General features: G+C 43.1%; 1 protein-coding gene and 1 long non-coding RNA gene across 6 annotated transcripts in view; both read right to left on the bottom strand.

The window, feature by feature from the left end:
* LOC121036220 (uncharacterized) overlaps positions 1-6,636 on the bottom strand; it is a 24,152-nt gene extending 17,516 nt beyond the window's left edge. The window contains exons 1-2 of the long non-coding RNA XR_005793283.1: positions 6,259-6,636; positions 3,038-3,107 (exon numbers count right to left, since the gene is read on the bottom strand). This is a non-coding gene — a long non-coding RNA (uncharacterized LOC121036220). The remainder of the gene's footprint in view (positions 1-3,037; positions 3,108-6,258) is intronic.
* Positions 6,637-12,072: 5,436 nt separating this feature from the next.
* PLCXD2 (phosphatidylinositol specific phospholipase C X domain containing 2) lies at positions 12,073-62,795 on the bottom strand. 5 transcript variants are annotated; one of them, XM_040484455.1, is made up of 5 exons: positions 62,458-62,795; positions 62,065-62,344; positions 31,192-31,652; positions 25,728-25,969; positions 12,073-18,363 (listed from the first exon to the last, which is right to left on the bottom strand). In XM_040484455.1, exons 2-5 carry the CDS (start codon positions 62,225-62,227, stop codon positions 18,204-18,206), a joined length of 1,026 nt encoding a protein of 341 aa, XP_040340389.1. In that variant the 5' UTR covers positions 62,228-62,344; positions 62,458-62,795; the 3' UTR covers positions 12,073-18,203. The 5 variants fall into 5 exon arrangements, with proteins under 5 accessions (XP_040340389.1, XP_040340388.1, XP_040340391.1 ...); XM_040484454.1 differs by having other exon boundaries at positions 62,529-62,795; XM_040484457.1 differs by having other exon boundaries at positions 62,660-62,795.
* Between the last annotated feature and the right edge of the window lie 9,294 nt (positions 62,796-72,089).

Genomic DNA, 72,089 nt, shown 5'->3' with positions numbered 1-72,089 from the left:
GTAATCTTCAGACTACTGTACAAATAATTAAAAGTACACACACACACACACACACACACACACACAGACCCAAACAGGGGACTCTAAGGAGGCTGTGGTTTGGCTCACTTGATAAATGAAAAACCTTCAAGATTATTTAATCTTGTCTCGAAAATAGTGCCTAATATGTTTCTCGGAAACAGTGACTCTAGTAGAACTGAGGATGACCCATTGATGACCCATCAATGAACGTTTGTGGTTATTCACAGGGAAGATGCAGAGAGTAAAGAATCAAAACTGAGTCACCACCAAGAAGTTCAAAACCCACAGAGCAAAATACTGGTGGAGTCAGGACCAGAATGCCTCTGTTGGGCTATGTTTTATGTTCTATTGTTTGGACTACGAGTTACCAAAACAGCTACATTCTATAATAATACCTCTTATCGAGGGCTTTTCCATCTTGCAGAGAGAAACAAAATGAGATGAATTTTTGAAGTGAACAGTCAGATTTCGGGAAGTCTAGCCATTGGTTCTTCCCTATACTCAGGATTCCGGTCCAGGAAATAAAGCTAAATTTTGTGGAATACATATACTTGAACTTGAGGGCAAATCTTTTCAGGATTGAAGGATGGACCTTCTTCGGGTCATAGAGAACCTACCATCTGTTCCTTCACTGCAACATCCTTGCTTGGCCTCTGTGTGGTCTCTGGGGTTTTTTTGTTTGTTTGTTTGCTTGTTTTTGTTTTTGTTTTGCAACTTGTTCACTTACTAACCACAAGCTTCCAGCTGCTTATACTGTGAAATCTAATGAGATTACAATAAAGCAGGCCCCATGCACAGCCGTCATTATGCAGAAAGACACAAGAGCCTCAGCTAAACACACCATAAAGGGTTTATCTTAAGATATGAATCCTTGAAAACATCAGCTCAGCGATGACAAAAAGTTCTGCGTACAGTTCTCCGCAGGAAATATTTTTGATATTGTTTTGACTTTAGGAAAAGAAAAACAACTAGACTTTGTGGGGGTTACCTAAGTGCACAGTGAAACTGCAAATTCAGACTGAATCCTGTCCTCCAAATACAGAATTCTTATGTGGAAACAATCTCATTTTCATTTTGCTTTCTGGGAAACCCTCCAAGGCACCGTGAACTGCCAGCTTTTTGTGACCTTCAGTTTCCTAACTGCTCCCAAGGGAAACTTGACCTTGGAACTGTGGAGAGGAGGGGAACAAGTTGGCGTGGAGCAGGGCAGAGGTTTCATTCTCTCTGTTTGCTCATTTCCCAGAGCATATGGGTTCTCCTGCACCCTTAGAGCCTCTGAGGGCAAGGAGATGGGGACAAAAAGTGCAATGCAAATGCACATTAACCCCAATGCAAGGACACATACAAGACTGTCACATGGGATGGAAACTCAGATGGCCAGCTGGGAGCAGTTCCCAGTGAAGCATTAGGAATAAGAAAACATTCGGCCACCTGCAGATGCACAACTGATACAGGGCTCCCTGACTCCTCAGAGCATCGTAGGACCGAAATGAAGTTCATAAGGCACAAGAAAGCTTCCTGTAACGTTAGCTGGCTTCCATAGGTATCGGGGACACACCCATGACAGATTCCCGATCTGAAGAAGGACTTTCTTGGGTTTCCTATCATTTGGCAACTTCTTGACTCACAAGATACCATCTGGTCATAGAGTTAACCAAGAGAGGAACTGTGTATATCAAGAGACGCTATGGGGGCCCTGTAGCCCCTACCTACATATACTGTCCTATAGGCATATAGCCAATGAGAGGAGAGTGGTTTCTTAGCTTTTTCCCAGCAAGAATTCCTTCCATCTCTTTCTTTGCTTATGGGCACATGGGTTGAACAAATTTGCCTTTAAGGAGGCAGATTTTATTAAGTATCAAGTAGTATCTTCATTTCCATTACTCAATGAAAATCTAATTAGAGTAACATTGCCACACTGACCTGATAGAATCTCCGCCCAAAGCAAAGCGATCAACATTTGAGTAGGTCTCTGAAGCCTGAGAACAGGCTATGTAGTCAGTTGGCATTTTTAATTTCTGAAAATAGCTTGTATTGTCCCATCCCCACCATTTGTAAGCCTGAAGGATCCAGGGAACTGCTTGTTTGTTAGAAAAAAAAGAGAGCAAAGAATTTGGAGTCCTAAGCCTATAGGACTTGTTAGCAGAGTGATTCTGAGACAGCACTCACCTTTATGGAGTCTTAGGTTCCTTATCTGAAAGGATGTCGTTTTACCATGACACCCTTCTTACAGGGTTATGATGAGATTAAGTAAAACCAGACTAGGAACTTTCGACATATTCAGCTTTCCCAAAGAGAGAAATTTGCAGAAATAAAAAATCTGGGTACAATAAGTGAAAAAATTTGTCTCTGTGTTACATTTAAATCAAACAAATAAACAAAACAATGTTCACAAACCAGGAGATAGGACAATTTTCTTTTTCACAGTTTCAGAAAGGGATGGAAAAACTGATGTAAGGGCAATTGTGTGTGTGTGTGTGTGTGTGTGTGTGTGTGTGTGTGTTTTCTTGTTACTTTCCTGGAGGAGAGGAAAACCACTGTGATGTTGAGTGTTATGCCTGTATGGGATCAAGAATGCCTGGCTGAGGGAGTCATAAATATGTGCCCTGAGGATCCAAGCTAATAATTTACAAAGGACTCGTACTCTTTTACCCTTAGAATACAAATAGTATAGACACTGCTGAGTATTTTTCCCAAAACAGAGTGCCAAAGAACATGGGTTTTGGCCAGGCAGACCCCAACTCAAATTTCACCTCATCTTACTACCTGTCCAATATACGAGAACTGAGCAAATTGCGTAAGTTTCTTATAAGGATTAGATTTTTTAAAAGGTAGATAAAAAGGCAGGAGTTCATTTCCTGCACGTCATAGGCACTGGTTAAAGGTGAAATGTTGTTATGCGTCCTCATATTTCAGCTTCAACTTTTCCTCTTTATCCTAATGTTTTAGTTAGCAAAAATGATAGCATGTGAATGCAATTCTTGTGGGGTCAGCTGCATCAGGAAAGGGTACTTACTCAGCGGCCTTGGCAATGAGATCTCTATTTGTAATGCCTTTGCTATCACACGCTTAAGTATGAGGTGGGTCTGGAAAGAGAAGAAATTCTTTGTTCAAAGATATTCAGCCAACCACATTTCACCATGGCACTTCTTTATCTTGATCTTGTAAATGCTCAGGAATTGTGGCTGCTTTGGAATTTCTGCCAGACAGCTAATGGAAGTTTTAGGATGTATCCAAACAAAAGCAAAATGGAGGTTGGGAGAAAAGGGAGATTTGTTGCTGTGCCTTACTGGTTCACTGCTTGAATGACAGCTGTAAGCCATTTGGACTCCAAGCCGACATGGGCCTCTTTGGGCTGCAGATACTGGGAACCTCGATATGATAGATTGTTGAAGGTTCCTCTTGCTTTAAGCCTCTTTCTGCCCAAATCCCTTGGATTTAGATGAGTAGAGATTAGCTAAGGTGAAGTGAAATTGTAATTATTAATTTTAGTTCCCAGAGAAGGACTGGAATGGTGTCATTTGTTTCCCTGGAAATAGTTCAAATGTTGTACTTAAGTTGGGGCTCATGTGTTTGAGTCTCTGGAATAGAAAGGGGGAGAGATCTAGCCTGAAAATTCCCTCGGTTTACTTAAGAAATATCCAGGGCTGGGGGCACCTGGGTGGCTCAGTCGGTTGGGCGGCCGACTTCGGCTCATGTCACGATCTCACGGTCCATGAGTTGAGCCCTGCGTCGGGCTCTGTGCTGACAGTTCAGAGCCTGGAGCCTCTTTAGTTTCTGTGTCTCTCCCTCGCTCTCTGCTCCTCCCCCACTCGCACTCTGTCTCTGTCTCTCCCTCTCAAAAATAAATAAACATTAAAAGAAAGAAAGAAAGAATGAAAGAAAGGAAAAAAAAAAAAAAAGAAATATCCGGGACTGGAAAGACTGCAGTGACTGTCACTCCTGGGACTGGGAACACTTCCCTCTGCTCCCAGCCCGTTCTCTTTACTTGCTCTTGCAGAAGGTCTAGTCTAGTCCATGCTGCCATTTTGGTAATAGTGGTACCCAGCTGGCCTCGGGCATGGCACATCCAAGGGCCAGTGGAAAACCTCTGACTTTGTTAGTCAGCCTTGCTTTCCTAGGTGACTGCCCTCTCAACACCCACACACCCACAATTTATGTTCCTGCATGTGCTTAACTCTATGACTGCCTTGGAAAAGCATTGGATAGGGAATGAGGCAGGATTTGGTAGAATCCTGGCTCAGCTTATGACTGAGTAAACATGGGCAAATTAATTAACTTCTGGGTTCAGGGCACCTGGGTGGCTCAGTCGGATGAGCGTCTGACCTCAGCCCAGGTCATGATATCACAGTTTGTGGGTTCGGGCCCCATGTCAGGCTAACTGCCCACTTTGGATGCTCTGTCCCCCTCTCTTCTGCCCCTCTCCCACATATTCTCTCTCTCTCTCTCTCTCTCTCTCTCTCTCAAAAATAAATAAACATTGAATTAACTTCTGAGTTCTCATTTCCTGACTTGTAAAAGGACTAGTACTGTCTATCTAGTTTAGTCAATCCCGAGAATAACCTCCCCCTACCTAATATCCAATATGCATGAAATGGGAAGAAAAGCTGGATATATTCTCAAGGGCCACCAGTGTTTTGGCCTATTCCAGATGCTGCAAAGAAAGGACAGATAAGACCTATCTGTTTCTAAGGCAGCCTAAGGGATTATGGGTAAATCTGGCCAATGCATTGGAATGCTCTGGCACACTTTCCCCAGTTCCAAACCACCTCCATCACATGCATTATCTACAAACATTCTCTGGAAACCAGCCAGACACACACTTAACATTTTACAGAGTTAATATCTTCACAGAAATGTATCAGTTACCATAATTCTTCACCACATTCCTGGGAGTTAGCCACAGACTCAGCCCAAATCACACATGGGATTTGTGTCCAGGCCACCCTCTTGCAGTGGCTTACACTCCTGCATCTAGTTAACTTCCCGAGCCACATAAAAATTCCGGCCACAAACCGCACCAAAGGGGATTCACTTCAGTTCCATAAATGATTGACAAAAATACTGTCAAACATTACCTTGTTGAATAAATTGCCCGATCCCTCTCCTAAAGGGAGTTCAGAAAAATAGGGCTTCTCTTTCACCATACTTCTAAAAGTGGAAGAGCTAGGAACCATTGCACAGACCTGTCAAGTATATGGGTAACAATATGACAACATTTCTGGAGGGGTTGTATTCAGATCTAAATGTTTATTTAAAATAACATATTTTTGGAATGTGTAGACTTGAAAGAAAAATTACATGTTTTTTGGTGATTACTTAATAATCTTATCCCCCCTCAAGAATCACTCGCTAACTTGTTCTTTACTCAATTTTTTCTCTCTAGACCTCCAGAAGTAAGGGAAGCTTCTTCAAAATCACAAGCTCTTATGCCTGAGGTGACATCAGCTATTCAGTTTGTTCATGAGTCTCGTTCGTGTTCATTTATTGTTGAGCTAGGAAGGAGCCCGTGGCATTTACTACTCTGTGTAGGATAAAAATGTCTCTGGTCAGCTATCACTGCAGAGAACAGTTATCTTCTACATTGCCTTGTGTCTCTTCTATAGAGATAGGCATGGGCTTTAGCGGTCTTCTGTCAAAGTTAGGAAACAGCCTTTCGTCAGTAAATGATTGACCTGGCCAGCCTGGGTGATAAGCTTAGGTAAACAGACTTGATTCTGCTCCAGCAATTTGAAGACTTTTAACTCCTTAGGTTCCAGAGCCGAATAATGCACATGGCTTTCTGGGAAATCCTATCGCTCGAGTTTGAAAGCTTTTTGCATAGACAGTGTGTTCCTCAGATTTATAATGCAAACTGTCCTGGTATATCTTGAAAGTGGAAAGAACTTATGCCAGCAAAATCTGGAACAAAACCATGTTTGAAGAGTCATAACTAATGGAAGAATTTCATGAAATCACAAATACAATTTTTATGACGAAAGATAGAAAACTTTCTAAACCTTTGAAATATGTAGAGGAAACACAACAATTTTCAAAAGGGAAAGAAGATGGAAGAAAAATACAAACCACTTTGCAGAACACGTTGGTGGACGAATGATTGAATTCTCTCAACATGCACCCACAACTAACACATCTCCTTCAGTAGACCATCATCAGAGACTCTCTGGCTACAAGGCTGGGCAAAATGCCTGTTTTGTGATCTTGAGAGAAAGGCCCATGACCAGACAGATCGCCTACCTTGATTGCTGCTTTTGGAATCTGGACTCTTCTCTCAACTTCCTTCCTGACTCAGCAGTGGCGTCCCACGACTGTTCCAATCCTGGCCCAAGAGTTTGGGACGATGGTAAGAAGCATCAACACAGGATTTCACTTTTTCTCAAGCACAAAATCAAGGTGTTCCCCTCCATTTCCTTTCCCGCTTTCACTGGCCCCTGCGGACAGTGGTCACGAGCTGCAACTTGCTTGCAAGCAGGTATGTTGACAGATGTGAAGGAGGGAACCTGTGCTGGTTTCAGCTGCCTGGTCTGGCCAATCATTACAGACCATTCCAGGCTCTCAGTCCTGCTCAAGCCCAACCAGCGATCTGGATGACAGAATCAGATAGCAGCACTGCAGGGGAAGAAAGCAGATTTGTTAGCTATTGACTATCCAGAAAAGCAGTGACCTTTCAACAGGATCTGTGAAGTAGACAGGTATATATGGGAGAAAAATACATTTTATTTCACTTCTTTTTCCTGTAGCAATCTCAGAATGCAATTTCAAGGTCATTTTAACAAATCTCTCATTTAATAGAATTTCTTCTATTGAATTTCTGTCTGGTGAGAATCATCTGGAAATTCCTTGAACAAATATGGCTGCCACTTACTTGAACCTTGAAATTTTATTCCTATTTTATAGATGAGGGAACAGAAGTTCAAAGGGGTAATAGTCATGCAAGGAGTAGGTGCTTAAATCAGGATTCGAACTCACTATTCTAAAACCAGTACCAATGTCCAATGTCCATACACTTTCCATAGTACTCTGTGGTAGACTGAAGAGGCCCCAAAGATGTCTATGTCTGAATTCTTAGAACCTGTGAATATGTCACCTTTCGTGGTAAAAGGGACTCTGCAGATGGATCAAGTTAAGAATTTGGAGATGGAGATTGATTATCTTGGGTTGTCCATGTGGGCCCAGTATATCACAGGGGGCCTTAGAAGATGCTAGGATCAAAGGACACGTGGTGACAGGAGTGGAGTCAGAGAGAGATTGAAGATGCCACGCTACTGGCTTTGAAGAAGTCAGGAAGGGCCCCTGGCCAAAGAAGGTGGCTTTTAGAAGCTGAAAAGGCAAGGAAATGAGCTTTCCTCTAGAACCTCCAGAAAGAACACTGCCCTGCTGGCCCATTTTAGACTTCTGACTGTAGACTTGAAAGGTAATACATTTGTATTGTGTTGCTGTAAGCCACTGAGCTTGTGATAACTTATAGCAGCAATGGAAAACTGGGAGAACCAGAAATATTCTGCCTGATGGTGAGCTCTACCTTCTCGAAACGACAACTCATGGGTCTAGTTCCTCTTTGAACATCAGGCATTCAGGGGGGCAGTTGCAAATGATGGGGAAGGACCCTGGGAGGAGACTCAGAGACCAGTTCCAGCACTGCCTTAGACCAGTCATTTATCTCTGGCTTTTAGTTTTCTCTCTTGTAATATTAGCACCTGGACAAATGTTCTTTGGTCCCTTCTACGTCTAAATTCCTAAGATTCTCGGTTAAGCGTCCAACTGTGGCTCAGGTCATGATCTCATGGTTCGTGGTTTTGAGCCCCACATCAGGCTCTGTGCTGACAGCGTGGAGCCTGGAGCCTGTTTCAGGTCCTGTGTTTCCCTCTTTCTCTCTGTCTCTCCCTCACTTGTGTTCTCTTTCTCTCTCTCTCAAAAATAGGTAAACTTAAAAAAATTAAAAAAAATTAAATTCATAAGATTCTAATATCTCAGTCATACAACAATTCAAAAATAATTGAAGATATCCCCATCATGTTTCTCTTGGTGTTTTTTAGTTTATATTTTGTAATTTTGTTTATTTATTATGAGAGAGCAAGGGAGGCTCAGAGAGGTAGAGAGAATGAATCCCAAGTGTGGGGCTGGAACTCTCGAATTGTGAGATTATCACCTGAGCTGACATCAAGAGTCAGATGCTTAACCGATTGAGCCACCCAGGCTCCCCTTTCTCAGTCTTTTCTAAACACAACATCCCCAGTTCTCATGTGACACCACTTCTAGACCCTTCACCCTCCTAGCTGCCTTTCTCTGAAAAGGCTCCAATCTGTCCACCTCCTTCTGAAATGTGTTGTTTGGACTCGTGTGGGATACCCAGCCATGCCTCCATATTTGCTCCTGTGCCTGGTTTCTTCCATCTCCCACTGCCCTCTCTTGCTAGAGCCCATCTGACTCCAATTCTTTAGGGTCTTTTGGACTTGCTTAGTCTGTTCCTTTTTATCTTCTTTTATCCAACCTTACCTCTTGAAAGAGAGCATCCATAATCAACCAATTCATATGAGTCTTAATTTAGTTCATTTTTTAAATAGGAAAGACCAAAATCTTCTAGAGCTAGCCTATGTCAGCCATCTTTGCTTGCTTAACAACTTTGAAATGATAGTTAATTCTCACAAATATTTGAAAGACAGCGGTATGTAAATTTCTTAGAATCAGATTCCTTTGAGAGTCTGATGAGAGCTATGGATTCTCTATTAGAAAGGTGTGCTCATAGTTCATAGTTTCAAATTATTTTTTACTTTTTTGAGAAAGAGAGAGAGAAGAGGCGGAAGAGGGGCAGGGGTGCGTGGGGAGAGAGAACGAGATAGAGATGAGAGAGAGAGAGAGAGAGAGAGAGAGAGAGAGAGAATCCCAAGCAGGCTCCATGCCCTGCGTGGAACCCAATGTGGGGCCCAATCCCATGACTGTGAGATCATGACCTCAGCTGAAATCAAGAGTAGGACACTCAACTGACTGAACCACCCAGGCGCTCCAGTTCCAAAATTTTGTGTGTCATGTCAGGGCATTCTGGCACCAATGAAATAGACCACTGAACCCTGTGATGTGTGGCAGGTTAGTTCTAAACCTGCAAGGCTGTTGGGGAAGGGGGGAGCTTTTGCAAAAGGCAGTCTAATGTCTTCCGCCAGATCCATTTATACTTCATGGAGGCCTACAAATGAGACTCCTGGGCCCAGATTGAGCAAACACCCATTAAGCGTCAAAGCAGGAAAGTCTTTAGGCCACAAAGCAGAGAGGTTAAACAAAGAATAGTTTTCAGTGGCCTTCTTTTGCAGTCAGAGCTCTGCTTCTTAGGGCCTTTCTCCACGGGATAAGTCCCATTCTTTAGACACCAGGCCCCTTAGATTAAAGCCATCTGCTTGCCTAAGGCTTCTCTCAGTTGCATGATGCTACTGGACAGAGGCTGACAATTCTGTGTCCCCTTTCCCCACCCATGCTTTCCAAAAACACTGCCCAGCTGTGCAAACACCCTGGTCTGACTAGCACTTTTGTTTAACTGGCACTTGCCCAGGCCATCCGGGGTGAGGTTTGAGGCACATGGGCTTTGGACACTGTTCCTCCCTTGCAACCTTCTACCCTCTCTGAGAAAGAAAGGTTTCAAGTCTTAAAGATAATAACAATCCTTCAGTCACAGTGAGGAGATTTGCAAAGGGATAAACAAAAAAACATACTGCTGATCAAGAATTCCTTTGGGGAGAAAAAAAAAAAACCAACAACAAAAATCCAGAGCATTCAGGCATTCTAACCTCATGGATTCACAGAAGAGGACTCACTTTCCAAGTCAAAGAAGCAGGGTCTGGTCTCTGCATCGCACGTATCTCCAGTGCAGCCATCTGTAGGACTAAGTGACTCGGGCACCTTTCTCCTGCCACACTGGATGGCACGGAGAGAGGGCATGGACTGGGCACAGACTTCTACAGGAGACATTGAGAGTCTCCTTATGAAAGAAGAGGTGGTTTTCTAGCTCAAATAGCAGTCTGTTTATATACTTATTTACTTAGTTAAGGATGTTTGAAAAGAGCATGGCCAAACCCAATTCTTGACAAAAGTGTGCAGTGGAATCAACTATGGTGGTTTTCAGCCTGGAAAGGATCATAAACAAAGGCCATTCCCATAGCTTCACAGTGGAATTTTTTTAAAAACTTAAGGAAATTTTATATCACTGTTGAAAAACCCAGTATCACTTGCCATAGAGAGAAGGTAACCATAAAAGAAAGAAAATGCACACAAAATTATATTAAATGTTAGCTGGATATTACTGGCCTTTTTGGGGTTGTTGTTTTTGCTAGAAAAACAAGGGTTAGAGAGTTTTCGTCACTAAGCTGAGACTTTCCTCTCCACTAATCAGGATTATTAAGTGATTGATGATATAAATTCTATTCAAAGCTATGGCCATCGTCCCCCTCACATCATCTGGCACACCACCAGTGGTCAGAACCCTACTCACTCTCAGAGCAGTGCACAGATAGTCCAGTGATTGTGCAACTTTCTCTTTCACTCTCTGAATTTATCTGCTTTCCTTCTTATTAATTAGCTCCTGCTAAGTCATTAGCAATAAACACAAGAGTTAGTAGTCAACCATGTTGAAGGGATTGTGCCAGGTACTCTTTGGAGGGGGTGGGTGCAAAGTCACCACCCCCAATACTAAGACTAACTACTCTTGAGAGTTTACTGTGTGCCAGGCTCTGTGCTGAAATGTTTTCTGTATAGTGTCTTATGTAGACTTCTCAAAAACCCATCAGAGCAGGTATTAGTAGTCCTATATCCTGTATATTTAGAGATGTTAGTTTTGTTTAGAGTTATACAGTCGGGATGTGATACAGCCGGGATAGAAATACAGGGCTATGCATCTCTGAAATGCCTGTTGCCCCAGCTCCTGTACTCAATAGAATGTTCGTAGGCTAGTTGTAATATGAAAAATTAATTTGTACATAATATACGTGCTCCATTTTCACAGAGGCAATGTTTCAACCCAAGTGTGTGTTCAGAAATTGAGGCAGTAGTCTTTGCAAATACACCATGTGGATGTTGGGACTCAGACCTATCTCCATCATGCCATTTTCTACTAAAAGCCAATGGGGATGACTGAAAGTGGTGCTTATGAAAGCCCATCAGAAGACCATATGGTAGGGGTGCCTGGGTGGCTCAGTCGGTTAAGCATCCGACTTCGGCTCAGGTCATGATCTCACGGTCCGTGAGTTCGAGCCCCATGTCAGGCTCTGTGCTGACAGCTCAGAGCCTGGAGCCTGCTTCGGATTGTGTCTCCCTCTCTCTCTGACCCTCCCCCATTCATGCTCTGTCTCTCTCTGTCTCAAAAATAAATAAACATTAAAAAAAAATTTAAAAAAAAGACCATATGGTAGATTTACTAACCATGACTAAAAGTACAGGTGAAAAATCTATGATGTGTTCTTCGACTGTTATGTTAACTTGAACAGAAATAGAATCGTCCCTAATTTGCTGCTGTAACATTCAACTATGTGAAATGAATGATTACTTAGCATTAACTTCATCTCTGCTAAATTCATACACAGGTGTTTCACCAGAGCCCGTTATTTTTGCAGGGCATAGGGCAAAAAGAGAAAGTCACTGAAATTAAGTGGGCTCAGGCATTCTACTAAAAAGAATTAGGAATGAAGAAAATATTGGAATCTTCCTTGCCAACAGATTGGACGCCCACTCTAATCTCTGCATTGTTTTATCTCGGTGCTTGGCAATCACTCAGAGTAACATGGGCTCACCATGGTGGTCAGGTGAGAATATGGATGCAGGACCTGGCCCAAGCCTAGCAGAAATGGTTGAAGTGCTGAGGGCAAAGCTTAGAAAAGGATGGGTGACAAGATTGGGTGCACATTTCGTGCACGGCTCATCTTGGGGACTGCAGGTGTGGTCAGCGGATTCCAATATGTCTTCATCCAAAGTCGTATACTAAGATATTTGATTGACACTGGGTCTATAACCTTTAAAAAAAAAAGATCAGAAGTGGACCAACAATAAAATGTACAGAGAAACAAGGAAACATGCCTGCTAAAGCTTTATATTTATTATTAGGTTTAAGCCTATTTAGGTCGTTCAAATATAATACAAGAAAAGACATAATGTCACCATACCTATTAAATTGTTTTTTCACAGTTAAAATGAGGTAATCTGGCTTTACAATGTTTTAGGTTGAATTAGGCAAAATAATCCAGGTTACAAGAAAGAAGGAGAGATATATTTGAACAATCATTTCCTTGGAGGGAAGAAGCCAAGTGAAACGTATGTGAATAAGATAATTAAGCCACAAAATACATTTCAGAGTACCAAGCAGCATATAAGTTAAGTACCAAACTTAACTCTAACCTTAAAATTGGTACAATTTACTATTCTGATTTTATTATTTTTTTGTTACTTAACTTAGCAAGCAGCATGCACGGTAATATAAAACAAGCATAGAGGACAAACAGAATATCTAACAGAGTATTTATCAGATTCACATATCATATCTGAATTGACCAAGACTTATTTTCACTATGACAACCTCTGTATTTTCTAATTGCTGATAGGCGAGGTTAAGTATAACAGTTGGCATATACACAATACAAACACTGCCTACACAGTCTGTATGTGACGACGCTTATTAACATAGGGGTGCAAACTAGTAGGTATAATAGCAGCAAGGTACCGCCGTGCCTAGAATATGTTCTAAGATTTATCATGTTGATACTATAGATTCATGACTGAAGTGCCACTAGTGCTATAAAGCAATAACATATGTTAAACTGCAAATATACAAAGCAACGGAAGGCTTATCTGACTTCAAAGTGCTGTGCTTCTCATTGGGCTCCAAGCTTGTGAGCATGCCCCTGCGATTTGAATGAAGTATTGGCCCCGAGTTCTGGGCCCCAACCAGATTGTGTATGTGTGTGTGTGTGTGTGTGTGTGTGTGCACGCACGCGTGCATGCACGCACACATGTGTGTGTTGGGGTCAGAATTACGCATTTGGGACCAGTAAGGAGCAATAAAAACCACTGTGAGAGGAGTGGGCTTGGGCCTCATTGAATGTGTGTGTCTATTTGGATGAATTTCACTGGTATTCTGTTATTAACAGTAATCAGCAGATGATCAAGGATGGCCAAGAGGAGAGGAGAGAGTGGTATTCTGTGCAGATCAGAAGGAATGAGAAGGAAAATGCCTCTAGACTATTGAGGTTATCTCAAGATTGTGGGATTGGATTCCCAGCAAAGAGAAGAAAAATATTTTATCCAAACTATGTGGCTTAGAAAGGAGTTTGAAAAGTACTAAGAATAAGCGTCGTTGGAGAAAAGACTAGAACACTGTATCCACTGCAGGATAGAAAGAGTTATCTTAGAATATTTTCTGAGCATTTAAGACTGTGCTATTTCAACACCACCAATAGCATTTTGTACTGTATTCTTTCAGGTTAAGGGCCAGTTCAGCAATATAGTACCTTTCGTGTCACTATTTCTCCTAGGAAGCTGGGGAAGCCAGAAGGTAAGAAGATAGTAAGTCTCTTGGGAGAGTAAAGAGCTGTTCATTACCATTTGGAGTTAGGGTGAAGTTTCCAGCTAAATCACTTATCACCTAATCAATTCACTCCTGTGTGTCCCAAGGCAACATTTCTGAGTGACAAAGCCATGATGGCAAACACTAGGAAGCAGTCTGAGGCTGAGGGCCGAGGACTACCGCGAAGTTAGTGGAATTGAGAGGGACAACCATGTTCTATGCCACACAGAACAAACTTCCTGTTCGTATGGACATTTGACGTGATCAATTTCTGTGCGCTTCCTTTTGGCATAACATGACTGTTTAGCATGGATTTGGGAAAGCCCCCTCTTGGGAACTCAAGTGTGTCGGCAGATTTCATTCAGCTCTATTCATCTCACTATATGGATCACTACGGCGCCAGTGTTGCACCAGCTGTCGTCCTAGACCACACTTTTGAGAAATGAACCCAAAAAGCATTTCTTCACACACGCCACACGAGGAAGAATTACCATAACCGCACACCTCGCCCCCTGAGTATAAGGCATTTAATTTAATCATAAGGGACCTGACATTTTGGGGAGCTAGTTGACCAAGGTTTGCAGAACATCACTAAGGTACCCGAAAACATCTTTAGTCCAGATTAAGGAACCAAGGTGGATTTAGCACAGGGTTGCTTACTTGCTCAGCCACAAGAGAGAAGTCTCATGGCTGTGCCCCACTCATTAGGCTGTTCCATTTCCCAGAACCTAACAATAAAAATCTGCAGTCAGCCAATAAAGAACATTCCAAAAACTTCAACTGGGCCATGAATTCATTCTGTAAGACAGCCTGAATTTGTGTAGCCCTACTGCGCCCACGAAAAGAAATCGTTTCATTTCCGTCGTAATTTCTTCTGTTTCTCCACCTTTAGCTTAGCACTAAGCTTTCTCGCCAGGTTGTAATAATGTCTCTTTGGGGAGCACTTTCTTATGGCAGGATTCAGAAAAACAGAAAATCCTGACATACCACAAAACTGCATTTAATCCTAGAAGGCTCTACTTCATTGTCTTCTTGAACAGAAACATAACCTTTGTGATGTGAATATGAGGTCATGAAAGGAGAGCCAGGATTCTTAACCTTGGTCATGACCTGGGCTCAGATCTTGTGCTTTTGAGTCTATATAAAAATCCTGGGTTTGGACTGTGGCTCAACTATTTTCAAGAATTCAGGGGTCTGGTCTCAGTGTTAAGGAAAATAAATTACTAGAGAGTCTAATACAGCATATATATCATTTTGGGGGGGGGCATGACATCCTTAGGTCTGTCAATAATTTAAAAATTAATCCTCAATAATTTATCATTCCCTTCCATCAATTCCATCTTGACTTCTCTCTCCAACCCTAAGGATATCTTTTCTGCCCATGAAACCACAGTGGTATCTCTAATAGGCTCCAAGTTCAAGCCTTTAAACATTGCTCCAATGTAACTGAAACCTGTGATTGTCCCCTTTGCCACAAAGCCATGGAAATGTGGCAAATGGTCTAGGGAGTTCATGAAAAGCCATTTGGAGTTACCATTTCAGGATGACTATGGCCTACATTTCAGAATAACTATGGCCCCAAATCCTATGAAACTAAAGCCCTCTTTGGCTCAATCAAGTAGCTTTTTTGTTGATCTTGAAGTTAATTCTGAGTAAGTATGGTAGGCTCGTTTGATCTCGTGAGAGTGAATGATGCGGTTGGGTCAACCATTTTTATTGTTGGCAGTTGTAGAATGAGTCATAGAACTAAAGTCTCCTCTCCCTCTGTCCCGTCACTGAGTCTTCTGCTTGGCCTCATGTCCAAGAGCAGAATGCATATATCCTTTGTATTATAACGAACAACTTTTTCCTGGCGCAGAGATTCTGCCAAGTCAAGGTGTTTATCAAGGGCGAACTGCCAATAATCCTCCTATCTCCTAGAACTCCTGTGTAGAATTTCAAAATGCAAGCCAGGCTGGCAACCCAAAACAGTATGAAGGAGTGAACACCTGCATTTGCCACATAGAGTAGGACTGCATGCACACGACGTTGGGACCATTTTCTGTGCTTCTGTGTCACGCTTGATGTCTTTCCTCTTACTATGCAAACACTGAGGTGCACTTCAGTGTTACAACCCAAGTGAAGTCCAGTTATGTATCTTAAGACGAAAGGAACAAAAATCAAGTAAACATTTCACTGAACAGTCAGCAGCCCTTGGGTGTCACTGGCATCCTCTGTAGACACCCTGCCAACACACCTGGCCTCATAGCACCAAGCACCTGGACAAAGCTGAGGCTCAAATAAAACAGAGCAGAATAATTCTCCTCTTGCCTCCTGATCTCTTTGCCAAGTAACAAAGGGTTAAAAGAGGGGAAATGACCTAGTCCCTAGCAATTGACCAAGAGTTAAAAAGAAGACCAACTGAAACAATGAGACCACAAATAAAACCCTGAGGGGTGGCCAGGATTTCAGAGCTTGTCACTGGGGTTTAATATTAGAATTGAAGAAAAATTGAGAAAGTGAGGGCACTTCCTTTCTTACCCCTTTCCAGAGAAGGCCCCCCAAAATTTGATGATACAATCCCAGGAACCTCTTTGGAGAGGGGGCTCAAATGCAAGAACAGGAAAAGTTAGACCAGATTTTCCCAGAGGCATTTGTGTTGTGGCCCTCCTCAAAATGCAGAAGCTGGAGGTCAGGGATTAAATTATTTTACAGACAGTAGAGGCTGGAAGACCAAGATTTGGGGGTGTGCTTTTGGTAGCTCACCCCGGATACCCGCCATTGCAGGAGACATGTAAGATCCAGCTGTGAGCATGGAAGAATAGAAATGGGAAGCTCCCGGGCGGGGTGGGGGGGTGGGGTGGGGGGGGTGGCCTAATGGTCTTCACACATACACACATCCATCCAGGATTCCACGTTTATCTTTCCTCCTTAAGAATCCAGATGCTGACATTTCCTTAGGGATCCTCAGACAGTCCTGAGGAACCTCAGTATGTACACACTCCATGCCCAGTTTTCTTTCCAGCTCCTTCCTTTTCAACCTTCTACTGGAGAGTCTTCCTCAAGAACTGAGAATTCTTCATGACCCATTGTATCTTCTGACCCAGTGCGTGGCCTGGCAGTGGCTTCTCAAGTCTGGACCACACCCACGCATGAACACTGTCCCAGCATGACTGCGGGAGCTGGGAATATCTGTAGCTGAGTCAGAGGTCACTCACAGTGCTGAAATGCACGGTCCTATTGAAGGGAGAAAGATCAGGGCGGCATCGGGCCTGGGTGAAAAGAGTTCGGGAAGCTCCTTTGTGAGTGCTCTTGAGGTAAGAAGCACTGAAGATACTTAATCTATAAATAAATAAGTGGATAAATAAATAAATAAATAAAACACAAGAGGACTCTTTATAGATAAGTACCTCTTACCAATTAAAAAAAATCCCCCCTTGAGTTTCAAAGCCCTCATGCAGTGGTGATTAGCAGGCTCAGAACAACCTGCAAAAAGGAGAACAATCAAGACACAAACTGGAAAAGTTCCCACACTGGGTATTTCTCACTTGATGACCCACAAGTCATCCTAAATGTCCCCGAGGTAGTCTTGTTTTCAAGGAGTTACAGAACAGCTCCCAACCCACTTGGAGCTTCCTCCTTAAATCCATTGCACTTTCCCATGCTTCCTGTGTCTGCCTCCCCGGTGTCACAGACAAGGCGCCTTCCATTAGCGTTGTGTCTCACAGCACAGACCGAGTCCTAGGCAGACGACAAGGAAATGCGATTCCAAGATCTGGCTTGAAGATCCCACTCTTCCAAAAGGACTTTGCCAAAATGATGCAGGAGTTTACCTGGCAGCCATTTTGGGGAAAGCTACAGATTTAAACCAAAGAAATCGGGCGTGCAGCAAACATGCATGTCTATCTCCTGTTGGGCCCCACACTGAAAGGATCTTCCACCACTGTTCCTTTCACTTTTAAGAAGGGGCCAATAGAAATAGAAAGGGATCAATGTTTTAAAACCGGGAAACACATTTCTGGTATCAAAGGCAGTACGTACTGTTTATCTAAAGAATGAAGGTGACCAGTTCCCAAGCATAAGCTATGGAAGAACAGATTATGGCTGGTACAGCCTGGTGATAAAGAAGTCTTACTCTCTCAGGGAAGAAGTGGTGACATTCAACATGCCAGAGAGAGATGGTGCTTGGCCCTTTTTCCCCTCAAAGCCTCGGGTTGATGTTAGGGCCACCCCGTAGGGCCATCCACACCTGCAATGAGCCATTACTTTGACTAAGGATGCCTTTCTGATTCATCTCCTCACAGGCTCAAATACAACATCCTGGAAGAAAACAGGAAACTGGGCCAATTAGGGGACACTCAATGGAACCTGGAGACTCCATTTCCATATTACATCCAACATCATGAGCCACTGGGGAGACCTTGACCTTGATCACATGAGATATGCTTCTTCCCTTGGACTTAAGTTTTAGTCTCATTTGGGAAAAATGCAATTAAAATCTCTGTAGTTTAATCCAAATGGCCCTATGAAGAAGGGAAAACACCCTCCTCCTCCTACTTCCCCATCACTGCTCAGGGACCATCCTAACAGGAAACCCTTCAGAACTCTGGCCTGGATCAACAAAGTCAACATTAAGTTAAATAAATTAAAAAAAAAAAAAATCAAATCAGCATTTAGCCAAAGCTCTATCCTCCTGTAGGAGGTCGTTCAATTCAATGACAGTAGTGGCAAAGTCCACCAGGTCCACGAAGTCCGATGTGATGATGTTGACACCCATGGCTCCGGGCTTCTGGATTTTCACCCAGTCCAGGATGGCAGGAAGATTCCTGCACAGAAGAGAGAGCAGGGAGCAGAGTTTAAAAGGACTCTTCCAGAAACAGAAATAAGACGTTTCCATTAATGTAACACAAGTATGTCAATAAAAGCACAAGCCCCCAGAAGTCCATCTGTTTAAGCTTTATATCTCTTTGAGGGATGGAGTGATGTCAACTCCAACAGAGAATTGTACTTTCAAGGTTTCTGCGCTGGAAGACAAGATTATTTGCCGCAAGCACCAAAGAGACAGCCATGTCAATGGGACCTTGAAAGATTAAGATCAAGACCTAATTCTTGGTAGGCTCTTTAATTATTTTTAACATGAAAAATTTCAAACATATTGATTGCAACACTGAAAGAAATTTATAGTAAGTGCATCCACCATCTAGCTTCCAGCACTAACATTTTACAGCACTTGCCACATAACCGTCCATCGACCCACCACTCTATCCTTCCATCAAAACATCTTACATTTTTGACAAGTTCCAACTGCACACATCTACACACATGCCCTAACGCCTCAGTATGCATCTCATTAAGGAGGACTCAATATTTGTTTTAATTTGTTTCTCTTTTGACATAAACTTGCATCCAATAAAATGCACAAATCTTACATGTAACCTAGTTGAGTTGTGACAAATGTAGACACATAATACATACCCCGTGTCAAGGTACACAAAGAACATTGCCAGCAGGCCAGAAGGTTCCTGCATGTACCTTCCTCATCGATCCCTGTCCCCATCCTCCCAGAGGCAACAGTTGTCATAACTTTTGTCCTACCATTGATTAAATTTGCCTGTTCTAGAACTTCATGCAAGTTCACGCACTCTGTATTTTTTGTGTGAGGTTCTTTGACTAAGCATTCTGGTTTTGGATTCATCTGTGTTGCTATATACGCCAGTAGTCTGTTCTCCTTTTTAATCACTGCAGTATTCCACTGCATGAATACAGCAGGTTGTTTATCCATTTTCTTATTGATGAATAAACAGGAAGCTACTTGATTTTAGATACTGTGGATAAAACTGTTATGAATATTCTTATCTAAGTCTTTTTGTGAACATTTATTTTCATTTCTTTTGGATAAGTACCAACACCTGAAATTGCTTTATTATATGGGAGGTTTACATTTAGTTTTATAAGAAACTTCCAGATCTTTCCCCAAAGAGGTCGTTCCATTATATATTCCCAGCAACAAAATATGAGACTTCCGGTGCTTCAGAGTCTCACCAACATTGGCACGATTAGTCTTTTTAATTCTAGCGGGTATGTAAAGATATAGGACAGTGTTTCAGTTTGCATTCTTTTGATGAAGAATAAGGCTGAGCAGTTTGTAATGTGCTTATTGGCCATTTGTATGTCTCCTTTTTGAAGTTCTTGTTCAATTCTTCTACGTATTCTTTTTTTTTCCTTTTTTCTTTTAATTGTTGATCTGTAGAAGTTATTTATATATTCTAGATGCTAGTATTTTCTCAGATATGCTTTTTGATATTTTATCCTTGCCCATATGTTGCCTATTAATTTTCTCAATGGCATATTTTGGTGAGTTGAATTCCTTAATTTTAATGGAGTCTAACTCATCAATTTTTCTCTTATAATTTATGTGACCTATCTAGGAAACTTTTGCCTAGTCCCAAGTCACAAAAATATTTTCCTGTTTTCTTCTATAAGCTTTATGGTTTTAGCTTTCCTGTTAGATCAAAGATCTACCTCCAGCTAATTTTCATGTATGGTATGAAGGAGGTGGTCAGGGTTCACTTTCCCATCTGGATATACAGTTACTCCAGTAGTATGTGTGGCTTCTTAATGGACCAGTGCTTACTCAGTGGTCTCACAAACACAGCCTGTGAGTTACATTGTACAATTTGAGGGTTTTCTATGTGATAGCCAGAATGTTTTGTCCAAAGCAGCTCACAATTTAGTGACATAAACAAATGACAACAATTTAATGTGATGCCTTCTGTATTAGCAGGAAATGGAAATATCATGGGCGGTACAGAAACTTCATAGCTTTGCATCATGGGAAAAATAGCTCACTGAATACCTGATAAGCTGAGAAGACCGTGAGGAAGACAAAAACCGTGGCTTACGTTTTGGTTAAGGGACTGGGGATTTTTTAGGAAGAATTTGCTCTAGGCAAAAATTGAAAATAAGTTCATCTTAGTGGACTTCTTTCTCTTGTGGTGACGCTGTCCTTGGTTGTCATCTTCTCCTTTCCTTTTCTCTTTCAGAGCGGCCCTTCCTGACCTCTCCGTCTTCTTGACAACCTTATTGAGGCCTCGGTACCATTTTGCCTTCCTTTCTCTTTTCCTCTTACCGTGACAACGATGGTCAGTCCTGCGTTGCTTCCCTCACTCAGTGGACTTGATAACTGGCCAGGGGCTAAAACGCATCTCATAAGTCAATTTGCATTTTTATATTAGTAGTCTAATTGGGATTTAAGAAACCACGATCACATGAGTAATTACATTTTTAACTGGGTCTCCTGAAGACTTAATAACCTCAGCTTGACCTCAACTTATTTAATTTCTTTGCGCCTCAGTCTATCCCCCTGTAAAATGGGGATAATAATACTACTAACTTCATACAGATTTTTGAAGAATTAAATAAGGTAATACATGTGAAGTGCTTGGAACTACGCGTGGGATATAGTAAGCACCATGTAAGTGTTTGGCACGAGAGAAGGAATCATAGATGGTAGAGTGTAGGGTAGAGATATTTGAAGGCCGAGAACAAAGCGCCACAAATAGTCTTCCCTTGGCGATAGAGGCTTGGAATACATACAGTGGCCCACAGGAAGGCCACTGCAGTCCTGAGCCTGATCCATTCAAGACTTCTTTTTAAAATGTACTAGTCAGGGGCAGCTGGCTGGCTCAGTTGGTAGAGCATGAAACCCTTGATCTCGGGGTGGTGAGTTCAAGCCCACGTGGGGTGTAGAGCTTACTTTAAAAAATAATGATAATCTGCCAGTCAGTGTTTAGGTATGTGATGCTGGCGCCATCTTCTGGTCATCATGGGAAAATGAGAATTAAAGGCTTGGTGGCAACTCCAGGTGACTCCAGCCGGAGCCAAACCACAGGGGATCCCCGGACCCTGAGCAGAGAAATGTGGGAAATGTGAGGTCTCCGGTGACAAAGAGCTCTGTGTCAGCCTCAGGTTGCTCATATCAACCTTTCCTCAAGGCAAGGATCAAATAACCAGGATTACGTACAACGACAGGAAAATGTAGAACTCATTGTGAGGAAAAACTGCTTTGTTTTCTTAACTCCTGGCCTTTACCAAGGTGGGATCAGTGCAGAAGGGTGAGCCAGATACTGCTGATAGGCCTGTGAAGCACCAGGCCCCACGAGCAGAGCAGTTGCTTAGAAACTTCCCTTTGCCTTTGAAGCCCACTGGGAACAAGGCTGGCCCTCTCCGTTTCTGGCTTTCTCTACAGGTAGAGTTGGCATGCCTACTTTGTGCCAGGCACTGTGGTAGGCATTGTCACGTAAGATTCTACAGTTTTTTGCAGTATTATTAATCCTCTTTAAGTGGCGAGAAAGGGACAGATCAGAGACCTCAGGAAACTTGTCCAAGGCCACCTGTTAAGAGACAGCATTAGTTTGCTAGGGCTGCCATAGAAAACGTCTGACTGGGTGGCTTACACAACAAAAATGTTTGTTCTCCCAGTTCTGGAGGCTGGAGTCTGAGACTGAGATGTTGACAGGTTTGGTTTGAGTCTTGTCTCCGTGGCTTGCAGATGGCCACCTTCTTGCTGTGTCCTCACATCAGCTTTTCTCTGAGCACACCCATCCCCGGAGTCTCTCTGTCCAAATTCCCTCTTCTTATAAGGAGACCAGTCCGACTGGATTAGGGCCCACTCTAACGACCTCATTTTAACTTAATCACTTCTTTAAAGACCCTCCAAATACAGTCACATTCTGAGAGACTGGGGCCTGGGGCTCTAACATATGAATTTCCAGGGAACATAATTCAGCCCATAACAGGGACCAAGTCAGGTTTCAGTCTCAGGCCTCTGATTTCAGTCTGTGTCCCTTTCTATGGCCTCATGGTTGCTCTGTCCTTGGGCTTCGGCATAACCTTTTTTCTAGTTGATTTCAGTGTGAGTCCAAGGTTTCTAAGAATCTAGGGGCAGCTACCATAGAAATTCAGTCAGAATGGCTGTATTTTTCATGGCTTCCTTTCAGGGTGATGAACCATAGCAAACAAGATCTCAGGTCCAAAATTTCACCCAAGAGTTAGGTTAACTTCCCACTGAAAAAGAAAAAAAAGGCACCTCTACATTTGTGGGAAAATATACCTGATCTTTTTCCTCTTGGTGCAGCTGATAACCAGTGCCCAGGACCAGTCTGACAGCACCCTTGTACGTTAGTTAGGACAGACTTTTGGCATGTTGGAGTTGCTTCTTGGCTATGCTTCTTCAACTGCCCAGAGAAAATAACAGCTGCATGTCATGCTGGGGGTTTGGGAACAAACTCTTGACTGAGTTTCTCCTGTCTGTGGATGTGGAGGCCTGGCAATGCTTGCTGCCATGTACTATTCTTTTTTTTTTTTTTTTTTAATTTTTTTTTTCAACGTTTATTTATTTTTGGGACAGAGAGAGACAGAGCATGAACGGGGGAGGGGCAGAGAGAGAGGGAGACACAGAATCGGAAGCAGGCTCCAGGCTCTGAGCCATCAGTCCAGAGCCTGACGCGGGGCTCGAACTCACGGACCGCGAGATCGTGACCTGGCTGAAGTCGGACGCTTAACCGACTGCGCCACCCAGGCGCCCCTGCCATGTACTATTCTTGAGACCAGCACGGTGGAGAGGCCCAAGTGTCTTTCCAGTCTCGAGACACCTGCTTGCTATCAGTGGGCAAGGGCTCGGCATGCTAGGATCTCTTGGCTTTGGGCATTTGCCGCCATCGTTACCACTAAGGTCAAGACTTTTGTGCTTTATTTGCAGCCAGATTAAAGTTCTAGGAATTGACAAGTATGAACAAGTGTGAATTGTGACTTTGTGGGTTCACAGCTGTAATCAAGAAGATATGACCAGATTCAGGTACTAGTGAGACAATTACAGGCCAGTGGAGCAGAAAGGAGCAGAGCAATGAAATATGCTATATTCAAGCCAGTGGTAAATATGGAAAAGGGCAACATTAGAATAATCCAAAGTCCAGAGTTAGGGCTTTTACCCTAACTCTGAGTATTGACTCAGAGTCTCAGAATATTGACCCTTACCAGCTATGTGGGTCCGAGTCACTTAACTTTACTGAGTCCCATCTGAAATGGGGACAATAATGTGCTCTAGACAATATGCCCACCTGGAGGCTGGCTTAATTTAAGAATGAAATCAAAACATCTGCAAGAAGGTAATTCATTTTCTGAGTACAGTATGCAGATATAACGTATCCTTACTCTCCCTTATTAATACAGCTCCTTGTACAGGCTTTATTATAGTTATTTTCACAATGTTTATAGAAATGTACATGTTTATTTTTCCTGATAGACTTAAGTTCCATGAGGACAGAGACTATATTGTTAACCTTGTATCTTTATTTTATTTTTTGTTGACCTTGTGTATTTTATTTATTTATCTTTTGTTTACCTTGTATCTTTAGACCTAGCTCCTCCCAAGTACTCAATCTTTGTTGGACTAATGAATGAATGAATAAATAAATAAATAAATAAATAAATAATGTTAATCCATAAATTTACCAAATGCATGCAGAAAATAGTGTGGATACATAAACATATATTATAAAAAAAGAAAGTTTGTAATACTGGGTCTTTCAGAGATATATCGTTCGTTTATGACATTCTCTTTTCCAAGTTCAGCACAAGTAATTTAGTCAAAACTTAATAGAGTCACAAAGTAAAGGTTTCTGGTTTTGTTCATGGCCAACATAAGGCAACATAGGAATTTTCACCAGCAAACAAAAGTGCAGGTGCTCCCTGCTATGTGAACTCCTGCCAGGTAAACTCCTGTTATCTGGAATGATGCTATCCAAACTCAGAACCAAGCAGGCAGGGACACATTTTTGGAAGAACCTTTCTCTATGTAAACGCTGGTGCTTACCACCTGGAACTCAGGAACCAAAGTGAGTCTTGTAAATATCCTTTATCACCCCAACACTTCCTCAGCTTGGATAACACGGTTGCCCTGTTATCCAAATGTATTTATAACATTCCCTTTATCCATATCCGTATGCATAGGCACACACACACACGCGCGTGTGCGTATGTGTGTATATAAGTATCTGGAGCTTCTCCTACCTAATTGTACAGTGAGAATAAATTGTGCTCTGAGGAAGTATTTCAAGCTGTGACAGTGCAGGCAGCATCCTCAGTTGCTTCTTAGGATTCATGGTCACAATGGACGGGACAAACCGTGGCAGGCTATCTCTGCATACCTAGCACCTAGCACAGCTGCCTCACTTAATGCTTTTTTTTTTTTAATTTTTTTTTAATGTTTATTTATTTTTGAGACAGAGAGAGACAGAGCATGAACGGGGGAGGGTCAGAGAGAGGCAGACACAGAATCTGAAACAGGCTCCAGGCTCTGAGGTGTCAGCACAGAGCCCGACGCGGGGCTCGAACTCACGGACCGCGAGACCATGACATGAGCCGAAGTCGGACGCTTAACCGACTGAGTCACCCAGGCGCCCCACTTAATGCTTCTTAAATGAGTGAGTACTTGGGCCGGCTGCAAGGGCAGGGCAAGTTCACAGTGTGACCACGTGCCAGAAATGAACAGAGTGCTGTTGGCTTAAAGTGCTTTGCCTTAGCATCAAAGTTCGGAGAGTAGTTACGGTATACTGTATATTCCAACAAAGTATTCTGAGATCCTTTGGCCACAGTTAATGCAAACCACCTCAAAGGCACAGATTTTTCAAATATAAGGTTTTCTGTTTTGTCATTATTCTAAATGTTCAAACTATACAATTTTACTGTTGATTCAAAAGAGAATCAAGTTTTTTTTTTTTTTTTTTTAAACCTTACTTCTGGGGTGGAAGCAAAAAAATTTTTTTTTCAACTTTTTTTTTAAATTTTTTTTATTTTTGGGACAGAGAGAGACAGAGCATGAAAGGGGGAGGGGCAGAGAGAGAGGGAGACACAGAATCGGAAACAGGCTCCAGGCTCCGAGCCATCAGCCCAGAGCCCGACGCGGGGCTCGAACTCACGGACCGCGAGATCGTGACCTGGCTGAAGTCGGACGCTTAACCGACTGCGCCACCCAGGCGCCCCCCAAATTTTTTTTTTTTAATGTTAATTTATTTCAAGAGAGAGAAAGACAGAGAGCATGAGCAGGGGAAGGGCAGAGAGAGAGGGAGACAGAGAATCCCAAGCAGGCTCTGTACTGTCAGTGTTCAAGTTAGAGGAAGCAAACTCTTACCTATGAACCAGAGTGTTCTTGAGGCCACCAACCAGGCCTCGGGCGATGGTCTTCACTCGGGGGGTAAGAATCGCTTGAGAGACATGGAAGGAGCCCCGTGGGGCCCGCTCACTCAGAGTGGTCTCCAAGAAGAGGATTAGTTTGCGCACACTTGTGGTGTTTGCCCAGGGCGCTGGGATCTTCTTTCCGGGCCACAGGAAGGAGTATTGCTTGTAGAAGGGGCAGTGATAGAAAATAAGAACCTGAAACATTCAAAACAGAAAAAGGAGAGCAATTTATGAACAAGCTGAGTGTTAACTCCCTGCTTTGTCCTGATTGCTAGGATTAAAGACAAACGAATACAAGCATACAGAAATTAAATCATTATATTTAATATATATTTATATTAATTATAATATATTATATATTATATATATTATACATATATTTAGAAAAATCAGTAAGCAAAGGTTGAAGTACTTGTATATGACTTGAAGATTCTTAGCTTTATTTTTGTCACAAACACCTCTAGAAGTATGGTAAAATCCCAAACCCCTTCTCAGATTATGTTTTAAATGAATGTCTAAAATAAAATAGGATTACAAAAGAAATTATTAAGACTGAAATATAGCTATTAACATATTATTAAGTTTATAATAAATTAATGTATGTGCTTCACAATACATACATTAAATAAAAGTATTTTGTTGTAAGTGTACCAAGTTCCATCATTTTGAGTTATGATGAATTTAAGTGATATTTCAAATAACTGAAACGTAATATGGAAATAGCTGTGATTTCTGTGGGGACAAAGTCACCCATACGGCCGATAGTGCTGTGGCTGACTGCCTGCACTCATTGTCGATGAGTATACTAATTTTCAGCTAAAGGTGACAGGGAACAAATATGTAGATTTTTCCCATGCAAATTCACAGCCTACTTAAATTCTACCCCTGCCCCTTCCCTTGGGGCTCTGAGCCCCTGATGGAGAGCCCTGTGGCTGGCGCGGTCTGCAAGTTATGGCTCCTACGCTCGTGAAACTGACACTCCTGGGGTTGTGACCAACACCTTGAACTAATCTGGGAGTACCTAGAGTTTCAACAGTGCGAGCTGACTGAATGAAATAGCCCTTCCCACGAGGGTGTGGGAGGGCACTACTCCAGGCAGGGATGACTTCCAGGAGGCGATGGGTCTCCAGCGGGGCCTCTGGGGACTGGTAGTGATTTTGAAAATAATTAGCAAGCCACAGCCACAGCATTAATTAGTTTCTGAGAGGCAGCTGAGGGACAGGGAATTGCTATTTTGATTGTCCCAATTCAGAGCTCTGCTGCCTAGGTTTCTAGAAGTAATAGATTCCCCCTGCTCCCAGGCACCAGTAATCTCTTCCTGGAGGAATGTCCAGCGTGTTTATACTCCCTGGACCGCAATCCTCAGAGAGCTAGACCGAGAGCATAATCCCCCAGGCACCTAAGAAGGAAGGCTATGAATGTGTGTCTCATTTGCAGTGTGTTTAGCTGGTGACTAAGGTGCCTGACCAACTGCTCCTGGGGGCCTAGAGCAAGGGTGCACCAGGCTGGATGCACCCAACAGGCAAATAGTTGTTCTTGTTGTTTTTAATGGTGTTGAGTAATGTCTGCCTGACTGCTAATGATGCCTGTGGTAAACACGTGTGTTAATGAGGTTAATCACAGGCTCATAGTAAGCAGATTGCCTGGGAGATTGGGAGGATTTCCCCGATGGCGGTGTAATTGGCTGGCTGGAAGGCTGGGGTCTCCAGCCTGGGGAAGGGGAGAAAGCTGGCCTTGGAAATGGACTGTGGGAGAGGCGGGAGGCTGTGCGACCCTTCTCCGGCAGGCCATTTTCAGAGCTGCCTGGACCCTGAGCAGTGTCAGGGGATAAGAGGACCGTGCTATTCTTTGGTCTGCCTTGGAAAAGGTGTAAGGAGTACAAATTGTACAAAAGGGGCTTTAAGCCTTTCCTCAAGAGACTTGAGCAATCTGACCCTAAGAGTTATAGGGAGAATTTCTGCTGACAGCAGGAGGCTGACCTAGCAAACCAACCTTATTCTATGGAATTCTAGGGCAGTAACTCTTGCCCCAGGGCCTGTGTTTCGCATCTGCCTCCCTCCATTGCCCTGCTATATTTTTCTCTCCCTTCCAGCTCAGTAATTTATGTTCAGGGTTTCTCTTGAGGCTCAGATTTGAAATCGAATTTCTTTTGACAATTATTCCTTGATTGACCTCCTCTTATTTTGATGGGTCCTTTACTGGCGGCCCCTGGGCTGTAGATTTATGCTATGTACTATTTTTCAATTGATTGATTACAAACCCCTCTCTTCATAGAGTGCAGGTAGGGCAGTTTTATCCTGCAATTGTATATCGGTCGTTTTGTATTTTAGGAGTGTTATGTGCTCCCACCTTCTCATTAAGATTCGAAATACTGCCACATTGTAGAATAAATCTTCTAATTCACTGTACCTCAAAACCCATAGGCGCTACGCACATGTATCAGTGAGCTGGGACGTAACTGTCGGGTAAATGAAATTTGACTGAATGGTAGTACGCTTCGTGCTATTAAATTGTAGTGATAAAATACTCAGGGGGTTACATGCCAGGCAGCTCATTACATAATGAATATTTAAAGTTTAACCACCAGCACAGGGTAGGTGACTGATGACTGTGAGCTCTCTGTTTAGGTGTTAAGAAGAGACACGGCAAGGAAAACTTCGGGAAGCGAAGAACAGGGAGATCCTCCAATTCAAATGGATGACAGGCTCCCTTTTTCTGATAATGTCATCGTAATCTCTTCCCTTCGTAGTTTGAGGTGTGTGGTAGTTGGAAGACACAGATTAGCCCATACTTGCAAATGAGGATAGCTCGTCCCCCTGCTGCTAGAAATTCACTGTCCGCCCTAGTCAGTATTCCTGAAGATAACCTGTTACTCTTGCAGACTTCCAAACGATTTCGTATGCAGGAAGGCATTCCATCCAGGATACTCCCTGGGCACAAAGTATTAAATCTATATTTATGGCAGATATCTGATTATCAAACTTAGCTTTACTCAGATTTGTTCTTACCTGAATCCCAAATTCAAAGGCCCTCCTACAGGTCTCTAGCCCTTTCTTCCATTCTGCGAACTCTCTGTGACTCTCTGATAATAGGGGCTCATGGATAAGGAGAACATGTTTTTATGAGCGTAAGTAACCCACGATATTTGTTGTGAAAACCACCAAGGTGAGGGAACGGCGCTGGGACAGCATCAGAAGCTGCGGGAGCTCTGGGGAGCCAGGCAGGCTGTGACTCAATCCTGGTTCTTGCCACTCACTAGCAATGTTCTCTCCGGCAAGAGGCTTAGTCTCTCTGTAAGTCTCATCTATAAGATGAGGATAATAACAAACACCTACCTCATAGTGCTGTAGAGAGGATTAAATGTGCCAATCCATGTACCAAACACGGAGCAGAGAGGCTCAATAAATGTTAGCTGTTAAGGCGACATTGTTATTACTATTATTTCATATCGTAAGAGAGACTCCACTGAAAGAAAAATCTCTCCAAATTAGGCCTTTGAGTCTGAAAAAATATCAGTAGGTTCAGGGGCAGAGGTGTGATAAATATTTGGCAAACTATCACAAAGTTTCAGCGAGGAAAAGTGGTTTAGAGAAATTTTAAGAGATACTAAGAGTTAACTCATTAGCCTCTGTGGAGTCAAAGACGTTTATTTAGCCCTTTTATAGGTGTGCAAAACCACCTGGCATCTCCAGTTACTGAGGCCAAACCTGGGAGGCATCCTTGAAGCCTATTTCTTTTGCACCCTGAATCCCGTCCACTAGCAAACCTTGTTGGCTCCACCTTCTGGTAGATTCCAAATCTGACCACTTGCTACCAATGCTCTTCTCACCGGTTCCCCTCCTACCCCTGGCTTCTTCCTAACAGACACAGAGACTCCATTAACGTGTAATTCAGGACACAGCACCCTGTGCTCAGAACCCTCTCACAACCTTCCTCCCTCAGAGCGAGAGCCAGAGTACCTAACCAATCACCCACGGGCTCTGATCTTCGCTGCTCTGCTCTTCAGCCCCATGCCCCTGCTTCTCCTCAAAGACGTCAGGCACTCGCTGTTTCCTCTGCTGGCAAAGTTCTTCCCCCAGTGTCCACGCGATTAACTCCCTCGAATGTCTACCCTGATCAACCTATTTACAATTGAGATCGACCCTCCAACCCACAGAACGCTGGTTCCTCCTAATCACACTTGCCTTTCTGTTTTCATTGCTTGCATCCCTTTCTAGCATTTTCTGTAATGGTTTTGTTATGATGATGACCTATGATCTATTTCCTTGCACCTGAATGAAAGCCCCATGAAGGCAAGGATCTTTGTTTTATTTATTAATTTATCTCAGGTGCTTAGACTGGTGCTTGGCACATACTTGGTGTTCAATAAATATTTGCAAGTGAAAAAGCTTTAGTTGATTTTTAATTAAAAGCTCTTCCCCAAGTTCAAAAATAACTGCCTCTTTAAGATGCTTTGGTTGATGTGTGTGTATGAGTAAGTGAGCAGCTGTGAATGAAAGGGACTTGCTTTTTTTCTTTTTTTAAAGATAGTCCACATGGGAGGCTGACCTTTCCTGAAGCTCCCCTCTCCCATTATCTATCATCCTGTGGGATCAGAGCAGCATATATCTGAGGCCCACATTCCTTTTCTGGACGCTCCTCAAGGCCTAGTGTGGAGGCTCTACTAAGCTTAAGGGACCTGGGAATTCTCTCCAGCCTGGATCCCTTTGTTGGGCTCTTCCTTCCTTAATTCTCTCCAGCCATGACCCCAAATCTGTGAAGGGAGCCTTTTAAAATGTTAAGCCTCTGAGTCGAATCACTTACATGCTTTGTCAGCTAATGCAGGGATTTTCTGACATTGAGGTAGAGGCAGAATGGACTGGCCTATCCCTGAGGGGAAGTAGGAGCCTGAAAATGGGATTCTATGGGAGATAAAGAAAGTGGTAATCACCAACTGGTCCAATTTCACCACACTATTGTGCGCTGGCTCTGGCCAGGCCATTCAAAGGCAACCTAGATGCTTCGAACAGTCTGCCAAGCAAATTGTAAATACTCGGCAGGTGTCAATGCCAGTTCACAAGCGCCCAGGAACTGGTGTGTGTACATTGCACACTCCAAATCATCTCTGCCGTCCAGCCTAAGAGCTCTGGGGTGAGCTGCCCTCCAGCTGGTGATATAGAAAAGGGAGAAGGGGGGGCTCCTGGGTGGCTCAGTCGGTTAAGCGTCCAACCCTTGATTTCGGCTCAGGTCATGATCTTGCAGTTTGTGAATTCGAGCCCTCAAGTCGCTTCCATGCTGGCAGTGCTTGGGATTCTCTCTCCCTCTCTCTCTGCCCCTCCCCTGCTTGGACATTCTCTCTCTCAAAATAGGTGAAAAATAAAATAAAAAGCAGACAGACTTACGTTCGTGCCCTTGCAAGCATGTCTGTTTCCGCTTACCTGGCACTTCTTCTCCCACAGGGCCTGCAGCGTCATGCTCTCCACGCTGCAGGCTGAGCACAGCTTGTTTCCAAAGGCCTCCTGGATCCGGAGAACTAGGCGTTTGTGGTGGGCCTCATCCATGGCGTAGAAGTGGTTGAAATCCAGGAAGACAATCTCTTGGGGGTGCTGTGTAAGAAATGAGTCAATCTCCATCAGCCCATCCGAGACCTTGATGCCAAAAAGTCCGTGAATGAAGTAGATCTCCTGGTCGGCATCCCCGGGTTTAGAAGACACACGTAGGTCAAAGTAGCGGATCCCAGCTTCCAGCTGTTCTCGGAACGTCAGGTTCTGAGTCACGGACCATTTCTTCATTAGCTTCTTCACCAAGGAGATCCTGGCGAGGCGTTTGATGGCTGGGGTTTGGTCAGGCCCCACTGGGGACTTTTCATCTACCCAGTAGCTAAATGAATCATGTGAGCCTGTGCAAAGCAACAGAGGTGAGAAAAGCGGTTGAGACTGGAGCTGGGAAAAATAAGCCAGCTGACAAGGAAACAGCGCAAAATTAGCAAATACGCACAAAAAATGTAAATGAACACTTGCAAAACTTTCCAAGCTTGCTATAAGCACAAATAAAAGTCATGTAGTCTTATTAGCAGCTTGTTAAGCGTGGAATATGGCTGTAATTCTCGTATATTACTCACAGAAGGTGAATTAATAAATACCCGTTTGGAGAGCTGCTTAGAAACATGCTGAGAAAGAGGAGCTTTGAAATATTCATACCACTTGATCCAGTAATTTCATTTCAGGAAAGCTATTCTGGGGAAATAAGTTAATGTTTGGAAAACAAAGATGTTTGCTGAAGAATATTCCTAAGATGACAAACTGAGGTTGCTGACGTGTCTCCTACAGAAGGTGGCTTAATGCTGGCCTATCTGCTTTATTCAGGCAGCCATTGACACAAAGATGAAAACCCTACATCTATCTCGATAATTCTGGGACAGGCATTTAAATTCCAGGAAAGGCAGAATTTTAAAGAAGACAATTGCTATTATGTACACTATTTTTTATGTTATGGTACATGCTATTTTACTATTGTAAACACCTGAGTCAGTAGGAATAATTTCTTGACAAATCAGATAATGATTTTTAAGAGCTCAACACAGGTTACTCAACACAGCCCTCTTTTTGGACACATATTTTAAAAAGTCAAATCGGCTATTAAATGATCAAATGTATGTTCCATTCCTCTGCCTTCGAGAAAAGAGGGTAGTTATCCACCTAGACACTGAGATGATCTTATTGTTATAAAGTCTAAGTGACTATGACAGACACAGTTCTAACTCTGGTATGAAAACATTTCAGGAGTGAAAATTATCGTGGGGGGGGGGGTGTGCGCGCGTGCGTGTGTGAAAATTATCTCTGACAGATATCTTTCATTTGTCATTGGTTTCTATCTACCAGCAGCTAGATGGCTCTGTGACTGGCTCTGACACTGGGGACCCCACATAGGTGACTGCACTTGGTAAGCAAAGTGTAGGAGGAGAATGTCCTTGTTCTGACCTTACTTTGTTCTTAACCACTACCACCCATTTTAGGACCAAAATTATTTATTTATTTATTTATAATTTTTTAAAGTCTATTTATTTATTTTGGGAGAGGCAGTGCGAGCAGGAGAGGGGCAGAGAGAGAGGGAGATAGAGAATCCCAAGCAGGCTCTGGATTGTCAGTGCAAGACCTGACTCAGGGCTCGAACTCATAAACCGTGAGATCATGACCTGAGCTGAAACCAAGGGTCAGATGCTTAACTGACTGAGCCACCCAGGTGCCCCTAGAATCAAAATTTTTTAATTCATAGGGCTCATTATCAATTATTCTTTTGACTAATTTTTTTTTTAATGTTTATTTATTTTTGAGAGAGACAGAGACAGAATGTGAGAGGGTTAGGGGCAGAGAGAGAGGGAGACACAGAAGCAGAAGCAGGCTCCAGGCTCTGAGCTGTCAGCACAGAGCCCGACACGGGGCTCAAACTCACGAGCTGTGAGATCATGACCTGAGCCAAAGTCGGACGCTCAACCGACTGAGCCACCCAGGCTCCCCTTGACTAAATTTTAAATATATGTTATTTCCATTTTCTTTTAAAATAAATCAATCTGGGATGGCTTTACTATTTTATCTTCTCAGAAATAAAGCAAAAAAGCAAAAAAGAAAAAAGGTGGCAAGAAATGTTTTGTTATACAGTCTTTAGAACATGGAGGCTATTCAGTAACTATTAAGAAAAAGCATATTTATTAATCCTTAGGCAAAGTCAATTTTACAAGCGAGAAAATTACTAGCATATTTCAGGTAAAAAAATTGCCATTACTAACAGAAATGTGGAGCAAGTCCCCCTGGATTTTCCGTGTTGGTTGTTTCTGTTAATGAGACTCACTGGATACTTGCCTAATGCTCTGTTCCTTTGGCTTATGCAGCAACAGGAAATCTTTATACCTCCTCATTGAGAGATTTATTATGAATACATTATACATTGATGGTGCACAGCCAGTTCTCTCTTCTTTTTAAATTGTACTAGCAGCCCAGCTGTTCAGGACTGAGTGTGTAATATAGTGTGAGGCACATGTTGAACTTAATTCTTCCCTGGGTCTCAGGGAATAGCCATTATCCAAGCACGGAGAAGAGACAAATCCCTTCTGGTGTTCTCTTGGTGCTGAGCCCAGTTTCAACCACCAGACAGAGATGTGCTAACAACCTCCAATGCTTTTCTTCATGACCAAGGGTTGTGCAGCAATGTGACAGCAATGGGGCCCCAGGGACCATTTCTGAATACACAGGGACACACATGGTACCCAGGCCATCTCGCAGAAGAGGGAGGGTGTGCACATTCCTTAGGAACACTGAGTCTATCTCTTTGTTCCCTTCTCCAATTCCTCTTTTCCTTTCTGACATCCTATGTCCAGTGCCACACCCCTCCATCCCCTTGATAGGAAAGGATGGGACAATGGAACAGATTGTTTGCTGAATGTTCTACAGCATTGTCCTACCTAGACTTCCTACAGCAATCAAAGCCAGCCATCACTCATTAACCACTATCAATATTTTTGCTTTTCCACCTTTTTTGTTTTTTTCCCCTGGAAGCTTTTACCTCATATAGAGTGAGTGAAGTAACCTTCAGGCCTGAGTGCGTTTAACTATTTGTTTTTCAAAACACAGGGTAAAAATACCCTCCCTTCTCCTGCACATAGAATATTTACAAGTCACGTAATTGGCTAACAGTTCTTATAAAAAGAAAATCCTAATATTTTATAGCCCAAATTCATTAGCAAGATTTCTTCTTCCTATACTCGACAGAAGTTATTTTACTTTTTAAGGTTGCCTATAGTGACGGCTACTTCTCCCCCTTTGCCCTGGGATGCGTGCATTAAATTCATGCATTCCTCCAGAAGAGGAGGAAATACCTGTTTAATTGGCCCTGGCCTTATTTTCTTGGAGAACTGTTGTGTGGGAGTTAAGGATGGCAGCTCCATGAGTTCTGGTTTGCTTTATCATAAGGTTTGAAACAGTTTTAGGATCTCATCCTGCTGGGATTTCTGCCGTGGGCAGTACTTTTGCTGCTTACTTATTTTTGCTTAACTACCGACAGTACCTACGCATCCTCACTCATCCCTCTCTGTGGCTCATCGATCTCTAAAACAGGTTTAACTGGTGCCCTTTACCTTAAGAAGGAAACAAAGCACTTTCCCTCAGGTCTCATCCCTTGCAGCCAGTCTTCCTTTTCTTCATGCTCAAACTCTCCAAGGTTGCCCCGCCCTGCTGCCTTTGCCTCTTTCTCTCCACTCCCTCCTTCCCGCCTGAGGCCATCTCCTGTCCTCCTGATCCTTAGAACCTTTCAACCAACCCAAATGGCTTAATTTTTCTGGGTTTCTCTGAGGGTTTGCTAAGTCAGCTTTTTTTCTGGAACCTTTCATCCCCATGTGTCCTGTGATGCAAACTTCCAGATGTTCCTATTCTTCTGTTATCACTCTCCTTCTGTCTCCTTTGCTGGGTCCTCTTCCTCCTTGCCCCCAGATGTAAGTATTTTCCAAGGATCTGTTCTCTACTTTCTTCCTTTTCCCGCCTCCAGAGATCTCATCCATTCCCCAGGTTTCCCATAGCACCTTTGTGCAGATGACACCAAAATCTTCGTTTCAAGCTCCGATCCTAAATTCCAAACGTGTTTCCAAGTTCCTGTTGTCTCCCACCTCGATAGCCTGCTCACTGACAACAAATCGCATACTTTCAGAGTCCAGCTACTCACGCTGTTCCTCTCACCCCTCAAAGTGCCTCTTCTGAGTTTCTGCCGGTAGTTCAGCAACTCGAACTTGAAACCTTGGATTCTATTCTCCCCTCTCCCTCACTCTCTTCATCCACCCAGTTACCAAAACTTTGCATTTGACTTTTGCAACATAGATCAAAGTCACCTCTTCTTTAACCTTCAACGGATAACCCCCCTGCTCATACACTCATTATCTGTCATATAATCCGGACCAAAAGGACCCTAACCTAATCCCTTTCATTCCAGCCTCTCTCCAGTTTGTTCATATTCAAAAGTGAATCATCTCAAGATAAAGAGTTTCAAACTCCAAACACCGGTGTTCAGGATTCTTCACTATGATCCCTGTGAATTATTTTAGACTCCTCTCTCACCAGGTCTCTACACGAAGCCTGGCATCTGTTGGTGTCCAATATCCGTGGATAGGCAGGCCTTCTCCTGGACTTAGTCCGCTTCTTTAGCTGAACTTAACTTTCCGTAAAATATTCTCTCACCTAACCCTGTCTATAGCTTCTCCCCAGTATTTGTAGCCCATAATGGATAAGCTGCTTACCCTATTTCTGTTTTCTCATCTGTGAAATGGGCTTAATAGTGCCTCTTGTCACAAAACTCGTGAATATTGGAATGGGTACGGTGTGCTTGGAACAATGCTGACATGTAGAAGTGCTGAGCTATTGTTCTTCTTACTAGCCATGCTCTGTGAGTTAGAAACTGGCGGGAGGAGGGGTAATTAATTGGAAGTCCTCATCTTAAATATTTAGGGTCTGGAAGATTTTCTTTTCTGCACCTGAAGTGCTGTCCCTCTTCATCTATTGGTGGACATGGAGACAACAGCTTAGCTTTTACTTTGTTCACAGGAGCTGCCACTCTCTCTCTTGGTCACAGCCTAAGCTTTGTCATCACCCATTTCTAACATCTTAAAATTCAGTATCTTACTTTCTGAATTCTTACTTTCTGATCGCAACTTACTTTTCTTCTGCCTCCTTGTGACTTGACTTCTATTCCCCCCAATGGGAGAGCCCCGTGTTGGCTCTACTTCTCTTTCAGCTATAACCAAGGTTGTCAATTGCCACTTTCATGTGTGGAATTGTTACTTATAACTATTTGAAAGCTGTGAAGGTCACGGTTGGGACATGTCTTCTGCCTATACATGCAGATCATGTGCACCGCCCAAAATGGACTTGGAAATATTAACATGATCTTTTCTAACATACATCTTGACTATCAACAAACGTTTTTCTTCTTTCCTCCCATACTTCTCATTTATAGAGTGGACTCAATAAGGTTTAGGAACTACCAGACATCAAATATTAGATGACTATTTTCAGACTCTGGGTAGGGGATTTTGTTGTCATCTCAGGAACAGTCTACACAGAGCAAGAAATGTGGCCACACAAGCTCCTCTTTCATGTTCTGCACTCAATGGACTGCTAGCATCTCTAACGTTAGCCCTACAAAGGTGAGGCTTTTTTGTCCAATATTTGGAAAATTCTTTTCTGCTCACCTTGCATTTTCACAATTACTACTCTTTCTCCTACTGTTCCCTTATACAATCAACAGGCATTACAAATGTTCCCCTTTCCTGTTTTTAGGTGTACAAAACCCTGGCTAAAGTATGTGAAAACACTTTGAAATCTAAATCAGGGGGTACACATCAGAATCCTCTCAGGGAGCTTTTAAACACAACAGTGCCCAAGACCCAATCCAGACCCATTGAGTCAGAATTTCTCTGGGGTGGGCGTTGAGAATGGAAAACTTGGAAAACCCCCAAGTGATTCTATTGTGCACCCAGGCTTGACACCTGCTGCCATAAATAGCAGGTCCTCTTTTCCCAACAAGCTCTCTGACTTCTGGGATCACCTTGTCCCATTGGTCTTCTAGCACTTCCAAATCTTCAAATAATAATCGGGCAGACTGCCTTTCCCATATCTTGGTAGAAGCTTTCTTCACCATATCTTTCATTCCAGGAATTCCTACTTCCTGCCTTTTGATCAGTTGGATAACCACCGTTTGTTTGTGAAGAAGAAAAATATGAGGGAGAACGTAACTTTCCTTACCACGCTTTCTAGTAAGTGATTCAATGAGGTTATGTAAGGTCAATAAGGGCCTTTGAGATAGGGGCTGGGTTACAGAGTTCGGAATAAAGTCATCGTGGCAGCAAAATCATGAGGAAAGAGATCTGAATGGGAAGAGTTAGCAAGCTGTGTGCTCAATGTTATTTTCTCCTGGATAGCATTAGGTTACAAGATTGTCGAAGAGAACAGGTCCAAGAAAATGAGCTGGTCTTCTGGGCACCAGGGACAACCAGTTTGCTCTTCATCTGGAATACCAGTTGCTACTTGATTCTTTCTGAGGTTTGTTAGTTCGGAAGTACTAGATCTCAAGTGAGCACACAGCAGTTTTTAGTTACAGCATTTTCATTACCCATTTCTTGCAATTTGGAGTAGCAGCCATTTTTTTTTTTTTTTTCCTGAATTCACTTAATTAAAAGGAATTTAACGCAAGCTTCTTGGGAAGCTGGTCTCTACATAAAATAGGAAATTCAAACCACACACCCTGAAATGATACATTTCATTAAAACACAATGGTAATTCAGATTACACGGTGACCTACAGCCACGGAAGGAAGACTGAGACGAGAGTTAAATGAATAGTAGGAGAAAAAGAAACGCCTTATCACATCTCTGGGTGGCACTGGGGAAGTGGGGATGGTGACCCCATGACAAAGAACTTCTGACCTCACATATTTAAGAAAATCTCTCCCCCCCCCCACCCCCTAGATACTACTTCGCCTTTGGTGAGCCCTTCTAACTTTGAAGCCCATTAGCCCCCTCCAAGCTGGTTTACTGAAACCCATACTCCCACCACACACCATTCAATGTCTCTCTCGGTGCCTCTAGGCTATGTGTTCTCAATGGGGTGACATTCTGTCCCAGGGGACAGAAATCAGTTCTTGGGGGATGAAAAAAATCCCACTCTTTTTATGTATAAAGCAACACAGTACTTCAACAGATATACAGTATATCTGTGGTATTAAAATATCATTGTGTGTGGAGGGAGGGGGAGTGTGGTAAACAGGATAGAAATGGCTAAAGAGACTCCTTAAGTGATAAAAAAACAAAAGGCTGAGAAATATCACTCTAGACTGAACTCTCTGGTAGCTAAATGGACATCTGACTTGTCCGGGCTGGACCTCTGGCCCTGCACCTCTTCTTATCCTTAACCGGCATGTCTCTCAATGCCTCCAGCAACTGTTTCTCTCCATGGACATCCATCCATAAGTTGCCCCAGTACTGGAAGGTTCTCTTCCGTGCTGCCAGAACACTCATAAATTGGGAACCAACTCAATTCCCTCTTGTCCAGTTATCTTCTGAATATTCCCACTAGGCATCTCCAAGTTCAACAAGTAATTTCTCTGCCTCCTCAGCCCCAAAGGACCCAGACTTGACATTTACAAGGTACCAACTGAGCAAGAGGAATGTTCAGTCCTGAGACCCAATTTGATGAATTACCATAGCTCTGAATAAGCTAGATGGAGAGTGACCACAGTGGGTAAGAGCATGGGGTCTGGTGCCAGGTTGCCTAAGTTCATAATCGTGGCTCTCCTGCTTACTAGCTATGGGACTGAAGTGCTGTGCCTCAGTTTCCTCATTTGTGAAATGGAAATAACAACAGTACCAACATCAATGGTTTGTGGTTAAGGTTAGATGATTAACTCAGGTAAGCATTTGGAAGAGTCCCTGGCCAACAGGATGAGCTCAAACATATCATTATTATTATTTCACTATTAAAGAATTTGTGTCATCTTCCACTTGGATGATATTATCCGGTTTTTAAATAATGTTGTGAAACTTCATTAAACATTTTATATTCAGGATCTACTGTGGCGGTTGAATAGGAAAAATGAAATTAGCAGTTGAACTGATTTATTTTAGGTTACATCCAGAACCAACACCAAAAAGAGGAAGTTCAGATCATCATATTTACAGTTTAAGTGTAAGCTGGCACTAAACATAAAATAATAAATTATCTCTAGTCTGCTCCCATGTAAATAACTCAGGAATAAATAAACACACTGACTACAGAATTTGAAAGTATAGGAGAGGAAGTTCCAAGGATATTCTTTATTCTTGAACTTTCTATTTTTAACATCATAGCATTAGACATCCTCAAGAGATTTCTGTACTAAAACAAGTACAGAAAAACAAATCCAGCCTCTTTCTATTATTTGAAACGGAAAAAGCGGCAATGCCTTCCCGACCCATCAGTGTTCACAAATATCGCTGCAACACTCAAACGCTGAGATACCCATCCAAGAAAAGAATTTTTCCATAATATAGTTTAAACACCAAATACCAGAATCAACAATACTTTCAGAAGTTTCTCCATATTTTCTTACACATTTGAAAATATTGATGCATAGTTCCTAGGCACAGGGGCATGACCAAGTTGATGTTAATTTGCCTCTCTCAATATGCTTCATCACCTCCTAATTTTCTTTGCATGTATGGGCTTTTCAGGCCTCTTGGGCTCACCTGTTTTATTCATAGGCTTTTCACTGTTTTAGAAGACATTCTCACCGACATGGGAAGTGGAGAGCACATCCACATAACTCAAGCCTGCTGGGTGAGCCGCTAAGCCATGGATAACAACATTCTCCATCTTCTCGCCTGGATATCCCTGCAACTTCAAGGTGTTTGCCAGCCTACATGAGTGAATTCATTCTGAGGGGATTTTGACTCGTGAATTCCAGGTGAAATGAATTTACAAGTTGTTACAGCAAACATTTAGCCAGTGAGCCTTCATAGCGGGGTCATGGTAGGGATGTTTGGAACTAATGTCTCACAGTTACCAAAGCTTTTATGTACATGTTTGTGTGTATATGCTGACACTAAAATTGGCCCATCTGAGATGAAATCCAGATAAACTTCTTATTCGGGAGGAAAAAGACACCATGCTACAATTACTTCGAAAAGTATGCTTTTAAGAATCGAAAAAAAAAAAGGCACCACTTCATGGGAAGTATTTTTACTAATATCAACAGAGAGCTTCAAATAAACATAATAATTATTACGCAAAATTTCTTTTAAAGACAATTATTATGTTGAGCTCATTTTTTAAGGTGCCATCTAAACTCCACGTAAACTCCAGACTTTTATCAGGACTTAATCGTATCATCTCTATCGACACCTAAGACAGTCTGGTCCATTGCGAGCTTGCTCTTAAAACGTATATTGAAAGTGTACGCATTGTCTATTAGGAATGTCAGAATGTTCAATTAGGGCTTGTCTATTTTATCTCAGTTTGAACTTTGGGTCACATGGTTTGTCATTTACATGTTCTTTCCCTGATTATTAGCCTATACCCTGTCAAGTGAGGCCAGAGTAATGCAGGCAGCTTGCAAGAAAACAGATGCAGTTGTTTACCCAGTTACCCATTGGAGCTGATGCTGCAGAAAATGGCACTGAATGCCAAATTAATTTTGCCAAATTAAGGTAAAATACAGATGCTAAAAAAAATGTCCAGGGCAAGTTAATAAGATCTGAACTGCAAGGAAGACTCCTCCCCTTCCCCAAACAGCAAGAACTAAAGGATATTAAGGATACCCGAATGCAAAAGACCACAACCTTGCTTACACTCTATTGTAACAGAGCTACGTCATTCATACGACCAGAAGGCTTCTGGGTAGGAATATAGGCTCAACTGGACCCAAAGTGCAAACAGCAGAAGAGATGCAGTACCATACTTTAAAAAGGGAAAAGATATTACGTGTTTAAGCCAAAGAAAGAGACTAATCTTCTCCCATCTCTTAAGGAGGAAAGGAAGAGAGAACAGATCCCAAATGGAACTGGGATCAGCACCTGAGAGGCCCATCTGAATGGCTCCTCCAGGTACTGTCTGTCCATCTCTGAGGTTCAGAGATGACAGCCTGGTGCCTTGTTAAGCCATTTTATTTAATTAATTTATTAAAAAAAAATTTTTTTTAACGTTTATTTATTTTTGAGACAGAGAGAGACAGAGCATGAACAGGGGAGGGTCAGAGAGAGGGAGACACAGAATCCGAAACAGGCTCCAGACTCTGAGCTGTCAGCACAGAGCCCGACACGGGGCTCGAACTCACGGACCGCGAGATCATGACCTGAGCCGAAGTCGGTCGCTTAACCGACTGAGCCACCCAGGTGCCCCCAATTAATTTATTTTTTAAACATATTTTTTTTTTATCTTCTTAAGTCTATTTATTTATTTTGAGAGAGGGAGGGAGAGGCAGAGAGAGAGAGAGAGAGAGAGAGAGAAAATCTCAAGCAGCCTCTGCGCTGTCAGTGCAGAGCCTGACATGGGGCTCAAACTCACAAACCATGAGATCATGACCTGAGCCCAAATCAAGAGTCGGATGCTTTGTGAAGTCCTTTTAAAGGGTTAAATTTTTTCTGAGAAAATAAGAGGATTTTATGCCTTGATTTACCTAGAACCCAGATGACTCTGTTCTTCATACAATTTTTTTTTTATGTTTCTTTTTGAGAGAGAGAGAGAGAGAGAGCGCACGAGTGAGCATGAGTGGGGGAGGGGTAGAGAGAGGGGGGAGACACAGAATCTGAAGGATTGGAGACACCACTACTTAATTTTAGAAACGGCTAAATGTACACCTCAGTATGCACATGGAACTTATCAGCAAGGCCAAGTTTAGAAAGAAGAGCTATTTAGGAACTACTCACTCCCTTAGCACCAGTGTCCACTCTCAGACTCAGATGGTGACAAGGAATACGAGGGACCCCTCTGGTCCTTCAGAGATCATTGGCTCAACTGGACTCCAGATCCCTTACTGTTCAGCTCCTTCTCTGGCATCTTCCTGACTCATGACAGCCAGTTCTGTCAGGACTGTGGGCTCCCAGGGACAGCCATGTGGACGGGTGCACCAGCAGAGCGGGAGCTGAAGGGACCAGTCCACAGGGGACCTTGGGTAAACTGCAAATTTGGTGCCAGATGACACAGGTTCTTACCAGTGACTTCTTATAAAATAGGCAAGATTTTTTTAAAAAGAAAGAAAGAGAGAGAGAGAGAGAAAGAAAAGCTCTTTTTAGTGCACATAGTAAACTCTTTATCTCGAATATGAACATGTGATAAGGACAAAAAGGTCCTTTTTAATACATGCTCTCCTCTAAGCAGAGTGAGTCCTGGTAACTGTGGTATCTTTTGTTTGCTAAGCACAGCTGAAATATTCATCTTGGGCACCAACGGCTTCAGACACACTTGAAGCAGTATTAAGTGGGGGTGGGACGCGCGAGCTTGGAGACAGAAACTTGGAAGGCCCTGAAGGGCTCTGCTGAGGAAAGGGAGACAGGAGGGTGGGAGGCCCGGAGGAAGGCTGGGAATCCGAAGGGGTAACAGAGAGGGAATCACAGGGGCTGCAGGGCTCAAGGGAGACTCAGGGGAGGGAACAAGCCTAATAGGGAGTTTTCAAAAGTGTGGTACCGTCTCAGTTCTGCCTTTTTCTCTAAGTCGAGAACCAGTAGGGTTTAACAAGACAGTGAAGGGGTGCTGCACTATTAAGCTGCTCAAAGCAAACCGTGTCTCTGTCCAGCCCTGCTTATGGCCCCGTCACAGCAGGGTTCCCCTTCGCGGGACTGTCCCTCTCTGCCTCTCGCACCCTGCCTGGGCTGGAGTCTGCAGGCAGGGGTACACCTGGCTGGGGTGTGGGGGTGGTGCCACATGAAGGTGGGAGAAGGCGGGAAAGCAGGAGGAGGCTTCTCTCTGATTGAGATGGTCTTCAAAAAGATCCCTTTACGAAAAGTCTTTTCTTAAGTATGCTGGAATTAAAACCCTACCACAGGTCTAGCAAGGTTAAGCATCCATAAAAGCAAGATGTATAAATTTTAGGGCCATTCTACGGAGAAAGGCAATGTATCAAGACACAAGAGCACAATGCAGAAAAGGAGACAAACGCCAGGAAGAGCGAGTTTCACAAATGCTACTGAGGTCACGAGAGCAGCCACACGATATACTGTTCAATTAATCCATACAAATAGGAGGCTTGCAAGTGTGAGTCAGGGAATACCTTTCTGTTAGTTGACTAAAGATTTACGACCACAAGGCGAGTCCAGCTCAAGCTTGCCACTGCCCAGAAGAGCACCGCAACCGTGCAGAGTAGAGCATTCTGGAGCTGACGTGGCACCGCTGCGCATGTGGCTGAGCGTGCTGCTTCCCGCTGCGTGGTGCTGCTGAGCATGTTGTCTCACTGCTGGGACTCACACGCTTCCATTCTGTTCCTCCACAGACAGAGGTAAGCTCGATGAGCTGCCCATAAATAATAAATGCCTTGGCTTCGTGTGTGCATGTGCCTTCTTTAAAGGCACCGGATTCCCAGAAAGGATGAACGACCCCAGGGGCGAGGCTTGCAAGCTCTGAGCAGCCTTTTATCTGTTCTTGGAGTGCCATCATCTAAGGAAACCTCCCAGGGACAATGGTATCTAGAATAAGCATTTAGAAAACAGAGGCCAGCCCAATCTTTCCTTTCCTTTTCCCCAGTGATGTAAGGACAAAAAAGATCGAGGATCAATGCATAGGTGACGTGTTCCTTCACCCCACCACCTTTCCGGCTCACCTACTATTGGACTATTTCTCTCAATTCTCCAACAAGCTCCTGAAAGGTACAGACAGAATTGCCAGACTCTGCACTTCCACTAACAATTAAAAGTCAAGTCTCGGGGCACCTGGGTGGCTCAGTCGGTTAAGTGTCTGACTTCAGCTCAGGTCATGATCTCACGGTTCGTGGGTTCGAGCCCTGCATCGGTCTCTGCGCTGACAGCTCGGAGCCTGGAGCCTGCTTCGGCTTCTGTGACTCCCTCTCTCTCTGCCCCTCACCGGCTCACACTCTGTCTCCCTCCCTCTCAAAAATAAATAAACATAAGAAAAATTAAAAAAAAAAAAGGTCAAGTCTCCTTGTAGTGTACGTAATGATATCTCCCTCCCATGTGTATGAAAAGGATGGCTGTGAGAATTACTGGAGGGAGGAAGGAACCTTCGCTCGTTGGGGCAAGAACTTGTTTTACAGCAGTTCTGCCCAACACTTAGGCTGAGATAGTTTGTTTCACCAAATAAACAGTTAAGGCAAATTAAAATCAAAGGATGAATTCATCCAGCTATTGTTTTTCACCTCTGCTCTTATTGATTTCAATATAGTTACCCCTCTCAAAAAATAAAGACTTCGAAAAGAACTGGGTCAATGACATAAATAAATCCAATTTTCAGACCTTTTTTCAGAGTAGAAACTTTTTCTTTGATTGCTGGACCCTTGGTGCCAGGGACCAGATGTTATCTCTGAAAGAAATTTCACCTATGGGAGAGCCATTTGGCCTAGTTCCATTTAAATTTCCCCATCTGAAGGAAGAATTTATTTTGGATGAATCATATATCGAGTACATATTTCTTTAAAAATTAACTCCTTTTCCCTCTGCCCCTGGAGCTCATGCAAACCTCTTTATCAGAGAGCTAAAAGTATCCCAAAGACAATCTGTTGACCTCCCCAGCATTTGCATTCCATTCCTTCGTCATGTACTCGGCGGGTGATCCCTGGTAAGGGCTCACGTCTGACAATAACAACTACTTCAATCTGCCGAGTATTTATTATGTACCCAAATGTCCAGCTGGGCATTTTGCTTACACGATCTCATTTTATGATAGGAAAAGATAGGATTCAGTAGGCAGAGAGGGAAAGGATAGGACCTGAGGTCCTGGGTGGGGAAAAACACGTATTTTGGAACAATGCTGGGAGTGTCTGACCACGGCAAACCCCCTCAGGCATAAGGTTCCTCTTAAGAATGTAACAGAGACCACCTACTCCCCCCAGATTTCTCTCAGGAATTTGACAAAAGACCTGACTAAAAATGAGTAGACTATAAAACCTATGACCCACAAGGAATGATGTGGCCTTAGACCGTCCCTCATACAATGGAAACAAGCCAATCAGGAATGGACAACCCAACACCTAGAGTTAGTTATCCAGCCAATAAAGGTAAAATGTGAGAAGGAACAAGGGAGAAGTTGGGGGGGGGGGGGATGAGCAGAACCTTATAAAACAAGGACCCTTTCCTATTATCGGTGGGCACTCACTTTCAAATGCCCCCTCTCTGTAAAGAGAGCTTTCTTACTGTTCTTCCTTTCTAATCTTATACTCTAATAAACTTTTGCCTGCTGCTCATTTTGTGTCCACCTCTTTCTTCATTCTTCCAAGTGGCAAGACCACGAACCCCGGGGATTGAGGTAAAAAAATCCCACAACATTTTCATCTCTGCCACAATCCTGCAGGGCAGTGATTACCAGCGTTTTACAGATGAGGAACTGAGGGACAGGCTGGTTTTGCAACTAAGTTCAGGGCTACAGAGATCTCAAGTGGCCTGGGACAGAAATCCAAGTCTGTTCAACCAGAATCCACACAAAGCGGCTCTAGGGATATTGTTGCTTCCATATCCTTAATGATTAAATAAGTCAAATGCACTGCATATTTACTTCTGAAAACATGGTGATCGCAGGGTTTGTTTTTAGTGCTAAATACCTGCCCTCATCCCAATGCAGGAACTTGAAGGAGAGATTAAAGTGACTCTCTATTTTGTAAAGACATGAATAATTTCTATGTAGGGACACACGAGGGCACTGTAACCTTCTCTCAGTTGAGGAAACATTTTCTTTGTCGTTCCTCAGCTCAGAGCTTTCAATCCCAGTGCTGGTTCTGCTCTGATTACTTGTGTGAACTTCACATTGCAAATTCACACTGGAGGTTGGTCGCTCCATTTGCAAATTTAGGAAGGTGGGTCAAATGAGCCTTAGGATCTCTTCTTTCTTAAGAACCGGATGATTCCAATTTAGTAACAGTTCACTAACGGAATTCGTGACCCTATTTTAACAAGGATTATTAATCATTGCAAAGCAATAAGATACGTTTCTTTCATACTGCCTATACTACTTAAGCAGAAAATGTGCTTATGGACTTGACTCATCATATTCGCAAGAAGCAAATCAATCCAAGCCTGAGGGGTGGTCTTTTATTTACTTTTGGCTCATCTGAGCATTTTGTGAAGTTGCTGGAGAAATTCCCCTTCACACAGGTGGAGGTCCTCATTTTCCCATCTTGCGATTGGCTAGCGGTGGATCTGCACATTGAACACACTGGCCAGTAGCTCACTTCTTGTTCAACCGTTATGTGACAGCTCCTTTCACTCCAAAGGCTGGCGTTTGATGGCTCTGTGGGACATCTTTATGAAATTTATTGTGGGGACTTTAAAAAAAAAACACCTTCATTGTCACTTAGCTCGGCTGAAATTTTTCACAGGGCAGGGTTATTTTAAGATTCATTTGACAAACTGCAGAATGGTCACGATCCAGGGAAGCTCCTCGGCTAGGTCCCCTCAGGAACGAGGGTTTTTTTCTCTGTCCTGTAAATGAAAGACTAAGCTTGGCACTCTGACAGAGGAAAGGGAAAAGGGAGGAGGAGAAATCCAACAAGTAGCAGTCTAAATTACATGAAATGATAGGTTTAAAGGAAATTTGTACATTACACACAGCAGGGAAAGTGAATGAAAACACACCCCACTCTGGAAGATGAGGGTCCTGACAAGCTTACACACATGCTCAAAGCCTCTGCTGATCTTTTGGTATCAAGGCAGAAAGATTTTTTTCTCTGCTGGAACCTTGCTGGGCGATTACTACACAGACCACTTAAACCACTGGGCTGCTTCTGTTCTGAGTCAATAAAAAGTCTCCTAGATGTTTGGTCTTGAAAAAAAAAAAAAAAAAAAGATGTGGCTTGTTCAGCCGGAACAGGTTAGCAGGCAGTCTTTCAAACACAACCATCCTCATGGGTACTCAGGCATTAGAGTCCTGGCATGGAAACAAACGCCTCGGATGAAAAGAAAACTGTTCTTTATTACGACCAACAAGAGGAAGTGAAGTTGCAGTCCAGCACCGGGTCAATCTCCATCTCCATAAATGTCTTTTACTCAAGAGCACTTAAATGGATTTGGCAAGATCTAGTTTTTACAGTTCTAGCACTGTTATCAGGACTTTTGTGGCAATTTGCTTAACTTCTCTGAACTTCAAGTTTCTTCATTTGTAAAATGGAGATAATAGTACTTGCATCACTGGGTTGTAAAGCTTAACCAGGTTTACATCAATCAAGTGCAGCAATCTCAGGCACCTAGTAAATGCTTTATACGTGTTATATAAATTCTTCTATTATTTTTATTTTATTTTATTTTATTTTATTTTATTTTATTTTATTTTATTTTATTTTATTTTATCTTATCTCATCTCATCTCATCTCATCTCATCTCATCTCATCTTATCAAGCCTTGGGATACCCTGAGAGGACTTCGCTAGGCACTTACAAGATTTTGTCTTACCTTAGGTATTTCTACTTTCTCTTTGTGTCCTAGTTTCTCCTTAAATTAGCTAGAAATATGTGTTCTTTTTCCTTAAATTTTCTGTAGATATTTCCAAATTCCATCTCCCTCTCTTTGGCTCCTCCTTTTTATTTGCACAAGGTACTTATTCTGAACCAAACACTGAGTATATAGAGGTGACAAAACACTGCCGTGTGTAGTGCAAAGACAGGTAAGCAGTCCCAATGGCATACAATGCGTCCCCTAATGGAGGTGTGCACAGAAATGACACTGAGCTGTTTCTTGCAGGAGGAGTTGTCTTGGGCCAAGTGAAGTGGGGGCTGTCGGGAGGGAGGCTGTGATGTGTGATGGTAGAGGAACGAGCGGGTACAAAGACTGGAGTTATGAAAAGGGATTGCATTTTCTTTCAGGGTTTTCTCTGGTTCCTAAATTGCCACTGGCTCGCTACAGTCTGCCAGATAAAGCATGAAGTGCTCCACACCACATTGAAAACCTTTCTCAATCTGCCTTAACTCTGTCTGCCCAGTCCTTTCCCACCTCCTTCTGTCACTCCTTCTCTGTCCCCTGAAGGTACCCTTGTTTTCCCATCTCTGATTTCATTCCTTTGGTTCTCTGTGTCTGGGATGCCCCTCTTCCCCATATCAAAATCCTCTCCATCCTCCACCAGCTCCCAGGTGTCCTCCCAGGGCAGCTTAAACCCCATCTGCAAGTACCTGTTCCCTTCCACACTTTGTCCCTAGCACACTTTGCTTACTTCTTTACTGTTGCATTCGCCACATTCTGCTCTCATTTGCTTTACTTGAACCTTAGTATCTCTCCTACAAGATTATACACTACACCTATGTTTCAAAGATTTCCTAGAGTATCCAGTATGATGCTAGGTATACATTAGACAATCAAAAAGGCTTATTAATAACATAGCTGTGTATCCAAAATTCATGTTTATTTTGTGTTAAGCAACATTCTAAGCACATTGCAGGTATATCTCATTCAATTGAAACAACTTTGTTGTGTAGGAAAAAGAATGTAACTTTGCCCAAGGAGAGGGCTGGTCTTTTTCCTTGGCCCTGGGAGGTGAGGTAATCTCTGGAACCCTTGGAATAGCTTGCCTGATATGAGCATCCTTATTTACCTGGGGACTTTGGGGCCACATCAAAAAAATCTAAGGATGAGATTTATGGTAATGGCTTTGAGTCATGTAGATATAGGCTTGACCTCAGAGGGGCTGGATACTGAGGTCAGCCATGTGGAGCCTCAGTACAGACTCTGGACCCCAAGGCTCAGGTGAGCTGCCCCGGCCAGCAGTACTTTGTGCATACTGTCGCCCGTCAATTCCAGGACAGTAGCGCTGTCCATAGCTCCAGGCGATGGGACAACAGAGGTTCCACATTTGGAACTGTGCCTTGTGCACCTCTTCACTTGGACAATTTTAACCGGTAGCTTTTAGCTGTAACAAACAGTAACTGTGAGTATAACAGTTTGCAGTGAGTTGTCAGTCCTTCTAGCAAATTATCTGGCAAAACTAAGGGTGATCTTGAAGACCCCCAAACTGGCAATTGATGTCAGAGTGAGGGCAGATTTATGGACTGTGTTTTCTCTAACCTTGTGCTTATGAAGTAGATACTGTAATTATTTCCATTTTACGGATGGGAAAATTAAGGGACAGAGAGATTACACTTTTCATTCAAGGTAATGTAACTAGTAATTAGGATTTGATCCTAAGTATGCTAAAACAGAACCCTTCTCAACTACTCTGAACTACTTCTTTACCCTGTTTCTCATGTGTATAAAAACTAAAAATAGAGATAAAAAATATTAAGAACAGACCTAAAAATGAACATGTCTTTAGATGATGAAAATGTTTAGGGCAGCTTTTATAGAAAACATCTTGTGTTATGGTCAGGTATTTCATCTCTATGAATGTGGAAATGTGATATGAACAAATTGTAATTTTGCATGTTAAAGTAGGTCTGTTGGCCTGAGCTTAGAACATACCCATTTGCAAAGTTCTATATAAGAAATGGGCCTTGTGGTTACGGGATATAGCAAAAGATTTGCTTAAAAAAACAAAACAAAACAGAAAACCCTCACAGTCCTTGGAAATAAATTCATTGTCCCCTGCCTTTTCATTTTAATTACCTGTATGTGACCCAGGTCACAATCATTTGTCTGTGAGCTCACTGACTCCGCCAAGTAGATTCAACCGCTTTTCTCGTTGTGCTCCCACGGACTTTTGTCCACACGTGATGAACCTGGGACACTGTGTGGCAATTGTCTCCATATCTGTCACTGCCATCTGACTGTGAATTTTTCAGGGTGGGAGCATATCTTATCACACCCATACCCCTACAGTTCCTAAGTTTCTGGCATATAGTAGGCACCGAATAATACGTGTATGTAGAATAAATGCAAGCATGATTGCTTGAATGAACAGATGAGAGAGTTGCCTAGGGCAGGTAAGTCCAGGGACTCTGATCCTTTCCCAAACTTCTCTTTGGTCCATCCATCCTCTTTAAACAGGCTGAGTTCACTGTCTGCACCTCCTCACCCCCAGCACCTATATACCTTGTTCCATTTATCTCCATCTGTCCTAGCTTGAGTTATTTGGGTCAACAAGGAGGAATATGTCAGAAAACACACAGGACAAAAATAAACCAGAAAGGATGACTAAAGGAGGAGCTATAATGAAACACTGAATTGAACAATTTAAAAGGAAAAGTCCCAGAGAGTAGATTTCCTACAACTTATGCCTGTGTAAAGTATTTTCTAATAACATCTCTAATAACATTTCTAATAACATGGGTCTCCCATGTCACACACCTGAATTAGGTCCTTGGGGAAAATACAGCATTTGTAGAGAATTTGACTCCATGCTGACAAGTGCAGAAAGGCTGAGGCATCTCTGGCCTTTACAGAGTCAAGTCAACATGAGTCCAAGGCTCGAGATCAGGGGACCATTTGGCGGACTCCCAAACCACAGAATAACATCTTTAAACCTTGTTGGCCCACAGGGATAAACTTTACCTATCCGACTGGATTATTTTCCATAGGACATGTGGTAGAGTATTAATAAGAACTGTCAATCTGCCTGGAAAATCTGAGAGAGCCATGTGGCCAATTTAATTTTTAATCAGGTGCCTACTGAATTCAGAATTATTCACAAGGCAACAAAGCAACTGGGTAAGGCAAAACACTGGAAAGCAGAGGATGCTGATCAACTTCTTTTTATGCACTCAGAAGCCAAGAGGCATCCCACTGCCTGAGGACCAATATTAGCCCGGGAATCCAGAGAGCTACTCCTGGTCTACCCCTCCCTGGCTGGATGAGCTAGACAGTTGGAGTAAATCAGGGATTTTAGTGGTGCTTTTCAGACCTGGAATGTTGTCAAAAGAGGTATTTATATGTCAAACAAATACAAGCAGGGCTTGTTAAAGGTCTGCCCCAACAGTCCCCACTTCTGGCCTTGAGGAAGGAGTCCTGAGGGGCACCAAGCCTCACAGGGGCTCTGCGGGGCACCATGAGAATCCAACTGCCCTAGTTATTCTCTGAATTGGCCCAACATCCTAGGGTTTATGTGAGTCAAAGGGGTTTCAATTCCGTGTAGTATGGGAGGCATTAAAAAAATTTTTTTTAATGTTTATTTACTTTTGAGAGAGAAACAGAGACAGAGTACGAGTGGGGAGGGGCAGAGAGAGAGGGAGACACAGAATCCAAACCAGGCTTCAGGCTCTGAGCTATCAGCAGAGCCCGACGTGGGGCTTGAACCCATGGACCACGAGATCATGACCTGAGCCGAAGTCAGACGCTTAACTGACTGAGCCACCTGGGTGCCCAGCACCCAGTCCTCTACAGATGGATGGGTATCTATTTTCTTTTGAAAGACTCTTCCTCAGATAATCCAGTAGACTCTGATCCCCACCCCAAAGTAAGAGATTGTATAGGTAATTCATTAATCAGAAATTTTTTCTCTATTTTGCTAATTATCACTCTACTTTGTATCTGAACAGATGGCATCATCATTGGTAGAGTATCACCTCACAAAGGGCACTTGATCATCCCCTGATAAGCCTTCTCAGTTCTAAGATAATCACATTCTCTTTAACAACTTTTCAGTTTTTAACACAAAAATAAGACTAATACAAACGTTCAGGGGAAAAGTAGAAAATGTTTCGGGTAGAAGAAAAACCTATATTAAACTAAATATTCTACTACAAAATTCTCCTGCTTTTATGAAGCCTTTAGTGTAACCCTAGATATGAGTGTGTGGCATAAATGGGACATGATGACGTGGTAAAGTTACTAAAGTTTCCATTTCACAGCTGGTTTGTGCTGGAGTACACAGAGCTAACCTCGACTCCCACCCCCAAACTGCCACTGTAGTTGAAGAAGTCATTCAACAAGACATGATAGAATTCATGCAGAATGAGTGAATGCTAGATGAGCTTCCAAGTGTTGCTTATTTGGGACTAGAAGTTCAGGACAGAGTTCTTGAACAAAGTAAAATTATATATATATATATATGATTTTACATATATATATATTACATATATATATATATATACACACACACACACATACATACATATATACAAGGCACTAATTTCAAACTCAAATCATCTTATATTAGACATAATAGTAGCTGTGGGTGAGGGTAGAGGGTTGGGCAAATTGTGAAAAGTAAGATTGAACTCTGCAATAATTTCCACTGGGTGCTGTCTATGCCCTTCTCCCAATTCTGGTAAGTCCCACAGGTACCTCGACCTCAGCATGCCCCAAACTAAGCACACCTGCTTCCCTCCACCACCTGTAACTTGCTCCTTCTTCTCTGCCCTTATTTTCACCCTCCAATGAATTGCCAACTCCTATGGATACTTGCTCCAGTATATCTCCAGTGTCTCCCCTTTTCCTTCATGCACACTGTCCCTGTCCTCAGGCCCACATCTCCTCCCGCTTGGATGGCCTCATCAACAACCTCACTCCCAACTCTAATACATTTCGTGGACTGCAGCCAGAGCGGTCTTTCCAAAACATGAAGCTGACCTTGTCATTCACCTTCTTAACATGCCTTATTAGACCTCCCTGTGTCTTGCCGCCTAATTCCTTGCCCCTCTCCTCCTTGCAACTGACAGTACAACTAGTGTGAACGATTCTGGTGTGTTTAGTGGGTCACTTTCTCTCGTAGAGGTCTTCGCCCATATTGCTTCCTCTCCTAGAACACTTCTCCTTGCTTCTCTTATCCTGGGGGCTAATTTCTGTGCATCCTTCCAACTGAAGTTTATTCAACACTTCCTCTAGGAGGCCTCCCTAGACTCCCAAGTCTTGGTAAATGCTTGTTATACGCTCCTTTCAGCAGTAACTTCTACTTCCCTAATCATTCTACATAGTATATCATAGTATATTGTGTTAGAACTACTTGAGGTTTTGTTTTGTTTTGTATTGTTTTTTAGGAAAGCAGTGACTCATCACATCCAGTATAACTGCTCGATTAAATGTCCATTTCTCCAACTAGAGTGTAAGCTCTTTGTAGGCAGGAGCAGCGTGTAATGATCATCACTGAACCGCTAGTGTCTAGGAGGGGGCCTGGCATGTGAGAGGAAATCGATATGTATGTACTAAATAGAATGAAAGAAATAAGTTTCCCATATTATCCCTCAGCATTCCTAATAACTGATGTGTCACTTTGTTTCTATTCATCCGTATGAGGTTATTCGAGGGCTTTTCACCCATTCCTGACCAAGTCTTTCAATGGCTGCTGTTTGCCCTGGGATAATGTTTCAGGTTTAATCTAGCATGGCACACCAGGCTCATTAGCCTACTTTCCCCGCCTCGTCTCTGTTCCTTTGTTTAAATGAAATCTATGTTCTGACCACACCAGACTCCTCGGGTTTCCTCAAGGTCACACTAATCTCTTGCTCCACAGTACCTCTGCATTGTGACAATCTTCCGTCTACCTGTAACACCTGGCTATTTACTACTTGCTCTTTGATTCCACAAAGGTCATCCCTTGAAAGCCCAACTGACTGGGCTTCCTGCCTCCTACCAGCAACGGAAGTGGGAACCGGCTTTCTGAGTGTTACAGCACCCCACTCATTCTTCTCCCTAGGGTTTGAATTTTGACTTTCTTCTAAGATCATAATTTCATGAAGAGAAGGGAGAAGAATCTTCTGCTGTCCATATTCACCTCATCTAACACAGCACCTGGCACAAAAGGTGCTCAACGAATATCCTTTGAGTACATGATTTTCCTTGAAATGAATACATTTTTTCAAATGTAGGTAATGAAAACCAAAATTAAGCACCTGCAATTATTTTTAGCCAAATTGACACAATGTGCTCACGTATTTCTTATGAAGATCCATACGGGCACCTCCTGTCAGGTCAATGACCTGAACTCCAACCCAGGGACGAAGGAGGGCTACTGTCTTCACCTTTATCTCTGGCATTTTTTCATCCAGTTTCAATTATACTTTATAAGAATATTGCTTCCAACAAAGAAGCCTTCAAATCATACATGTTCATAAAATATTCATCTCAATCTGACAGAGTCTAAGAACTGTTCAGTTCCACCATTACTGCAGACTGCTGTGCACCCCAAGACGTTAGCTTTACAGGGTACAAATGCTTCCTACTTCTCTCTTTATTTTGATCTTGTCAGGTCTGTACAGAGGAAAAATTACTGACAGAACGTTCTCTGGAAAAGAATAATACCTTATAGCCAATAGTTCTAGGATAATTGGAAATTCAAAAACAACAACAACAACACCTGTCATTCTCTTAGAAAATTCCAGCTGCTTAGTAGAAGATGCATCCAAGGAAGACTGGCTGACCCTTCATGGTTATCACAACCTATATCTCCCCCTTAGAACAATGCAAGGCCTCTGGGGCCAAACCCATTTCATCTTGGAGCTACCAGAGGCCTACTAATGTAATCCTCCACCGGCTGATTGATCCTTCTGGGCACTCAGCAATAGAATGCAAATTCCCATAGCTGAGAGAAGGTGAAGGGCCCTCGCTGCTCAACCAGGTACAGAACTACTCAAACCCACCCAGCCAGTTCGGTTCTCCATGTGTGTTCAAATCCTTTCCCTCCCTCCCTCCTTCCCTCCTCCCTCCCTTCCTCCCTCCCTCCCTCCCTCCCTCCCTCTCTCTCTCTCTCTCTCACACACACACATACACACACACACACACACACACACACACACACACACACCTACTACAATGTCTATAAATAATCCCTCCTCTGAAGACCTGGTTTGAAACTCTAATTAGGGTTACTCAGCATTTGTAAAGAGGTCCAATCTTTTCCCAAAGGCAAAGCATCTCACTAACATTCCCTCCAGTGTGCCTGAACTTAGAAGTTCTTAGGGGCCTGGGAGAGACTGGAGCCAACCTGTCCCACAGAGATGGGGGCAGGGGGTGGCGGGGGTGGTGATGGTGGCCAGATCAGCTCATGTGATAGAAGCCGACTCTCAGCTTCAGAAGCAAATCTGAAACAGCAGCCTGTAGTTGAAGGCCGTGGGCTCCTAGGATTTGAGAGGTCAGTAGGAATGTTTTGCAGGATCTTTATCAAGGGAAAACAGTAAGGGGCATGAGAATTTGGGCTCTTCTGAGGGTGAGGCCAAGGTCAGAGCTCAGTGTGCCTGCACTGGGCAATGGGTGGTGGTGTGTGTGTTTGGAGATTGTGAGGTTATTCTGATGGCTGCGGAGAGAGTTATAAAGTATGTAAAAAGACCTATTCAAAGGAAAGCATTCTGTAACATCCCTACTCCGGAGCTGGGAGCACAATGACTAGGCAAGGAGGGCCAGTGATGGGAAATGAGAAGAGCAGAAGAGGAGTTCCCAGTGTGGTCCTGTCAAAGAGAGTTGTGTCTTTTCCAAAGTCTTTGGATGGCTGCAGATGACAAAGTTGGACAGCTGAAGGTGGGATGAGAGGACACAGTAAGTAGCTGAAGAGGAGTTTCTGGCTCTCTTGGTCAGCCCTCATCCTGCAACTTACAGCTCCTTTGGTACTCACATCCTGGGCAACCCTCCAGGTACCCTTCCCTTAATTCTAAGTCCCTTGAGGGGATGACCAAGTTATCCTGATCTGATCAGACAGGGAACACTGAGCCACATGGCTTAATTGGAAGGTCGGCTCCTTAACTCGACTGCAAATTACTTTAGGGTATGGATTGATCTTATGCTTTTTCTTGGTTGTCCATTCCAGGTGCAGGTTTTTAATAAAGGACCATCATAATTAATTTTCTAAAGACACATTATTTTGTGACAGAAACTATTCTAAGCAAGCTATATGAATGAATTTATTTAATTTTCATACTAACTAAATGAGGTAGTGCCATTATTATCTTTGTTTTACAGAGAAGAAAACTGTAGCACAGAGAGGTTAAGTAACTTGCCCAAGGTCACAAAGTCATGAGGGACAGAGTTGGGGTTCAAATCCAGACAGAGTGGCTCCAGCCTTAATGCTCTAAACCAATCCATGGTTCTGCTTCTTACAGACACGTGTGATTCTTGAATTTCTTGTGGCTTTTGTGTGATTGGGGGGCAAGGGTGGGGAAATCTAAGGATGTGATGGGCTTTCTTAGAATTAGAAGAAACAGCTACTAATAAGAACACCAAAGTCATAGCCTCTTTTTATTACTCACCATTACCACCCAGAGGAAAAAAAATGAAAACCAACTAAAACTATTCTCACTTAAGAGTCCATTTTGGTCCCATTAGATTGTTTTGCTTGATTGGGTCAACCCTGGTAAACTCAGCTTGGTCCTTGGTTTTCCACAGCCTCAAATCCTGTAGGAGGATGGGTTTCTTTCTAGGGCCAACTCATGGTTCATGCTACCCTCAGAGCAGAGCCAACCTAAACTTCTTGTACCACAGTGTATGTTATGCTGTTTTGGGTCCCCAAATCTCTGTTAGATGCACCAGACCTAACCCAACTTCCCAAAGCAGGATTTGAGTAATGATCCTGCCCCTGTAGTAATGTTGTCTACATGTCATGCGTGTGGGATGTGAGAAGAGCTAAAGAAATCACCAGGTGGCCAAAGGCAGAGCTGCATGGGACATGGGACAAGGATAGAATTCCAGAAAGGTAAAGAAGGGGATGATCGTCAGTAAGATGAGAATGGAGAAGGGTCTGGGAATTGGAGAGCACTGAGGAGCATCTGAGCAAGGGCTGACACTGGAAAAGGAGAGGCCAGGTCAGTGGAAGAAAGGTGAAGAGGGGAATGAGAAATGAGAGCAGACTGAGGCTGAGGCCAGACAGGTAACACGAGAAGCTGAAATTTGACAAGGGAAGAAAGGAGGCAGAGAGGATGCCGGGAGAAAGAATTGTTCCTAGGACAGAAGTTACATCAGAATTCTGCATCTGGCCCTCCTGACCATTTTGCTCTGCCTCAGAATTTTCATTTTTTTACATTTATTTATTTATTTATTTATTTATTTATTTGAGAGACAGAGAGAGACAGAACACAAGTGGGGGAGGGGCAGAGAGAGAAGGAGACACAATCCGAAGCAGGCTCCAGGCTCTGAGCTATCAGCATGGAGCCCGACTCGGGGCTTGAACTCACAAACCGTGAAATCATGACCTGAGATGAAGTTGGATGCTTAATCCACTGAGCCACCCCGGTGCCCCCAGAATTTTCATTTCTAACGGGGCTCAGTGATGAGCCTATCTAGAGCTATGGGAACATTATGCAGAAGTAACAAGAAATGCTCAGAAAACATTCAGGTTGCTTCATATGGTTTTTTCACCTTTCTCACTCACCTATTCAGTTTAGCTCTGATCACAATGGAACAGGACGGTGGCTGTGAGCAAGCCACTCTCCAGCATCCTTACTCCCCAGTTCCATGCATTCCATTATTCACTCATCATCAATGACCAAGATACCTCCCTGTACTAGGAGCTAGGATTATAAAGAGAAATCAGTCATACTCTCCGTGTGCAAGTTGTTCATAGACGATGTGGAAGACAGATAGCTAAAAATAATAATGTGATTAGAAGTGCTAGGAGACAGGTACTAACAAAGCATTACTGGGAGGCAAGAAAGTCAGTCCTTCAACCACTTCCCGTATATACCCCCATCCCTTACCTGAATTGGTTCATTTCACCAGGAAAGTCCCCTTCCAACCCAGATCTCCTAGCCACATCCCTTGAAATTTTGACCATTCTTCAAATCTCAGGTTAAATGCCATTTTTTTCAACAAAGCAGTTCCTCATCTGAAAAGTAGGGACTAATGGGAATTAATCTTTCTATTCCGTGTGCCTCTATAACACCTTCTTTATATCTCTGTTTTAATATTTACCCCGATCATTTTTCATTATGTACAGTAATATATGTATATAAAACTACATCGTAAGCTCCTTTACACTAGGGTTGATGCCTGATTCATCTTTGGGTCTTCCCCCAGGCCTGAGCACGGAAGTTTCTTAAAATGTACTCAGGGTCAGCTTATCTAGAGCCACTAATCTACAGTCCCTTTTAGGACGCTAAAGTGAGAGGGCCTTGCTTCATTTTGGCAATTGTGAGTACTTGTTTGCACATGCCAAAATCATCTCTTGTTTTAAAGAGGCCTAAAAGAAATGGCTTTTAGACCTAACATAAGTCATTCTTCCCATCTCTTTTCTCATTTAGGTAAAGAACAGGTTTTAAAAAAAAAACAAAACCTCCAATTAATCAACATATTTTTAATTTGGAAAAGACTCTATATTTAATTTAACCCAATGTCTTAATTACAGATGAGGAAACTAAGTCCCGAGCAATTCAGATACTTCTTCAGTATCAAACAGCCAGAATCAATAATATCAAATTTCTTAAGTTCAAGGCTCTCTCCAATAGACTAAAGAGTTTATCTTCAATAAAAAGAAGGGGGAAAGCATGGTTTAAAAGAGAAGGAATACACTAAAATACAAAAAAAGAGTTCATTTAAAAGCTATGCAAATCACAGAAAAAATTTTTCCTACCAGTCCATTTGTCCAAAAAGAATATCATGCTTTCATTAACATCAGTGAAAATATATATAGATTTTGAAGCCTAATTTAAAAATCTGATTTTTGCAATTTCCAGATCCTTTACCCTTGGGGTCCCCAGTCATTCTAAACACTTGGCAATGAGATTCATTCTGAGGTTCTTGTCCGGGATATCTCAATATATTTGGGTGATGTTGGCCATTAACAGGTGTCCTTAACAGTTGTGTAAGTAAAATAATACATCAAGGCTTTGTTGGGAGGTGCACATTCACACATGTTCTCTCCCATCACGACTTAGGCAAATGCAGCCGATGCACTTGAATGTAACAGTTTACTCGATTCCAGTTCTGTTATTGCCTTTTCTCTGACCTTTGCCAGGTCACTGCTGTCCCACCCCCATCCTGACAGATTTGACACAATCTTACAGACATCCCACGTCGTCGGTCAGACACAGGAGCACACGCCCACATACATACCACACAAAATAGATTTAAGCAATACATCTGAATTTGAAACTTACTGGGTTTTAGTTTTAAACAGGGATACTTCTGTACCACTATATATATACACACACACATACACACACACATATCATATAAAATACCTATATACATATGAAATTATAAACATGAAAATATATATTACTCAGATATATGATATTTATACAAATATGAGTGTCTATCTATCTCTTCCCAGTGATACATAATCACTCAGATAAAGACCACCTGATTTTAAAAATTATTTCATTGCTGCAGAGGACAGTCTGTGAAAACTGGTTTCTAGCTAGAGACTACCACCCCCTCCCCCAAAACACACACACACAGCTGCTCTGCCCTTTCCAAGGCCCCCCTCGGAGGCACAGGGATAGTGTACGGGTTTGGAGCCAGCTAGATAGGGGCTTGAATGTTAGTACTGTTATTCACTATTTGTGTGATCTTAAAAAAAATTAACCTCTCTGGACAAGAACGTTCTTATTTCCAAAATGAGGATGTTAGTACCTATCTTGGAGGTGTAAAGATCTGAGGCAATGTTTGCCAGTGGGTGCTGCAGGTTAGTGCTTAGTAAATAATAACTATTACGATGGAGGGGATTATGGAGGGGAAGAGGGTGAGGGCAGATGGGGGAGGAAGATGATGAATACCACTTCCTGAATGCCTTCTGTATTTCAGAATTTCTCAGCAAGCCTTGGCAGAGCTTGACTGCTAGCCATTAGCTAGAGAATATTAAGCTTGAGGTAGGGGAAAGAAAAGCGGTGGGGAGGGGGCAGGGCTGGGTGGGGGTGGGTCCATAAATGGCTAGCACTTAATATGTGATTTTCCTGTGTTGGACTTACGCAGACATATACTCAAGCCCCTTCCACTGCTGAGAAAAGGGCATTCACAGAAGTGAATTCAGCATGTTGGGGAGTCAGAGGAGTCAAGGTCATTTTTCCTTTCTCTCTCTCTCTCTCTTTCTTTTTTTCCCCCTGCATAGAAGGACCAGACTTCACAAAGCAGGGTGAACAAATCCTGTGTCTTCCATGGTGGCTAATCATAGCATTTCCAGTTACAGCATCAGGCTCTGGCTGTTTTGCCCCCCTCCCCTGGTAATTCTAGTAATTCTAGAGAGATACCCTGTAGATTGCAGAACAAATGCCCAGCTCCCTTCTGGAGTCACGGTGTCAGAGTGCAAGGCCACAGGCAGAACTGCTGCTGTGCTTTGAGCCGTCCAAAGTACAACAGGAAGGAGGAAGCTCCAACCTACCCCGGACATGCCCAGAATGACAGAGCCATTTAGGGCCTGCCTAAGATGCCATGCTGTTTGCAAACACATACTACCTGCCACACCATCTGACCAAACAATTCCACCGGAAAGCCCGAAGACAAATGACTAATGTTAAAAGAAGCCTGTGCATCATCTCAGTGATGACTCCACAGGCGTCAATTAAACACGGAAAAGACCTGTTCAGGAGCATGACCATCAGGCATTTCCCAAGGAGCTATAGTCAATGGCTGATAAAACACAAGTGATCATAACCATAAAGAGATTTAGCAGCCCTCTCTTTGCTCAAAAGCAACAAGAGCCCACAGGGACAATGAACCTGGAAGACCTCCAAAAGAAGAGGCAAGTAAGGAAAAGGCTGCATCTGAAGCCAGCCCCGCTCTTCCTCATGCATAGAAAGCAAAGATCTGGGTTGCATGAGGTCATCTTTTCAGCCACTAAAAAATCAGACTGCTCCCAGGGATGCCTGGGAGTTTGTCTGGTAGTCTAGGGGTGAACATCAACTGTTATGTCTCCAGGTGGGAGAAACATTGGCAGTAGTCCCTCCCCTGCCCCTAGGGGTACTTTTCAAGTTGAGGCGGCTGGAACTTTGTCCAGCACAGCAGACCAGGATCACTGTAGGCCACACGTCCTTCCCTAGAAACCATGCTTTAACCAGCCTTTGAGTGGAAGGAAGAGGACACATTTAATAAATTTAATGAGAGTGATGCCAAGGCATAAAACCCCCAGGCGAGAAACAGTGGCTGGAGCAGCAGTGCTTTTCAAGGCTTTAGTTCTAGATCAGTCAGGCAGACACCTGTATATATAGAGAGAAATCTTCAAACACCAGCTCATCACACCTAATGACTGCCTGTGACCTCTGATGAGCATTTGTATTCTCTAATTCTGGCTTTTCCAACAGCAAAAACATATGTCTTTATACTCAGTCCTGGTTCTGAACCTGTTCTCTAATGCTAATCTTTGTTTACTTCGTTTCTTTGTTTGTTTGTTTTTCGTATATGCAAGGTCAGATGAATGAGACACGAAATACTTTTCAGTTTTGATTTTGACCCAGATCGAAAATTGTCAATGGCTCTTTATTCATTACTCTTGAGCTCTCCTTTTTTCTTTAAGTGATTCAGGTAAATGCACCCCTCATGTGGCCTGGTTCCAACATTAAGAATGTAACATTCTTAGAATGAGGCTACCAAGTAAAAACAAAACCAAACAAAACCAAAAGACCCAAACAAACAAATAAACAAAAAATGGTGTTCCATTCTTCTGAGTCTCTTTTGCCAATGATGCAGTGTACTTAAATCTGTTTATGGCAGCTGCTTCAGTGTTAAGTTTTTGGTTGGAAATAAAAAGAGGTTTGGTAAGGTCACTGACAATTATTTTCTCAGCGCAACAGAAAAGCAACCCAATCCATTAATGACACTAAAATGGCAGAAGCAAACACAGTGGGAACAAGTAGGAATAGAAGAGTACCTGGGATTGCCAGATTGGAAAGGGGGACGTTGTGGAGGTGAGGGGGGAGCGAGGCCATCCAGTCGGCATTGCAGACCTCCGATGATGTCTTTGTCCCGGTGGGGTTGGGGGAGCAGATGGTCCCCATCCTGAGTTTCCTCCTTACCTTCCTAACTGCTAGCATCCCTCTTTGTCAGTCAACAAACTGCCCGGTGCCACTCACTCCGTGATCATCATGGTCCAGACTTTAGACATTCCAGGGCCACCTTTGTCACGCCAGTCTTGCCAAAGGGCCTTCTGCCTGGGAGACGGGGCAAATAGATGGTTCCCTACCCCCCACACCCACCCCCCAGCACCCGCAGTCCCCACCCTCTCTGGCCCAGCCACTGTTCCACTCCCTTAATCTGCTCAGACCTGGCTCCGTTAAACTTCTTACGTTCCCCTCTGGAGCCGGGGTTAGGTAGGCCCCTAGAGATAAATCTTACAGAAACTGAACGTCCGACGAGCAGCCACGCCCGGAGCCACTCACACGACAGGTGCCCACACGGCACACAGAGAAGCCGGTGGGTCTACACACACGTGAGCGCCCGGCCGCAACATCACGAGCCAGATTTACCCCGCTAGTGTGTCACTGGGCTGGCACCGAAGCTGGGCCTGCCTACTACTCCTCCCCCGGCTTCTCAGCACACACTCCCCCTGCCCTGTGGCTTCCCGAAGGCGCTCAGAAGTGTAACCGGCGGCACCCGGACTCCCTGCAGCCCCGCCCCGCACTGCCGGGCAGATTTGCCGGGCTACGCGGCCCGTGATTGGCCGCTGGCGGAGCGCGCTCCGATTGGCTGGCGCCCTCCCGGGCTGACCCTCCGAGCGCTCCCACCCTTCCGCGGCCGGGTCCCCTCCCTCCGCTACTCCTGCCTCAGTGAAGCTAGGCAGGCGCCGCTGCGGGGACTGCAGGCAGGGAAACTTGCCGGCCTGGGCTGGTCAGACCTCAGACAGGTCTTACCTCCGGCCTTCCACGCAGCCAGCACTCAGATGTTGAACACGACCACAAATGTCTCTTTCCTTCCTTCTTTCCCCTAGACACACACACGCTGACAATTACATAGCACGTATTACACTTTCCATAAACCACAGAGGCAGCAGACATACGGGAAGTAAAGAGGCTGAGAAACGTGTAATATCTCATACTTGGATGACAACGTCAAGGATGGTTTGTTTCAACCGTTACATAATGAAGATTCACTTGCCCCTTTTCCCCATTTTACGCAGGAGGGGATCGTGATAACTTACATTTGTATTATTTTGTTATTTGAAACCTTCTTGCAAATTCTTTCTTCCATTTGCTCTTCACACTACCCACATAAGGCAGGGAGGGTTGCTGGGGCATTCAGGGAGCAGTTCCTATGTCGGCACTAGTTGGAAATCCTATTTTGGAATGAAATCCTCAAGCCCAGAGGCTTTGTAGGCACACAAACCCATTTCCATGCTTTCTGCAATATTCCCTATTCCTTCAAATGGTACTTTTTCATGGTGGTAAACTATAGGGTCTCTAATGACTTGAGAACATTGCACATTGATAATCACAAAAACATCTTGGCAAACTGGCAAATTAAGAAAAACAACCTGGAACTTGATAGTGAGGCCCTGGAAGGCTTCAGGTCAGGCAGCTCCTGGCTGACTCAGGAGGGGCTTATATGAAAAGCAAACAGCAAGCTTTGCTGAGGGAAAACTGGAGGCTGACATTTAATCACCGAATGACCACCCCCCCCCCCCAACCCCACAGCAGCAATGCCTGTGCCCCAGCCGCATTTCAGTACACAGAACTCTTGCTGCCTATGACTCCCTTTTGACATCTTACTAAAAGTTCCTCTTCTAGGCTATTTTTAACATTCATTTAAGCCTGTTTTTTGAGCGCTCTGAGCTGCATGGTATTACAGAAAGTTTTTTTTTCCCCCTTAGAGGAGTATCCCTTGTTTAATAAAAAGAAAGTGTACACTATTTATCATGTATCTTCTGATATTTAAAGGGCACTTCAATATAGCGCTCTTTTTTCAAGTACACCACAGGATATTGAGAATATGTTGTCTGTTTGAGTCCACAATTTTCTTTTTTTCCTCAGAGAAAAATCACTCTGTAAAGGATGAGCACAACATTTACTTTTGAAATGTCACCTTTCTGGGCTTTCCTTGAGCTTCAAACCTTTTAAAAAGAATTTCTAAACACAAAACTTTATGAAACTGGCCAAGGCAAGCAAAATGTGTGCTTTAAGCTCTATTGTGGAATGTCCATTTCAATGTCTTTTCTTCCCCTTGAGTTTTGAGCTCTTCGAGGAAGGAGTGAGCATATTAAAAAAGCGTGTAACTTTAGACTTAGAGACAGCACTGTGAAAATTCAAACACCAGAGAAGTGGAGTCACTGAAGACGAGAAGGTTTGCACCTCTATGAAATTGGCAGCTTTTTTGATCACAACTACTTGATTTGTTTGTTGTTTTTTTTTTAATTTTTTTTTCAACGTGTTTTATTTATTTTTGGGACAGAGAGAGACAGAGCATGAACGGGGGGAGGGGCAGAGAGCGAGGGAGACACAGAATCAGAAACAGGCTCCAGGCTCCGAGCCATCAGCCCAGAGCCCGACGCGGGGCTCGAACTCACAGTCCGCGAGATCGTGACCTGGCTGAAGCCGGACGCTCAACCGACTGCGCCACCCAGGCGCCCCCACAACTACTTGATTTGGACAAGAAAACAGCTCCAAAGAAGGCAACACTCTCTTCGTATGTTTTTCATATGTTCTTGAGTCAGTCCTGGGAGAGATCTTGCAGATGAAATCACGGTATTTGTACTTGGTGTCCAGCGGGTGCTGTTTGTTAGAAGGAGGCAGAAGCTTGGGGGTTCTCTGCAGTGTCTTGGAGGGGTGATTTTCACACATTAAGGTGTAAATCTATCATATTCTGATTGCACTGTTCTCAGATGGGCACAGATTCTGCATTCCTAAGTGTGTGGCTGTGCTGGTTCAGACCACACTCGTAGGTAGCAGAAGCCTTGGAATACAGGCTCATGTTTGATGGGTGGGAACGTGTATCGCTTCTGTTCTTTCTTTTCCAAGGTTTTATAATATTTTTACATCGCTTTTGTAATTTAAAAACCTTGCGTGAAGAATCTCAGCTGAGAATCTGTAAGGGTACGATAATGATTTTTCTTTCATATAATGTAATGGAAACCAAATTATCAGTGGGATTTTTTATACTATGCCAGAGATATTTAGGGGAAAACATATATATTTTTTAATTTACATTCAAATTAGATAACACACAGTGTAGTCTTGGCTTCAGGAGTAGAACTCAGTGACTCATCGCTTACGTATAACACCCAGTGCTCATCCCAACCAGTGCCCTCCTTAATGCCCATCACCCATTTAGCCCATCCCACTACCCACCTCCCCTCTAGCAACCCTCACTTGGTTCTCTGTATTTAGGAGTCTCCTATGGTTTGCCTCCCTCTGTTTTTTATCTTATTTTTCCTTCCTTTCCCCAATGTTCATCTGGTTTCTCAAATCCCACATATGAGTGAAATCATATAATATTTGTTTCTCTCTGACTGACTTCTCTTGCTTAGCATAGCACCCTCTAGTTCCATCCACGTTGTTGCAAATGGCAAGATGTCATTCTTTTTCATCGTCGAGTAGTATTCCATTATATAAATACACCACCTGTTCTTAAATTTTTTTTTCAACGTTTATTTATTTTTGGGACAGAGAGAGACAGAGCATGAACGGGGGAGGGGCAGAGAGAGAGGGAGACACAGAATCGGAAACAGGCTCCAGGCTCTGAGCCATCAGCCCAGAGCCCGATGCGGGGCTCGAACTCCCGGACCGCGAGATCGTGACCTGGCTGAAGTTGGACGCTTAACCGACTGCGCCACCCAGGCGCCCCTCCACCACCTGTTCTTTATCCATTCATCAGTCGATGGAAATTTGGGCTCTGGGAAAATAATTTTAAAATAAAAGTAATGTTTGGGATTTAGTCAATATATTATAAAAGTTACTAAGGGAATGGAGGACCAAACTAATGGAAGGACTGGGATAATTTTCATGGAATGGAGTGCTTATCATGTACAAATATTTCTGCTAGGTGCTAGGAATGGAGGAAAAGTTAAGTGAAATTTGGCATCTGAGGAATGTCAGCTAATACAGAATTCAGGAGAAAAGGGAGTGAAATATGTGAATTACACATTGCGATATGGCGTGAAGGGGTGATAGAGATGCGTAGAGGATGACAAATACAATTTGATGACTGGGGGTAGGGAGGGCCAAGGGATGCATTATCAGAGGAGGCATTCAAATCCAGACTGGAATTCTGAAAAAAGTTTCTGCAAGTGGAAAATGGGTGGAGGGTTTTGGAGTGAGAAAGGGATGTGCTGATGAGAAACCATGAGCAGCAAAGCTATGACAGTGAATGGCAGGGAAAGAAAAATGGAAAATCCCCTACAGTGGTAGTACATGGAACAAGTGGGAAATAGGACTCATTCATTCTCACTGAACTTTCACAAGAGCCCAGTGAGTTAACTATCACTATCCCCATTTTACTAAGGACAACTGAAGCTTAGAAAGTAAGTAATTCTGCCTACGATCTCATAGCTAGTTAGTGGCAGAGTTGTGACACCAAGTCTCTCGATCACTATGCCAGTGGCTTCCCATTCTATGTTACCTATTAGTGTTTTAAATCTGGTGAAGATTGTTTACGACCAAAGTATATTAAAGAGTGTGAACCTTTCCCCGCCCCCGCCCCATAGACAAAAGAGGCCATTGCAGATTTTTGAGAAGGGGAGTAAAATGACTCACATTGTACTTTAGGAAGATAAGTCAGTATAATGAAGAACAGATGGAGAAACACAGTCTTTCAAGTAAATCATTGGAATCAGTCATCTAAGCAAGAAAAAAGTGGGAAAGCATGCAGAGACTCTGGCACACAGAGAGGAAATGCATAGACTTTCCTAATGATGGTGCTTGCCTCTCATCCCCACTTCTCATCTCCAAAGATATAGAATTCTAGAGCCCGAGTGGACAGGCTGACTAGCTCTGAAAGAGTTTTTTTATCACTTGCAAGTCTCATTAAATTGTTCATCCACTTTTGTTACCTACTACCAAATCTGTTTCTGTATCTACAAACTTCGTTTTCTTTTCTGGACATTTTGTCTATTACTTGATCAAGGACCCCACTGAATTCCTGAAGAGGTGACTGCAGGCTTTGCCTTCTTTTGGAGGCTGCATTCTATTTTGAAAGTGTCTAACAGGGTTCGTGTTCTTTGGAATCATGTCATAAATGAACAGTGAGGGTCCCAGAGCAAACACCCAAAAGGCTTGCCATTTGGCCATGGCTGATTGGCAGGGCAAGACAGCCTGGATTTTATGTGATTGAAGGCACCCTAAAAATCACAGGGGGAATATGTTGACTTAATGACAGTGCGGCTGGGGCTGTCTCTGGCCTCCAAATCCAAGACCCAATCTTACCTCCCAGTCTGTGTGCTAGACGGGAAAGGAACAGACCTCAAAGAGAATCACAATCTAGGAATGCTTTTGGTCTAGTGGCATTGCCAAGAGGTGAGTGAGGTTACAGGATGTTTTGAGTTCCACTGTGGTGTCTCCTTTACATTTTTTTTTTTTTTTTTTTTGTCCTGCAAGGAGGGTGTGGGGAGGCTGAAGGACTGACATGAGGAGGCAGGTAACTGATATATGGGATGTAGGCTGCTTTGTTTTGTGTCTCACATCAGCAGAGCTTATCCCTAGTCATTCCAGACCTTCTTTCCCCAATTCAAGCCGAAACACTGTGCAACAAGGATCAGAGTAGGATGAAGAAATGTCACCAACATGGGTGGTGCTGAGGACACGATGAACAGCAGCAGCAATTACCTCCAGGAAGAGTGACATCATTGTTGCAACTCGAGACATTCAGGAGCCTGCAAGGAAAGGGCGGGAACCAAGAACATCGCCTTATGAACACATAGGGTGCATCACAGACTTTTCTGACATCACGGGTGCAATCGGAAGCTGGGGGTCCGGTTATTTTGTTGATTAGGCTGGAGCCAGACACCATGTCATTGGGACCCATGCCCTGCTGATACCCAGCTGAGTGTCTTTGAGGAACTGGGAAAGAGGGCAGCAGAAGCTGAAACAGGAAGTGTTGGTGTGTGGTATCACGTCCCGTCCACCAGGAATTTATGGCCCACGACTGGGATTCTGTCAATGAGAGTGAATAGTGGTAGTAGCCGGCCATAAGATTGTTTGTCCCAGGTTTGAAAGCTTAGTGCTCAGGAAGATCCTGAGAGCCTCTGTGTCTTTTATATTCAGTGGACATCCAGTTTTGGGTTTTTTGTTTTTTGTTTTTTGTTTTTTTTAGTATACTTCAAGGAAAATTTCCTCTAGCAACAACACTTGCTATAATACATTTGAGAGGAGCTAATAACCAGTGATGATTTTAAAATTCATTTAATATCCATTTATTCCTTCCACACGCCACATTCCTGCATCTTTTTCTGCTTGCCTTTTTCAGCCCTTCCTTACCTCCCAAAAAGGTAATTGAGAGAAAATAAAGGCCTCAAAACCTAGTTAACTAGTGGCAAAATGCCTGATTTAATATGTTATGGAGCCACCTTCTGGTACTAAAGGCACACTTCATGCACACGGTAAATTTCCTTTCAGTTTCAATTACCCTAAAACTGATGCCCATTACCAGCACCACCAGTAAGACCAAGGGGAACTTATGCAAAAATATGGATTCCTACGTTACACCCCCCCTAACGCTACTGACTTAAATCCCCTGGGGGTGGCCCCTTTTTTCCTGCCCTTTAAAAAGCTCCCAGAAGGACTTGAATGTCCCAAATGCTTTATTTATATCAAGACTTTGAGATGTCAATTTCTCTGTCAAAAAAGTTAGATTAGGATGGGGTGCCTGGGTGGCTCAGTTGGTTGAGCGTCCGACTTCGGCTCAGGTCATGATCTCTCGGTCTGTGAGTTCGAGCCCCGCATCAGGCTCTGTGCTGACAACTCAGAGCCTGGAGCTGCTTCAGATTCTGTGTCTCCCTCTCTCTCTGGCCCTCCCCTGCTCATGCTCTGTCTCTCTCTGTCTCAAAAATAAATAAACATTTTAAAAAAAAAGTTAGACTAGGACGAATGGAAAAGTAACCAATTCTTATCCATGTTGTGTGCAAATGTATGCAATTAGGGAAGCATGTTTTGGCAGAAATGCTTGATCTTGGCTTAAGTGGCCAGGAACACCAACTGCTGTCCTTATTTATCCCACCTCAAGGTTCCTGGCATTGTGAATGACATCAACTATTAGGAGAGCTTGTGTGTACTACTGTAAACTAGTAAACACTTGACCTTCAGTCACAGTTAGAATGGTTTTTGTACCTTTGTTATTCACTTAGCAAATTTGATCTTAAAGAGGAATGCGTTCTTTCTAATGACCTGACTCTGTATTTGGGGTTGCAGACATTAGTTGGAAATTACATGATGACACATTATCTGTGGAGTAAATATCAGAGCAATTAAGAGCAGATATTATCATTCTCTCCCAACTTTAATATTAAAATTACAAGTTTGAGGGGTGCCCAGGTGGCTCAGTGGATTAAGTGTTTGACTGTTGATTTTGGCTCAGGTCATGATCTCTCGTGTTGTGAGACTGAGACCCATGTCGAGCTCTGTGCTGACAGAGCAGAGCCTGCTTGAGATTCTCTCTCTCTCTCTCTCCCCTTCCCCCCTCTCTCTACCACTCCTGCCTCTCAAAATAAATAAAAAACATTAAAAGAAAACAAAATTACAAGTTTGAGAAATCTACTTTGACTAACAATTTAAAAAAAAAAAACATGATATATAAATTTTAGTACAAATAAAAATAATGAGTCTTTAGTATTTTTCCCTTATCCACGCTCTCTGAATAGTAGGTTATAGTCAAGACTTTAGTATGTTTCTTGGCTGTTTGACGATTTGGTATCAAAGGATTCTGATTTGCTTAATTTTCTGCAGGTATCTCCCCAACCCCGGCACACATCTTGCTTCATGGCAGAAGCTGTAGTTTGTCTTAACAATCTATCGGTCCCCACAGCTTCTGCTTCCTTTTAGTAGCATCAGTAAAAAAGAAAGTAAAGTTTATCCCACACATCTTTCTGTTCAGCCAAGTATAAAAATGAATGTTCTAGCAGTCAGCGTTAGGCAACAGAATGAAATAAGGGAAGTTATGAGTCCCTGCAATTGGAAACATCCAAGCCAAGTTTGGCAACAAGAGGATAGTAATGTGTTAGAAGAGGTTGAAGCATTTAATAGATTAGACTAGATGAGTTTTTTTGGTCTCTTGAACCATATTTTGTTCCTCCACCCGTTCCAGCTGCACTTTTTTACCTTTTCAGAGTTAAGCTTTTCCTTTCTCTCTTCTCTATTACCTTTCCTCACTTTGATTTCTTTGCTAGAAGTGGGTCTAGTGGAACATTTTATATGTAAATATGTACCTGATATCCTAAAACCATGCTGCTATCCCCCAAATCTTGAGATGTGCTTTTTGGAGTTCCTTTTTATTATTATTATTATTATTATTGTTATTATTTTGAGAGAGAGAGAGAGAGAGAGAGAGAGAGAGCAGGACTGGGGCAGAAGGAGAGGGAGAGAAAGAATCCCAAACAGGCTCCTCACTGTCCACACAGGGCCCAGTGCGGGGCTCACACCCATGGACTGCAAGATCATGACCTGAGCCGAACTCAGACACTTAATGGACTGAGTCACCTAGGCTCCCCTTGGGAGTTTTCTAATAGAGATTTTATATCAGTCACACACTCTTACCTGTGAGACAGCTCAAAATGTTCTCTAGCCCCTCCTCACATTTGGTACCCAGGATGAGATGCTCAGACCTCAGGAAGCCAGCCTCAGAAAACACTTTCTAAAAGTTCTCAGAATGAGGGGTATGAATGACCTGGATGGGGGTCGCCTTTTTGGGCTTCCAACAGCTTCACAGTGACAGGACTGGTGCGTGTGCAGTCCTAGGGCAGAACTTCTCAACCTTTCCACCAAGCATGAAGAAGAGGATGTGCACACTGCCCAGAGCCCCATTTGGCAAGCACTGTTCATGACATTTCTTTCAAGTTGCATAGTTTGTTTTTTATGAATCCATTCAAATTTTGTTATGTCTATACATGTGTATTATATCTATACATGTATGATGTTCTATATGTGCTAAGTTTATCCTGTGGCTTGGAGCCCTTCCTGGCACATATTCATATTGATGAGCATTCATGTCCCCTCATATGAAAATTTCAGGTCTGAGAGAAAGTCACCAAGAGTCCAGATATACACAGTAAAGTTCTCTTGGTTCATTCTCCAACCTGGTTCAGCAAAGTACAAGACTATGGGTGGATTTGAGGCCAAAGCTTGAAACAGTGTCCATTTTCTAAACCTTAGGCAACGTGGGGCAACAGCAGATTGAAAGCCCAGGATATGGGCCAAATTTTTCTTGCCATCAGAGACATAACAGCCTCCTTAAAGAGAGGAGAGGATCAAAGATCTCCTTTCTACGGCTGAACTCTCTGCTCTTGACTTGATTAGGGAAGACTCTCACCTGTAGAAATTCCATGGCTATCCTTTGACCCACTGAGACCTGTTCTTGCTCTCAAAGTTTCAGACCATGGTTCCTCACCTGGCTAACTGGTGTTCTTTTTTATTTTCCCAGCTTTATTGAAACATAATTGACACATACCAATGTGTACGGTTAAGGTGTATGATGTAATGATTTGTTACGTGTGTACTGGGTAATGTTTACCCTAATAAGGTTAGTTAACATACCTTTCACCTTGCTTAGTTGCATTTTTGGTGTTGCTAATGTGAGAACATTTAAAATCTATTCTTTCAGCAACTCGTAGGTATAAAATACAGTATTGTCACCTGTGGTCACCATGCTGTTTGTTAGGTCCCTGGAACTTATTACAGACAGGAAGTTTGTAACATTTGACCAACATCTCCCCATTTCCCATCACCCCTCATGGTGTTCATGTTTACTTATTTTAGTCTT

This window comes from Herpailurus yagouaroundi, unplaced genomic scaffold, assembly GCF_014898765.1.
Source record: "Herpailurus yagouaroundi ecotype Mexico unplaced genomic scaffold, PumYag 162, whole genome shotgun sequence".
NCBI classification, from domain to species: Eukaryota; Metazoa; Chordata; class Mammalia; order Carnivora; family Felidae; genus Herpailurus; species Herpailurus yagouaroundi.
The sequence above is the reverse complement of the archived record's forward strand: the minus strand, read 5'-3'. Positions and strand labels throughout refer to the sequence as shown.

Bases quoted from the DNA above. Each gene is read 5' to 3' on its own strand.
- PLCXD2 (XM_040484455.1), bottom strand. From the start codon at position 62,227: ATGCTAGCAGTTAGGAAGGTAAGGAGGAAACTCAGGATGGGGACCATC. The intron at 31,653-62,064 runs GTACTCTTCTAT...TGCTTTGCACAG, and splicing joins TTCCAATCTGGCAATCCCAG to GCTCACATGATTCATTTAGC. The intron at 18,364-25,727 runs GTAAGAGTTTGC...TCTTCTGTGCAG, and splicing joins AAGAACACTCTGGTTCATAG to GAATCTTCCTGCCATCCTGG.